The sequence below is a fragment of the Musa acuminata genome, chromosome BXJ3-3, assembly GCF_036884655.1.
Source record: "Musa acuminata AAA Group cultivar baxijiao chromosome BXJ3-3, Cavendish_Baxijiao_AAA, whole genome shotgun sequence".
NCBI lineage: Eukaryota > Viridiplantae > Streptophyta > Magnoliopsida > Zingiberales > Musaceae > Musa > Musa acuminata.
Window position 1 is genome coordinate 20,418,345 of NC_088351.1, and position 72,089 is coordinate 20,490,433.

The 72,089-nt window shown below is 40.9% G+C and overlaps 1 protein-coding gene across 4 annotated transcripts; it reads right to left on the reverse strand.

Annotated features, from left to right (window-relative positions):
- Window positions 1-5,152: 5,152 nt before the first annotated feature.
- LOC103973629 (pentatricopeptide repeat-containing protein At4g16835, mitochondrial) lies at window positions 5,153-26,521 on the reverse strand. 4 transcript variants are annotated; one of them, XM_065142247.1, is made up of 6 exons: window positions 26,283-26,521; window positions 24,310-26,205; window positions 7,920-8,042; window positions 7,579-7,673; window positions 6,995-7,451; window positions 5,153-6,867 (listed from the first exon to the last, which is right to left on the reverse strand). In XM_065142247.1, the coding sequence occupies exons 1-2, from the start codon at window positions 26,289-26,291 to the stop codon at window positions 24,430-24,432; spliced, it is 1,785 nt and encodes a 594-aa protein (XP_064998319.1). In that variant the 5' UTR covers window positions 26,292-26,521; the 3' UTR covers window positions 5,153-6,867; window positions 6,995-7,451; window positions 7,579-7,673; window positions 7,920-8,042; window positions 24,310-24,429. The 4 variants fall into 4 exon arrangements, with proteins under 4 accessions (XP_064998319.1, XP_064998317.1, XP_064998318.1 ...); XM_065142245.1 differs by lacking the exon at window positions 26,283-26,521 and having other exon boundaries at window positions 5,154-6,867; window positions 24,310-26,276; XM_065142246.1 differs by lacking the exons at window positions 7,579-7,673; window positions 26,283-26,521 and having other exon boundaries at window positions 5,154-6,867; window positions 24,310-26,276.
- Between the last annotated feature and the right edge of the window lie 45,568 nt (window positions 26,522-72,089).

The window sequence follows — 72,089 nt, forward strand, 5'->3', positions numbered from 1 at the left end:
GCAATCGGCAGAGCTCAGTCTTCGAGCTCTGCCAGGCGGTGCCACCTCTCCAGTCGAGAGGTGCAACCGCCTGATCCCAGAATTCTGGGATTTGATCGATTTGATTGTTTTGAGCTCGAATTTTGAATTGGGTTGGGGCCTATAAATACCCCACCCATTCAGCACTGAATTGAGCAAGAACTGACCCGAAATCTTGATCTTTTCAGTGGTTCTTAGAGCTCAAAACTGCTAGTTTTCCTCCTCCTTCTGTTCTTCAAGTTTGAGTTGTAAAGAGAGGAGAGAAAACATCTGTAAAGGTTGTCTCCTAAGCCTGTCAAAAGGAGAGAAATTGTAAAAGGATAGTTTGGCCTTCGCCCATTGAAGGAAGGCACCTAGTTGACGTCGGCAACCTCATCGGCGGAGGAAGCCAAAAGTGGAGTAGGTCAAGGCTGACCGAACCACTCTAAATCTCTGGTTTGCGTTTATTTTCGAGCACTTTATCATTACTGCAAACCTCCCTCATCACTACTGCTCTCTGCCCTTTCACGAACAAGTTCTAAGTGCTGTTCTTCCAAATCTGCATTCAGACGTAAACTCGTATTTTCATACATTACAGTTTACGTTTACGTTTGATTCTGCAGAACTGTTTTCCGTGCTTTTACGAACGAGCTTCCTTGCAGTTTACGCTTACATTTTAATCCTATTAATAACTGCAATATGTCCTCTACGATTTTACGAACGAGTTTCAACATTTAGACGTAAAACTGCATTCAGACGTAAATCGGCTTTCTTCGCTCAATCATCAGATTTCAGTTCACGTTTACGTCTTGGTTTCAACTGCATACTGCCTTCTGCGAGTATACAAACGAGTTTCAAAGTTTAGACGTAAATCTGCGTCTAACTGCGTTTAGACGTAAATCTGCGTTTAGACGTAAAACTGCGTTTAGACGTAAAACTACGTTTAGACGTAAAACTGCATTTAGACGTAAAACTGCGTTTAGACGTAAATCTGCGTTTAGACGTAAAACTACGTTTAGACGTAAAACTGCGTTTAGACGTAAATCTGCGTTTAGACGTAAATCTGCATTTAGACGTAAATCTGAATTTAGACGCAAAACTGCGCTTAGACGCAAAACTGCGCTTAGACGCAATCTGCGCTTAGACGCAAAACTGCGCTTAGACGCAATCTGCGCTTAGACGCAAACTGCACTTAGATACAAACTGAGAATTTGCTTTTGCATCATAATAGTTCTTGAACAAACGCAGCTTTTGGTTTTTAATCGTTGTAAGATTTCCGCTGCACTAATTCACCCCCCCCCTCTTAGTGCTCTCGATCCTAACAAGTGCCACTTCTTGGGTCACTGTTCAAGCCTTTCATTGGGCCCAACTGGTCCCTAATTGGGTTGGCCTAAACCCATTCCCAATTACGTGCTAACTACAAAATCTAAGGCATACTTAAGCTAAACAAGTCCCTAGGTCTTGGTTTCTTCCGGCAAGCTTTCGGTGATCTTCCGACGATCTCCCGGCAATGTTCCAATGAACTTCCGGCAAGCTCCTGGACTTCACGACGATCTTCTTGGCGAGTTCCGACGAGATTCTTCCGGCAAGCTCTTGGACTTCTCGACTAGTTCCTATAGAACTTTCGATGAACGTCTAGACTTTCGACGAACTCTCGAACTCCCAACAAAATCGCATCCTTGACTATTGGACTTCATTTTGCTTCATGCCTTGCTATCGTAGTTAATCCTGCACATGTAAAACACACTTCAATCTAGATAATTATTACTAAGCTTAAATTATGTTGTCCGACATGTCATTGATCCATCGATGTTTCGTCCGATTCTTTGGCGTATTGTCCTCTCTTGCGGCCTATTACACAATCGGCTAGTTGACTTTGCAACTCTGATATCCTTAGCGTAATATCCGCTCTTCTTGGCCTGATGCTCGAATCCATAACCCAAAGCCTTCTGTCGATACATCGACCGATCCTCCGGCCCGATATCTAATCTTCTGACATGTTTTCCTCCAGCCCAATATGATTCTTCCTATTTTAATTGTCTCTTGATCGAAGCATATTGCGTCACTCAAAACGTAAATCAAATCATAAATACTATCAATTGGTTTCATCATCAAAATATGAGATTCAACAACATTTGTCTACCCGACAAATTTATCGTAGTAGACTGAAGGTGCATCACATAAAATTTTAAAAATATAATAAAATTTTAAAAATATAATAAAATTTTAATTAATAATAATAATAATATAATTTTTTTAAAATATATAAGTTAGTCTAATTTACAAATATCTTGATCGATTATTGATAACTGCTTATGCATTGAAAAAAAATGTAAAAAAGAAAAATCAGCAGTACTTATTTATTCTAGAATAGGTAGTTTCTTGGAAGCACTTGAGGTAGGTTGTGTCGATGTCACTGCGAGGAAGGAAGTTGGCCTGATGAAGCCACCAAATGCCGTCATTCTTCTCCGAAGCTGGAACGTGACGATGCCACGTGGACGGAGTCACTAGAGGAAGGCACACTCTCGTAAAATGCTCCGCGTCGGTAAGTGGACGACAGCTTTCTTCCGCTCCTTCCCTTCTCCTTCCGCTGCCGTGTTTAGTCAAACATAAAGCTAATAAAAAAGATGTTTTATGTAAGTGGACGGAGTCACTAGAGGAAGGCACACTCTCGTAAAATGCCACGTGGACGGAGTCACTAGAGGAAGGCACACTCTCGTAAAATGCTCCGCGTCGGTAAGTGGACGACAGCTTTCTTCCGCTCCTTCCCTTCTCCTTCCGCTGCCGTGTTTAGTCAAACATAAAGCTAATAAAAAAGATGTTTTATGTGGTCTCTGAAACAGCCACGTGAGATGAGAAATTGTTGGGAGACGCAACGTTGGGACGGTAATAATTTTAAACAAAGGTAATTTACTGGATAATCTCTCAATTTTTATAGCTCCTCTATCAAATAAATAAATAAGATTAATTATATATTTTTTAATTAATTATCTTTAATATTTCGTATATTTAAAAGTTATATTGAGATTTCTATAAATTCGTTAATTCAGTCGATGAAAATATTATATATATAGTGATAAATTGTAGTCAACATATATTTTAATGATAAATCCTATAATATTTTCATTAATAAGAAGAAACGAGATTAAATATTTTATTTTTATAAATATAAAAATTTTAATATAATTTTTAAAAATATAAAGATCAAAATATTAAAAAAACTAATTATAGAAGATAATATATAATTAGTTTGAATAAATGTGTCATATATCTTTTAGTTCTATTATCCTATTAATTAAGAATCTGCCCAAACTAAAAAAAAAAAAGGATCGATTCCGTATAGTTGAAATTTCTTCCGCTTGAGCTGTTTCTCTCCCCCTTAACTCGTTATTCTTTTTTCTCTCATAATTTTTTTTTTCTCAATTTTCGACCCTCTCATCGAATTCGATCATCGATTATGCCAAGTTCTTTTTCTCCTTTTTCTTGCCGCTGCCCCTTCTCTAGAACACCACGATTCAGACTTGTGCCTACAATGCCCCTCACGGAGCTCCCTCCACTTGTTCGATGAAATGCTTCAAAGAAACCATTGTTGCTCCCTCCACTTACTCAACAAAATGCTTAACTAATTATATCATCTTTACCTTTGCCTTGCATGGTACAAAGTTAAAAGTGATTTCAACAAAATTTATCTTGTTATGAAACACACTTGATCGTAGAATCATTCTTAGAATGTATTAAATTCCATATAAAATTTCCTAATTCCTCCAAAAAAAAAAAAAACACTATGCACATCATAAGTGTCTCATGTGAGCAAAATTTCAGTTGCTTTTGAAAAACTATGTCATTGCACAAAAAAAATTAAAACACACTTAATTACAGAATTCATTTGATGTATAAAACATAATCAAATTTTATAGTAAACATTGATAAATTATCTAAAAATAGCAAAGACGATGGAATGATGATTCCTATTCATTGCAGAATTCATTTGATACATAAAACATATCAAATTTTATGGTAAACACTGATAAATTATCTAAAAATAGCAAAGACGATGGAATGATGATTCCTATTCATTGCAGAATTCATTTGATACATAAAACATATTAAATTTTATAGTAAACATTGATAAATCATCTAAAAATAGCAAAGACAATGGAATGATGATTCATATTCATTGCAGAATTCATTTGATACATAGAACATATCAAATTTTATAGTAAACATTGATAAATCATCTAAAAATAGCAAAGATGATGGAATGATGATTCCTATTCATTGCAGAATTCATTTGATACATAAAGCATACCAAATTTTATAGTAAACACTGATAAATCATCTAAAAATAGCAAAGACGATGGAATGATGATTCCTATTACAATTGACTATTAATGTGAAAATTTATATAGTTTGGAAGAAATTCATATTGTTATAAAATACACTTAATTGCATAATTGATTTGATGCATAAAACTTATCAACTTTTATAGTAAACACTAATAAATCATCTAAAAATAGCAAAGACGATGGAATGATGATTCCTATTCATTGCAGAATTCATTTGATACATAAAACATATCAAATTTTATAGTAAACATTGATAAATCATCTAAAAATAGCAAAGACGATGGAATAATGATTCATATTTATTGCAGAATTTATTTGATACAAAAAACATATCAAATTTTATAGTAAACACTGATAAATCATCTAAAAATAGCAAAGATGATGGAATGATGATTCCTATTCATTGTAGAATTCATTTGATACATAAAACATATCAAATTTTATAGTAAATATTGATAAATCATCTAAAAATAGTAAAGACGATGGAATGATGATTCCTATTCATTGCAGAATTCATTTGATACATAAAACATATCAAATTTTATAGTAAACATTGATAAATCATCTAAAAATAGTAAAGACGATGGAATGATGATTCCTATTCATTGCAGAATTCATTTGATACATAAAGCATATCAAATTTTATAGTAAACACTGATAAATCATCTAAAAATAGCAAAGACGATGGAATGATGATTCCTATTACAATTGACTATTAATGTGAAAATTTATATAGTTTGGAAGCAATTCATATTGTTATAAAATACACTAAATTGCATAATTCATTTGATGCATAAAACTTATCAACTTTTATAGTAAACACTAATAAATCATCTAAAAATAGCAAAGATAATGGAATGATGATTCCTATTACAATTGACTATTAATGTAAAAATTTTATATGGTTTGGAAGAACTTCATATTGTTATAAAATGAACTAAAATATACTTATTACAAAATCCCTGTAAAAATATTTAAATTCCATTGAAAAACTCATAAAATCCTCAAAAAATATAAAAAGGATACTGAAGTGAATGTTACTTTCATATTTGACTGCTGATTTGAAAGTTTCAGTTGATTTAGAGGAACTTCATGTCATTACAGTAAAAAATGAATAAAGATACACTCTATTATAAATTTAACATGAAAATGTACCAAATTCAATAAAATCATCCTAAAATAAAAAAAAAACTATAGTATCATATTTGAGTGCCATGGTGAAAGCCTATACTATTTACTTTTTATCCTATGATGCTTCTCTGTTAACGAACATTCTTTTTAAAATTTTTATTTTACCCTCTTATTCTAATCAAATAATTTAAAAAAAATTGATTCTTTGATACGAATTTTACCACTCCACCTATGTCTCCCCTCATTCCTCCTCTCTTCGTATCTACCTCCTCTCTATTCATCCTATCTCCTCTTTCACCTCCTCCTTCCTTACCTCATCTCTTCTCTCCTCTCTCATCTCCTAGTTTTTGAGAGCACCATAAATTTAAGGTGAAGGAGGCAATAGAGAAAGCTAAGGAAGCACTAGGGAACCTCGAGGCACTACAAACATATCTACTCCGTATCTACTCCGATGCATAGTTGAATTGGAGCTCTCCCTATGAATCCATTCCCTCTCTCTCTCTTTTATCATGTCACCACGATGAAGGCGATGAGACCATAAAGGCCCCCTTCTAAGCTAACCTACTTTAGAACTTGGTGCTCTCATCCTTACTGAAACACCCAATTGTCCCGTCCAACATTCTATCTACTCTCTCCAAAAGACAAAAAAAAAAAAAAAACTTCAAAGATACAAGGCACCCAAGACATCCACACAAAGCTACACGACATGATCATTGTAGTAGCAAACACTTACTGACGCACTGTAGCCTAAAATCCATGCTTTGCCACCTCAAGTTCGGTGTGTTATTTTTCTAGGTGGTGGGTTTTGCTCATGACTATGTTCATCATATTATTGTTGCCTGAGACAAAGAATATACCTATCTAGAAGCAGGATCAGATATGGAGAGGGTGTAACCGTTCCATTTAAGTTCCTCATCCATTATCATTAATTTTTAGAGAATATATCTATTCTCATTTAGTTCATCATTCATTATCATCAATTTTTTCATTTAGTATGATTTAAATATTTTAATTTTTTATTCATTATTAATGTAACCGTTATTATTAATTTTTTTTATTTATTATCATTAAATTTTTTTATTATAGTCCAAACATTACAAACTTGAATTAATTTTTGAACATTATGAAGTACAATCAACATGCCAAATATACTGATGCCAAACATTACACAGTAAGTACAATGGAAAAGGTTGTCATTGATGAAGAGCAGAAAGACACTGAACTAATCAACATGCCAAATATACTGATGTAAGGGAATCATGGTACTTACTGTGTAGCAAACTCTATTGGCAGTGGAAACATCGTACCTTATCATACTCATCGTACCTCATCATCATTCAAACTCTTTCAACAGACCAATAAAAACAACAAAACCAGCCAACAGATCCAACCACTGGAAAAAGGTCAAATTATGATAAGTCAAATATCAGCAGGTAGATTATCGACTCATTATGAGAAGTCAGATTAATTTACATAAGAGAAAGAATGAATATAGATCAAATGACTCTCATTGTATCTACCGCAGCTTGTGATGATAAGTTGGTATGAGGTTGAGGTGGTACGTTGATCGACTCCAAAGCAATGTTTTCCACTGACGTTGATGATGTTCAATTGGAGGGGATCAGACAGTCTGATTTAGGTTGGGATGCCGGTTGAGGGATATTTCATGAAATTTGGGGAACAAGCAGCATAATCAGCTTGAAAGTAGTACACTGCATGGTTGCGGGTAGTATTCACTGATATGGTGAGGGATCATGCTGGCAAACCTGGCCCTTCAGTTTGGCTGAAATCCCAACCTACTTATAAACTAAGCTCAAAGCATTAATTGCATGAAACAAATTCATATCATTAGCAGTATCGAAGAAAGGCAAGGATCACAGTACTTAAGGTAGCTAGTGCCTCCTTACAAAATCGAGTTTGAGGCAAAGGTGGAGAGGCTTCTGAACATTTTGATCGAAATAAATCAGGGCTCTGAACCTGCAAATTATAGAAAGGATGGGAATTGATGAGCTACTATTGGAGTATGATCCAAAAACCTCCACTTGCTAGAGTAATTTTAATCAATATTCACATAAGAAGGACATTGATGGATATGAATGATTACCATATTATCATCATCCCTCAAAGAATGTTTATTCTTCTACAACACTTAATGGTCTAAACGAAATTGGAGCTGCTGAGATTTATAGTGCTAACCATCTGAAAAATATAAATACATTGTTGTAAAAAATGATGGATGAGCAAGAACAAAGGCAATTGTTGAGCCCAATCTCCCTTGGAAATAAAGCTAACCTTACTAGGCCACTGATAAAGTAATTAAAAAGGCTTGATCAACGCTTTTTCTTACTAGGATTATTCTGTCAAAAGGATATATTACCAATACTTCCATCTTTGAACATGGGCATTCATCATCTGACTATTGACTACATGGACTAACAGAATTACCTTTTCTTAAACTCCTTTCTTTCATGGTTCAAGAAAAATTGTAAGACAATGATGCTTTCCTCTGGAGATACCAAGAAGTCAACTGTACTCCAATTGAAGATTACTCCCAAGTCCAAATAATATCTGCGCAAGGGGACAATTTTATCAATAGATAATTAATCCAAAACATGTATCAAGATTATCCAATTCTTCTGTTTAGAAAAGTGTTATAAAAAAGAAAATCAAAGTCTCAACTCCATCAAGGCAGTAACCTTAGTTGGTTTGATAAATAATTTCATTCATTATGTTGAGCTTTCTCTAGAGTTGAGCTCAAGATATGGTACCCAACATCTCAACCAATCAAAGTTGACATTAGTAGTCAACCAAGGATAAATTATTTGGTTAGTTAACCGTTTATTTCAAGGTTCGTCGTGTCGACCTATACCGCCTGGGTATAGGCGGTATGTACTAATCCGATAGGGGATTGGAACGCGGATCGTCCTCTACAGGACAATACCATTATATGACCCCATATCGAGCGATATAAGGTCTGTACAAGTGCTAACGGTCGAAATCCGATCGTTACTGACCTCTATTGATCGATAATAGTCGGATTTCGATGTTACCGATCAAGGGCTGAGATTTTCCTATTTCAAACGGTCAAATTGACCATTTGAACCCTAGGAAAGGGTTTTTAAACCATTTCCTCTCCCCTCTTTCAACTCATTTCACTCTCTCAAACTCTTTCTCACTCACATCTCTCTCTCATTCTCACATTTTCATTCTCTTAAACTCAATAAAGTTATGATTTATGGATTAGATCAGATTTGGGAAGCTAATTTGGAAGGATTAAGAGGAAAAAACACTATAATCAAGAGGAACTAGAGACACCCAACCGTTATAGTCATCTGCTAGCATACAAAGGCAAAGGCAAAGGCAAAGGTAGTAACATCAGCTATACCATTGGAAAGAATCAAGTTGGGCGATGAGACACCTTCGCAATCACATTTGACAACCCACTCAGTCCAGAGACATGGTAGCGACGTGGACAGTAGTGCCTTGACCAATGATGGCAACGATGCCGGGGAGTCGATGGACCCGTCTATACAATTTGAGAGTAGTGTATAGACAGAGTAGCAGTATTTTACATATGACATCCAAGATTTAGATCATTTAACTCGACAAGGTACTAATCAAGTTTATACACGGAGGGAAAAGGCAGTGGATGATTTTGAGTAGATGCAACAGAGCCTATACGACATATACACAGAGCAAAGTTCATTGTATTCACACCCGTCGTATAATGGACAATCTTATGACTAACAACAGTATGGTGATAGTTGGTCATACTTCTCCGAGCAATAGAACTGTTACGGACAAAACTGTAAATGAGGTGTTTGAAGTAATAGTCATGTATGTCCGTGTCTTTCGGTTTTGTTCATGCTTTGCACAACATGTAAAATGCTCCATTTTCTTTGGTTTTAGTGGCCATCTTAGGTTTATAAACAAAGGTTATGTTATGTGGGCACTTGTGGGTATTTCGATCTGTAGTGAACCGTTTTGGATCCTTTTTTATGCGATCGTTCAGAGCTTGTGAAGTCTGCTTGTAATTTGCATTGGCTATGAAGTGTTTGCTGAAATGATTGCTTGTGGATGCTAAGTGAGACGCTTTCTCTAACTCGTTTTCTTTTTTGTAGGTCCTATGAGACTATAGGAGATTTCGAGGAGGCTAACCTTTGCGGACGGACACACAATGGTGCTGCACGACTTACGCAAAACTAGCTAAGTACGTGACATATGGTATCAGAGCAGGATAAGCACACATAAAAACACTTGGCATGCAAACGTGGGGGACCTAACGGGGCCACGTTGATGGTAGCTAGCACGCGTGACCGTTTGGGGGAAACAGGCATAGAGATGTAAGGAAAAGAAGTCGCTCAAATGAGCGGGCATCTGAGATTGGCATTTAGAGGAATGACCCACCCTTCGCGCAAAAGGCACCACAAGGACAAGCAAGCTAGGAAGAATACGTAGCGCACAAAGGTTGGGATGACTAAGTTCGAGTTACGGCTCGACGTTGGCAACCATACTTGATGGTGCTCAAGGCAAGTGAGGCGCTTGGTAAAGGATGAGACCGTGCAAAGTGGAATGGGTTGTTCATCAATCAAAAGAGTTATGCAAAGCTCACAGAGGTGAGGGGAATTGCTAACTCGAAGAATTTGGTACTCATGCAAGGGCTTGTATACAGACTATGGAATGTTCGTGGCCATCCCAAGGCGACTGAAACTCGGTGTCATGGAGCATTGAGACTTTTTCTTTGACATGAGAAGGATACGTCCTGTCACGGACTTAGTTGGTTTTGCCTAAGTCGTGCGGCACCCTTGCGTGTCCGTCTGCAAAGGTCAGCCTCCCCGAAGCCTCCCATGGTCCCTTAAGACCCACAAAAAAGAAAACGGGTTAGAGAAAACGCCTTACTCGGGATCCACAAGTAAACATTTCCGAAAACACTTCATAGACAATGCAAATTACAAATAGACTTTATAAGCTCTGAACAGTTACACAACAAAGGGTCAAAATGGTCCACTATAGACCGAAAATCTCTCACAAGTGTCCACATGACATAACCTTTATTTACAAGCCTAAACCGGCCACCAACCCAACTACAATTGGACTATTAAGCCTTCGGCCGTCCCTCTACATGCTGTGCAAAGCATGAACATACCAAAAGACACAGACATACATAAGCATTACATCAAACATCCTGTTTAGAAGTTTGTCCGTGACATTCTCCCCCACTTATTCCTTTGACGTCCTCGTCGAAGCCTTTGCCGACACTGCAACTCCTTGCCTTTGCTGAGTCTTCAATCTTCTGCTCTAGTTGCAATGCGCCTCCTGGCTCCCAACTGCTCTCCGCTGCTGTTTTTGAGTAGTCGAACCTTTGATCCGCCATGCTGCTTCAACTCGCCAATGACTCTGACTCTAGTGTGGGGTTGGCTGAGTTGTGTTAATCCTTGTTGGTTCCTGCGGATCCTCCAGATGAAGGAAAATACCATCATTACTCTGCGCTAGTCTCTCAAATGCCCCATGCTGCTTGAACTGGGTGGATGTTTGTTGGAGCTTTAACAAGCATCACCTCGTAAACTTCTAAAGTTTTGGGTCCTTCCTCCACAAAATTTGCCCATTGACTCTTCTTTCACTTAGTTGTCACTTCCAAGTAGATTCGCATCACTTTCGCTTTCGATTGGCATTTCGTTGGGAAATGAAACGAACAATCTACTCTCAGTAGCACTGATCACCATTAGTGAGGATTTGACAACTATTGTCTTCTATTATCTTCGAAGGGTCTTTGAACCTGTGCAAAGCTCTTCTACTGGATAAATAAGAGAATTGGGGTACTCGGTTTCGCCCATTCTCTTAATGGTTGAGAAGGCAATGGTTACTTGACTTCGCTCGCCTCCTCAAGGTTGTCCTCCATGCATCGAGCTGGTTACTGGCCTTCGCCTGCTCTTTGCTCATACTTCTGAAGCACTTGAAGTGTTTGCACTCCTTGCATTGAGTTAGTTACTGTGATTCACCTTCTCAATGCCATTGAACTTCTAGAATGCAGGAAGTTTTCACCCCAACTTGGAGTAATTCTCTAATAGATTTGGTCGCCTCTGGGATTGTACCATCTTCTCTATCAACCCTGCCGTCTACTCCATTGAGTAACAAAGGTATAGTACCGCGTACTGCCTGCTTTGTTCCTTGGTCGTGCACTATTGCATTACCTGAAGCCCTTCACTTTCGGCTATCTTGATGAGAAGCTCGTTGACACCGGTCTTACGAAGTTCCTTGGCCTTTGCCCTTCAGCCTTGTCTCGGTACCTGGAGTTTGCCTCTGCATGCTCCACCTTCTCGGTCCCTTTCACGACCAAGCGCTCTCCCTCCATGAGAGCAAGGGATCAATGACTTTCACAGAAGTCCCGCCTCTGCAGTACCATAGCGCTGCCATGCCCATGGCCCTACTATTCGTCGCCTCGCATCTGCATCCCTTTTCTTAACGATCAATAGATATGTCTTTGTGGCACTCCTCTAAGTCCATCTCCATTCTAACTGATACTTGATTTTGGGTAGCTAAGTCCCTCTGGACTCGTCGTCGCTTCCTCGCTCCTTTCGACCCCTTGCTTCAACACCTTTGTGTTATCCAAGCAGCTCCCTTTGGTCGATGGAAAGACAGACTGCAACTCCCATGCATGGCCTCTGCCATCACGTTGTAGGATTTGCACCGATTCTGTTCTCCTTAGCTTCCTTGGTAGCAACGTTCGCTTACTCGACCTTGTCCTCTGACTTGCCGGGCTCCCTTAAGCGAATATGGGCTCTAGAGCAGTCCAACTCTCCAGTTGCTTCGATTATACCTTTGCATGATCAAGTCCCTCCTATGGGACTCACTGGTACATGCATTCAAACTTTTTCCCTGGTGGAACACAGCCCCCATATGTTGATGACCAAGGCTTTCATCCGATGCAAAATTCGATGCACGTACGGAAGACCCGCCTCTGCGGTACCATGGCCTTCGCTCCTTGAATCCATAGCCCTTCTTGCCGTTGTGTTGCTCACCGAAGTGGAGTTTCCAGTAGCTCCCGATCATACCTCCGTATGATCTAGTCTCTCACGAGATTATGTCGTGTGTATTGCATTGCTATGAACTATTCCACCACGATCCGCTGCACCATGTCACCTCCTGGTGACATCTTTATTGCATTCTGATCCTTGTGGGATGAACTCGAATTATGATCCCTCCATGTGTGGCCTCTGCCAATAAATCGCAGGGTCTCTTCCACCTTCGATTTTGTTCGCTCCTTTGGCAATCGACCTTCATCCACCCACTCTTGGGTCACACCTAGATGAAGCACCACTCTAGGACAATCCGTCGCCTAGTAGCTCCCGAAGTCCACCGACTTCGCTGAAAATGGTGCACCATTGTCTGGATCCTAGGCCTCTGCCCCTACCAGCACAATCTTCGTTGCGCACCGCTTCTTGCCTGGAAACTTGACTGACAACTCTGTGGCATATTCTTCAAGAGTATCCGCCTCCGCGTCTTCTTGCCCTGTGCCAAGGCCTTTTAAACTCAACTTCGCCTCCACAAGTTGAGTCGCCTTGGTTCCTCCATCAAATGCTTCTCCGAGAAAAGGTGCATGTGCCCAGAAGCTCCCTTCGTCTTTGACACCATGTAAGATGAGTCCACTCCGTCAGAATGAAGAACCCATGGAACAACATGATCCTGCTCTTGCCTCTGCAAGAGTTCATGTCCTTGACCTCTATCCAAGGAAAGCACTGTGCCTCCGCTCTATGTTCCATCTTCTATGCTCGACTTGGGTACTTTGCCAAGTTACACTTAAGTTGCTCCGCTCCTCGTTTTTGCATTGAGTTGATGGTGGCCCTCGCGCCCACCATTCCACGGGTCAGCCCTCCCTTGAGTCTGACCTTCATATCGACTCCAAGTGTGCCTTCATTTGTGTTGCTTTGGGTCGCTCCCCCACTTGATCTCGCAATGCATCCACCAATGCATTCTCTCAAGCGAGATCATGCGACGACTCCTCGTCGCTTGCTCGGTCCATTTAGCTTCGTGGAGTTGTTGTTTGTTGAGGTACTCCTCCTCAACATGTACGATCTGTCCCACATGATTCTCCCTCTGGAGAGCCGGGACTTATCCCTTCTGGATAATTGTCACGTTGGAGCAACATCTCTCTTCGTTTCAGAGACCACCATCCCCTTGGACTACTCCGATTTGCTGAATAAACTGTGCATTATTTTGCCTCCTGCAAACGCACTTGCTAGATTGTGACTCCACGTCAATACAGCCCTCGCTGCACCACTCAAGGCCTAGCAACATGCTGAACTCGTTGCACACTTCAGCCTCCTATGGACGTATCCTTCACATGCCAAAGAGAAAGTTTCAATGCTCCATTGTCACGACCTTAGCTGGTTTTGCCTAAGTCGTGCAACACCCTTGCGCGTCCGTCCGCAAAGGTCAGCCTCCCCGAAGCCTCCCATTGTCCCTTAGGACCAACAAAAGAGAGAACGGGTTAAAGAGAACGCCTCAATCGGGATCCACAAGCAAACATGTCCGAAAAACACTTCATAGACAATGCAAATTACAAACAGACTTTACAAGCTCTGAACAGTGGCACAACAAAGGGTAAAATGGTCCATTACAAATCGAAAAGCTCTCGCACGTGTCCACATGACACAACCTTTATTTACAAGCCTAAAGAGGCCACCAACCCAACTAAAATGGGACTTATAAGCCTTCGGCTGCCCCTCTACACGCTGTACAAGGCATGAACATGCCAATAGACATGGACAGATATAAGCATTACATCAAACATCCTGTTTCAAAGTTTGTCCGTGACATTCTTCCCCACTTATCCCTTCGACGTCCTCGTCGAAGCCTTTGTGAACACTACAACTCTTCGCCTTTGCTGAGTCTTCAATCTTCTGTTCCAGCTGCAATGCGCCTCCTGGCTCCCAGCTGCTCTCCGCTGCTGTTTCTGAGTAGTCGAACCTTTGATCCGCCATGCTGCTTCAACTCGCCAATGACTCTGACTCTGGTGTGGGGTTGGCTGAGTTGTATTGATCCTCGTTGATTCCTGCGGATCCACCAAATGAAGGAAAAGACCATCCTTACTGTGCCAGTCTCTCAAAATTTCCACATGCTGCTTGAACTGGGTGGATGCTTGTTGGAGCTTTAACGAGCATCGCCTCGTAAACTTCTGAAGTTTTGGGTCCTTCCTCCACAAAATCTGCTCATTGACTCTTCTTTCAGTTAGTTGTCACATCCAAGTAGGTTCGCATCACTTCCGCTTTCGATTGGCATTTCGTTGGGAAATGAGGCGGACAATCTACTCTCAGTAGCACTGATCACCGTTGGTGAGGATTTGACAACTATTGTCTTCCATTATCTTCGAAGGGTCTTTGAACTTGTGCAGCGCTCCTCTGCTAGATAGATAAGAGAATTGGGGTACTCGGTTTCGCCCATTCTCTTAAGAGTTGAGAAGGCAAAAGTTACTTGACTTCGCCCGCCTCCTCGAGGTTGTACTTCATGCATCGAGCTGGTTACTGGCCTTCGCCTGCTCTTTGCTCACACTTCTGAAGCACTTGAAGTGTTTGCACTCCTTGCGTTGAGTTAGCTACTATGATTCACCTTCTCAATGCCATCGAACTTCTGGAATGCGGGAAGTTTTCACCCCAACTTGGAGTAATTCTCTGATAGATGAGGTCGCCTCTGGGATTGTACCATCTTCTCCATCAACCCTGCTGCCTACTCCACTGAGTAGCAAAGGTACAGCACCGCGTACTTCCTGCTTCGTTCCTTGGTCGTGCACTCTTGCATGACCCGAAGTCCTTTACTTACGGCTATCTTGATGAGAAACTTGTTGACACCGGTCTTACGAAGTTTCTTGGCCTCTGCCCTTCAGCCTTGTCTCGGTACTTGGAGATTGCCTCTGCATGCTCCACCTCCTCGGCCCCTTTCACGACCAAGCGCTCTCCCTCCATGAGAGCAAGGGATCAATGACTTGCACGGAAGTCCCGCCTCTGCGGTACCATGGCGCTGCCATGCCCATGGCCCTACTATCCGTCGCCTCGCCTCTGTATCCCTTTTCTTCACAATCAGTAGAGATGTCTCCGTGGCAATCCTCTGAGTCCACATCCATTCTAACTGATGCTTGATTTTGGGTAGCTAAGTCCCTCTGGACTCATCGTCGCTTCCTCGCCCCTTTCGACCCCCTGCTTCAACACCTCTGTGTTCTCCAAGCAGTCCGTTTGGTCGATGGAAAGACAGACTACAACTCCCATGCATGGCCTCTGCCATCACGTTGTAGAGTTTGCACCGATTCTGTTCTCCTTAGCTTCCTTGGTAGCAACGTTCGCTTACTCGACCTTGTCCTCTGACTTGTCGGGCTCCCTTAAGCGAATATGAGCTCTGGAGAAGTCCAACTCTCCAGCTGCTTCGATCATACCTCTGCATGATCAAGTCCCTCCCATGGAACTCACTGGTACTTGCATTCGAACTTTTCCCTTGGTGGAACCCAACCCCCATATGCTGATGACCAAGGTTTTCATTCGATGCAAAATTCGGTGCACGCCCGGAAGACCCGCCTCTGCGGTACCATGGCCTTCACTCCTTGAATCCATAGCCCTTCTTGCCGTCGTGTTGTTCACCAAAGCTGAGCTCCCAATAGCTCCCGATCATACCTCCATATGATCTCATCCCTCACGGGACAGATTGTGTGTATCGCATTGCCACGAACTGTTCCACCACGATCCGCTGCACCTTGTCGCCTCCTAGTGACATCTCCATTGCATTCTGATCCTTGTGGAATAAACTCGAATTGTGAACCCTCCATGTGTGGCCTCTGCCAATACATCGCAGGGTCCCTTCCACCTTCGATTTTGTTCTCTCCTCTGGCAATCGACCTTCATCCACCCACTCCCGGGTCACACTTAGATGAAGCACCGCTCTAGGACAGTCCGTCGCCTAGTAGCTCTCGAAGTCCACCGACTTCACTGTAATCTGTGCACCATTGTCTGGATCCTGGGCCTCTGCCCCTACCAGCACAATCTCCGCTGCGCACTGCTTCCTTCATAGCAACTCAAATGGTAACACTGTGGCATATTCTTCAAGAGTGCCCGCCTCTGCGTCCTCTTGCCCCGTGCTAAGGCCCTTCTGAACCCAACTTCGCCTCCGCGAATTGAGTCGCCTTAGTTCCTCCATCAAATGCTTCTCCGAGATAAGGTGCATGTGCCCCGAAGCTCCCTTCGTCTTTGGCACCATGCAAGATGAGTCCGCTCCGTCAGAATGAAGGACCCATGGAACAACATGATCCTACTCTTGCCTCTGCAAGAGTTCATATCCTTGACCTCTGTCTAAGAAAAGCACTGTGCCTCTGCTCCATGTTCCAACTTCTATGCTGGCTCCCTTCATGCGGCTTGGGTACTTCGCCAAGTTACACCCAAGTTGCTCCGCTCCTCGTTTTTGCATTGAGTCGATGGTGGCTCTCGCACCCACCATTTCACGGGTCAGCCCTCCCTTGAGTCCGATCTCCACATCGACTCCAAGTGTACCTTCATTTAAGTTGTTTTAGGTCGCTCGCCCACTTGATCTCGCAATGCATCCACCAATGCATTCTCTCGACGAGATCATGCGACAACTCCTCGCCGCTTGCTCAGTCTACCGAGCTTCGTGGAGTTGTTGTTTGTTGAGGTACTCCTCAACATGTGAGGTCCGTCTCATATGATTCTCCCTTTGGAGAGCCGGGAGTTATCCCTCCTGGATAACTACCCTGTTGGAGCAACATCTCTCTTCATTTCGGAGACCACCATCCCCTTGGACTACTCCGATCTGCTGAACAAACTGTGCATTGTTCTGCCTCCTGCAAACGCACTTGCTAGATTGTGACTCCACGTCCATACAGCCCCCGCTGCACCCCTCAAGGCCTAGCAACATGCTGAACTCATTGCACACTTCAGCCTCCTACGGACGTATCCTTCACATGACGAAGAGAAAGTTTCAATGCTCCATGGCGCCGAGTCTCGGTCGCCTTGGGATGGCCACGAACATTCCATCGTCCGCATACAAGCCCATGTATGAGTACCAAATTCTTCGAGTTAGCAATTCCCCTCACCTCTGTGAGCTTTGCATAACTCTTTTGGTCGTTGAGCAACTCATTCCACCTTGGATGGTCTCATTCTTGCCAAGCGCCTCGCTTGCCTAGAGCACCATCAAGTATAGTTGTCAACGTTGAGCCGTAGCTCAAACTCAGCCATCCCAACCTTTGTGTGCTCCAAATTCTTCCAAGCTTGCCTGTTCTCGTGGTGCCTCTTGCGCGAAGGGTTGGCCATTCCTCTGAATGCCAATCTCAGATGCTCGCTCCTCTGAGCGACTCTTTTCCCTACATCTCCATGCCCATTTTCCCTCAAACGATCGCGCGTGTGCTGACTGCCCTCAACGCAGCCCCACTAGGTCCCCCACGTTTGCATGTCAAGTGTTTCTATGAGTGCTTGTCCTGCTCTGATACCATAATGTCACGACCTTAGCTGGTTTTGCCTAAGTCGTGCGACACCCTTGCGCGTCCGTCCGCAAAGGTCAGCCTCCCCGAAGCCTCCCATTGTCCCTTAGGACCAACAAAAGAGAGAACGGGTTAAAGAGAACGCCTCAATCGGGATCCACAAGCAAACATGTTCGAAAAAAACTTCATAGACAATGCAAATTACAAACAGACTTTACAAGCTCTGAACAATGGCACAACAAAGGGTAAAATGGTCCATTACAGACCGAAAAGCTCTCGCACGTGTCCACATGACACAACCTTTATTTACAAGCCTAAAGAGGCCACCAACCCAACTAAAATGAGACTTATAAGCCTTCGGCTGCCCCTCTACACGCTGTACAAGGCATGAACATGCCAACAGACACGGACAGATATAAGCATTACATCAAACATCCTGTTTCAAAGTTTGTCCGTGACACCATGGCGCCGAGTTTCGGTCGCCTTGGGATGGCCACGAACATTCCATAGTCCGCATACAAGCCCATGCATGAGTACCGAATTCTTCGAGTTAGCAATTCCCCTCACCTCTGTGAGCTTTGCACAACTCTTTCGGTCACTGAGCAACTCATTGCACCTTGCATGGTCTTATCCTTTACCAAGCGCTTCGCTTGCCTTGAGCACCATCAAGTATAGTTGTTAACGTTAGGCCGTAGCTCAAACTCAGCCATCCCAACCTTTGTGCACTCCGTATTCTTCTAAGCTTGCCTGTTCTCGTGGTGCCTCTTGCACGAAGGGTTGGCCATTCCTCTGAATGCCAATCTCAGATGCCCGCTCCTCCGAGCGACTCCTTTTCCCTACATTTCCATGCTCGTTTACCCCCAAACGGTCGTGCGTGTGTTGACTGCCCTCAACGCAGCCCTGCTAGGTCCCCCACGTTTGCATGCTAAGTGTTTCTACGAGTGCTTGTCCCGCTTTGATACCATCTGTCACGGACTTAGCTGGTTTTGCCTAAGTCATGCGACACCCTTGCGTGTCCGTCCGCAAAGGTCAACCTCCCCGAAGCCTCCCATGGTCCCTTAAGACCCACAAAAGAGAAAACGGGTTAGAGAAAACGCCTCACTCGGGATCCACAAGCAAACATTTCCGAAAACACTTCATAGACAATGCAAATAACAAACAGACTTTATAAGCTCTGAACAGTTGCACAACAAAGGGTCAAAATGGTCCACCACAGACCGAAAATCTCTCACAAGTGTCCACATGACATAACCTTTATTTACAAGCTTAAAGCGGCCACCAACCCAACTACAATTGGACTATTAAGTCTTCGGCCATCCCTCTATATGCTGTGCAAAGTATGAACATACCAAAAGACACGGACATACATAAGCATTACATAAAATATCCTGTTTAGAAGTTTGTCCGTGATAGTTCGTAGGAGGCTGATATGTGCAGCGAGTTCAGCATGTTGCTAAGCCTTGAGGGGTGCAACAGGGGCTGTATTGGCGAGGAATCCCAATCTAGCAAGTGCATTTGTGGGGGCAGAACAATGCATAGTTTGTTCAGCAAGGCGGAGTAGTCCAAGGGGATGGTGGTCTTCGAAACTTCCAGAGGGAAAGATGCGAAGAGAGAAGTTGCTCCAACGGGACAGATACCTTAGAGGGATAAGTTTCGATTCTCCAAAGGGAAAATCATGTGCAACGGACTGCACATGTTGAGCAGTACCTCAAGACAACAACCCTACAAAGCTCAACGGACCGAGCGAGTGACGATGAGTCATCATATGATTTCGCATGAGATAATGCATTGGTGGATACATTGTTAGATCAAGTGAGGGAGCGACCCAACGTAACACAAAATGAAGGTACACTTAGAGCCGATATGAAGATCAGGCTCAACGAAGGGCTGACCTGTGGAATGGTGGGCGCGAGGGCCACCATCAACTCTATGCAAATCGAGGAAATGAGCAACTTGGGTGTAACTTGGTGAAGTACCCAAGCCGCATGAAGGGAGTCAGCATAAAAGATGGAATATAGAGCAAAGGCATGAAGCTTTCCTTGAATAGAGGTCAAGGACTTAAACTTTTGTAGAGGCAAGAGCAGGATCATGTCGTTCCATGGGTCCCTCATTCTGATGAAGGGGACTCATCCTGCATGGTGCCAAAGACGAAGGGAGCTTTGAGGCACATACACTTTATCTCAGAGAAACATTTGACGAAGGAACCAAGGCGACTCAACTTGCGGAGATGAAGTTTGGTTTAGATGGCCTTGACATGGGGCAAGAGGACACGGAGGCGGGTACTTTTGAAGAATATGCCATAGTGCTACCATTTGAGTTGCCATGAAGGAAGCGGTGTACAGCGGAGATTGTGCCGGTGAGGGTAGAGGCCTAGGATCTAGATAATGGTGCACCAATTTAGCGAAGTTGGTGGACTTCAGGAGCTACTAAGTGATGGACTGTCTTAGAGCTATGCTTCGTCTGGGTGCGACCCGAGAGCGGCTGGACGAAGGTCGATTGCCAAAGGAGCAAACACAATCAAAGGTGGAAGAGGCCTTGCGATGTGTTAACAGAGGTCACACATGGAGGGATTGCAATTCGAGTTCACACAATGATTAGAATGCAATTGAGATATCACCAGGAGGGGACATGGTATAGCAGATTGTAGTGGAATAGTTCGTGGTAATGCGATACATACGAAACTAGTCCAGCGAGGGACTAGATCATACGAAGGTATAATTGGGAGCTATTGGGAGCTCCACTTCAGTGAACAACACGACAACAAGAAAGACTATGGATTCAATGAGTGAATGTCATGGTATCGCAGAGGAGGGTCTTTCGTACATGAATTGAATTTTGCATCGGATAAAAGCCTTGGTCATCAGCATATGGGGGTTGTGTACCACCAAGGGAGAATTTCGAATATAAGTACTAGTGAGTCCCAAGGGGGAACTTGATCATATAGAAGTATGATAAGAGCGACTGGAGAGTTGGATTGCTCCAGAGCTTATATTCACTTAAGGGAGCCCGACAAGTCAAAGGACAAGGCCGAGTAAGCGAATGTTGCTACCAAGGAAGCTAAATAGAACAGAATCGGTGTGAACCCTGCAACATGATGGCGGGGGCCATGCATGGGAGTTGCAGTCTATCTTTCCATCAACCAAGGAGAACTGTTTGGAAAACACAAAGGTGTTGAAGCAGTGGGTTGAAAGGAGCGAGGAAGCGACGATAAGTCTAGAGGGATTTAGCTACCCAAAACCAAGCATCGGTTAGAATGGAGGTGGACTCGGAGGAGTGCCACAAAGGCAGATCTACCGATCGTGAAGAAAAAAACGCAGATGTGAGGCGACGAATAGTAGGGCCATGGGCATGGTAGCGCCATGGTACCGCAAAGGCGGGACTTCTGTGAAGTCATCGATCTCTTATTATCATGGAGGGAGAGCGCTTGGTCGTGAAAGGGGCCGAGGAGGTGGAGAATGTAGAGGCAAACTCCAAGTACCAAGGCAAGGTTGAAGTGTAGAGGCCAAGGAACTTCGTAAGACCAGTGTCAACGAGCTTCTCATCAAGATAGCCAAAAGTAGAGGACTTCAGGCCAATGCAAGAGTGCTTGACCAAGGAACGAAGTAGGTAGTACATGGTGTTGTACCTTTGAAACTCAGAGGAGTAGGCAACAAAGATGATGGAGAAGATAGTACAATCCCAAAGATGACCAAAACTATTAGAGACTTGCTCCAAGTTGGGGTGAAAACTTCTTGTATTCCAAAAGTTCGATGGCATTAAGAAGGTGAATCACAGTAGCTAACTCAATGCAAGGAGTGCAAACACTTCGAGTTCTTCAGAAGTGTGAGCAAAAGAGCGAGGGAAGGTTGGCAACCAGCTCAATGCATGGAGGACAACCCTCAAGGAGGCGGGCGAACTTATGTAACTTTTGCCTTCTCAACTCGTAAGAGAATGGGCGAAACCGAGTACCTCAATTCTCTTATCTATCTAGCAGAGGAGCTTTACACAAGTTTAAAGACCCTTCGAAGAAACATAATGGAAGACAATAGTTGTCAAACCCTCACCATTGGTGATCAATGTTACTGAGAGTAGATTATCCGCTTCATTTTCAAATGGAATGTCAATCGAAAGTGGAAGTGATGCGAACCTACTTGGAAGTGACGACTATGTAGAAGAAGAATCAATAGGCAAATTTTATAGAGGATGGACCCAAAAACTTTAAAGTCTGCGAGGCGATGCTCATTAAAGCTTCAACAAGCATCTACCTAGTTCAAGCGGTATTAGCCATTTAAGAGACTGACGCATACTAAGGATGCTCTTTTCCTTCATCTGAGAGATCCGTAGGAAACAACATGGATCAGCACAACTCAGCCGACCCCACACCAAAGTCAAAGTCATTGACGAGTTGAAGCAGCACAGTAGATTAAAATTCAACTACTCAATAATAGTAGCAGAGGGCAGTTGGGAGCCAAGAAGCGTATTGCAACTAGAGCAGAAGATTGAAGACTCAGCAAAGGCGAGGAGATACAATGTCTGCAAAGGCTTCGATGAGGGCATCGAAGGAATAAGTGAGAGAGAATGTCATGGACAAAACTGTAAACAAAGTGTTTGAAGTAATGCTCATGTATGTTAGTGTCTTTCGATTTTGTTTATGCTTTACATAGCATGTAAAGGACTGATAGTAGGCTTAGCAACCCCATTTTCTTTGGTTTTGGTGGTCATCTTAGGCTTGCAAACAAATGTTGTGTCATGTGGGCACTTGTGGGTATTTCGGTATGTAGTGGACCATTTTGGACCCTTTGTTGTGCGACTGTTCAAAGTTTGTAAAGTTTATTTATAATTTGTATTGGCTATAAAGTGTTTGCTGACATGCTTGCTTGTAGATCCCAAATGAGACGCTTTCTCTAACTTGTTTTCTATTTTGTAGGTCCTAAGGGACCATAGGAGGTTTCAGGGAAACTAACTTTTGTGGACGGACACGTAAGGGTGCTGCACGACTTAAGCAAAACCAGCTAAGTATGTGATAGCACGTTAATCGATCTTATGATATAGAGCAGCAGATCGACAACGAAAGTAAGAGTTCTAACATTTTCTATACTCCACACCAATACATGTCACATTCATCCTAGCCTTAAGCGTCGTCTTAGACACATGTGGTTCACGACAATCAGACTACGACCATCACTACATTGTTGCACCAATGACATACGGTGTATCAATATATTATGTCGTTGGATCAATTTCAGGATTAAGTCCGACAAACATATCAAATTGATATACAGATACATAGGATCGAGGACCCCGATCCACTGGCTGTGGTGTCCCGTCGTTTTTTTTCTATGTTAGAACCAAGTATATCCATTGATTGATTACATAATTCATTTGAATCTTAAAGTTTAAGTTGTTTAAAAAAATAATCTAACAATTCAAATCATTTCCTTATAGATAATTCATTATTAACGGAAAGATCTGAAACGTACCACAAAATTACTCCTCAAAGCCTGAAAAAGATATATCATTGTTCTTTCCTAATTTAGATTATTTTTACTAAAATTATACTAAATTTATATTTATTTTCAACTTAAAAATCCTAATATAACTTTTTGTTCTTTCTATTTTCAGGTATATTTTGAGTTATTTTCAATGATTTTGGGCATATCGTCGATACACCCTGTTGTACCGACACATGGTACATCGATATGCCTTAATACATATCATACCAATGACTTGTCGGTACACTAATACATACCGATAAGACAAACCTTGGTTTATTTAATATGAAATGTTAGATTTGTTATCATAACAAAGACCAGAGTAACCATAACTATTTGATTGCTTTGGCTTCAACATATACACAATTTAATAAAATAGAACATTTTCTTTTGAGAGGGCGATAAACTAATTTGTCAAACCATTTATATTCGTGAAGCTTCATAAGCACAAAACAAGGATATGCAAGGATGTTTGGCCACAATAAGAAGAGAAAAAAGGCAACTTAAACCAAGACTTGCAAGGGTATTGCGATCAAGACATTATCCTAGTATATTCCAGTTAAGAATTGAGCAATAATAGCCCTATAAATAGTAGGTCTTGTGGTACCTATAAGACCTTTTTTTTGCTATTTCTGCTTTTTTTTCTGCAATAAAAAGTTTTTTTTGAACTCTCTAGTTCCGATCTTGGTAGAATTTTCTCCTCATTGAATTGGAAAAGCCCTAGTTTGAAGGGTTAATCCTAACATCTACTTGAGTGCCTAGAGAGGACTATATGCAGCATTTTCTTTTGTAGTCCTCCAAATAAAAAATCATCTAGCATCTTATAGGAATTTGAAATGCAATAAGAAAAGTAAATGTTTAATGCAGGATGATGAGGCATATTATTACTTACAATTTCAGGTTTTTTATTGCATCTTTTCATTCTTCCAATCACTTTGCATCAGTGGCCTTCTCAACAATTGAATCAAGAAGAAATCATTGCTGAAGTTCCTCACCAGTAATCTCCAGTTCCTCACCAGTAATCTCCACACGAGCAATTACCATTGCTGAAATGATGAAATCTAGTGGTGTCTCTGAGGATGATGTCACGCTTCTCAATCAAGGAAAGGAACTTAGCAGCATTGTGACAATCCCCACATACCCGAAGGTTCTTGAAGACTCGGAGTCTAGTCCCTTGCAAAGTGCTAATCAACCCAAAAGCAATAGCAAGTTTTTCACTATGCCTCATCAGCATTAGCTCCTTCTGATCCTCACCAACATCATGTAGATCAAAACTGAGGTCTGGCACATAGCCGACAGCCTTCATCCTCTTTTCCATCTCAGATAATTTCTGATGAATTAAGTCCAACTGTGGATGAATCCTGTCTCCAGATCTGAACTCATGGAAGATGCCCCTCACTTCGATCCAGCTGTACCCTGGCATTTTAACAATGTCATTCTGTTTCATGGACTTCCTCACTCTGGAAACATCCCCCCACTTGTTCATTGATGCATACACATTAGCAAGTTGAACATAAGCTCTTGCACTTTGTGGCTCTGACTCCACAAGTCTCTGTGCGGAAAACTCAGCGAATTCCAAACTTTTATGGATCCTACAAGCACCCAGCAAGTTTCCAAAGACAGCTGGATGTGGTTTGAATGGCATGGAGAGGATCAAGTCCACAGCTTTCCCAAGCGAACCAGCACGGCACAGGAGATCAACCATACATGAATAATGATCTGACTCAGGCTCCACACCATATTCTCTCTTCATTGACTCAAAGTATTGGATGCCGAGCTCCAGCAACCCTGCATGATTGCATGCAGTGAGTACTGCAACAAACGTGATGCAATTGGGTTCTACTCCCTCCCGTTTCATTGCATCAAATAACTCTATTGCTTTCACTCCATGCCCATGCTGTGCACACCCGGAAATCATAGCATTCCATGTAACTATATCCTTTGTCTGGATTCCATCGAACAGTACACATGCATCATCCAATTCTCCGCACTTGCAGTACATGCTCATCAACGAAGTGCCGACTGTAGAATTATGGATTAAAGACAATTTGTGAGCCAACTGATGGATCTGCTTGCCCAACGCAAGAGCTGACAGATTGCTGCACCCAAGAAGAGCGCTGCTGAGGGTCGACGGATTAGGTATGACTTGTGGGAACACTAGCATCTTCCGGAAGTGCTTCAACCCGTCCTCTGCTCGGTTGTTCTTAACGTACCCGGCGAGCATGGCATTCCAGGACACCAGATTTCTGGTAGGCATCGCGTCGAACAGCTCCTGGGCCTTCTCTATATTTTCAGCGTCCATGTATCCAGATATCATCGCCGTCCACAAGACCACATCGTTCTTATCGGGCGCTCTACGGAAGTGCTCCTCCGCCGAGTCCATGTCGCCGGCTCGTGCGAAACCCGACACGATTGCATTCCATGAGACGTGATTCTTCTGGGGCATCGCGGAGAAGAGCTGCCGGGCCTCATCCATGGCGCGGATCCGGGAGAAGCCCGATAGCATGGTGTTCCAGGAGGCGACGTCCTTGAGGGTCATGGCGTCGAAGAGGCGCCGGGCGCCGCGGAGGTCGGCGTTGATGAGGTGGCAGGAGAGGAGGGTGTTGTAGGAGACGACATCAGGGCAAGGGATCCTAGCGAACAGGCGGAGCGCCTCGTCGAGGCGGCCGTGCTTCTTGGAATAGCCGGCGAGAAGGGAGTTCCAGGATACGGTGTTTCTGCGGGGCATGGCGTTGAACACCTTGAGGGCGGAGCGGAGGTCGCCGCTGCGGACGTAAGCGGCGACAGCCTTGTTGGAGGCATGGACGGTGAGTGGGAGTCCCATGGAGCAGAAACAATGCCTAAACGTGGGGTTCAGTTCCGTACCTCTTCCATTAGCTTATGTTGGTCTGGGCCGGCGGGCGAAGACCACTCCAACTCTACATTTTTGCTGGACCAAATCTCACATGCAAATCAAAATCAACAGATGCTCTGACGACGCCTACCGATCCAAATAAAAAGTGTATACTTAAACGCAGAACCAACCAAAAAAGAAATATCACAGTTTCCTATCACCAGGTTCGGAATGAGCACGATAAGCTGAGATGTGAGCACAAACATTCCACTCCTCAAGCACAATGATCTACATGAAGTGGCAAACACTATACACGTCACTGATAATTAATATACCAAATTTAAAGAGAGCAACTAAGTTAAGGGCCATGAAGTAGAAACACAACAGCCAGCTTCGGTAATCACTGGCATGTTTAGTACATAAACGAGATGTTAAAAGCTATATATATATATATATATATATATATATATATATATATATATATATATATATATATATATATATAAGAAAAAATCTCGACCAAGATACTATGTCAAGTACCGGAAGAACCTCTTTGGTGGTTTGCCACAAGAGTCATTCCATGCCTAGGTTTGCCGAGAGACCAGAAATACCGCATCTTGAAGCGGCTGGTGGTTGCCCGGTAAGAGTTCATAAGAGGAGGCCAACACCAATGGCAATCCCAAGCCTTTTCCAACGTAACTCTGACATCAGCATTAAACCATGACAGTTGCCCATCCTAATCCGAGTTCCAACCTTGAGTGTCGTAGCTGTGTCTTACAATCAAATCTGGATCATGTTCTTGGGTTTGTTCATATGCAGAAGCCTGTAAACGTGTTTTTAGATCAATTAAGCACTAAAAGGTTTGGTTCTTAAAAAAAGAAAATGTGAATTAGGAAACTGGAAACATCCTTTGATGTATAGAAGAGAATTTTCTTGCATGTGATTCACTGATTTGCATCAACTACAATCAGACAGTTTGACAACCCACACGTTTTGCTTTATCAACAAGACTCAGTAAACAAGCACAATTCATGATGTGGAAATTTTTTAGGCGAGGCTTCTAAAAGAGATGCCGGCAAAAATGTTCAACCCAAGGCTTCCTAATCCTTTTTTTTTTTTTTTTTAGAATATTCTTACTTACTTTGTTCTTCTAGACTGTTCTTAAATTCTATCCTTCTTCAGCTCAATCCAACTAAGATACCAATCTTATTAAAATAAATTAAATAATAATAAGAGAAAGTTTACTCTTAATTATAATATCGCCTAACCAATATGACAGTCATTCAAGTATAGCTATCCTAATAGATCTAAGGAAAAATATTTCATTCATATAATATAATATTATTCTAGACCCAACTTACTATAAAATTTATAAATTTATTATTATCAATAATAGTTACTATTCATCTATAATTCTACTTATCATCTTAATTCTAATTTGAACATTGGAGGGACTTAATTGTTATCTCCATCCGATATCGATCTTTGTATAGATTAGGTCCTTGATGAACATTTGAACCATTTCTTCAATCATCTCAGATCTCTTGCATTTGAGTTGGACTAACTAAGACATCACCCACGTTCATCCTATCACACAAAAAAATGAAAGAAGATTATGTAATCTTATGATTTTGATTTTGAAAGAAGACTATGTAACCTAGCAATAGCCTTCACAATACCAATGTTAAAATCCGTTGATGTAACACGCAACAGGTTCAACACATTGATTCTTTAATGATTTATAAAGACTTGGCTGATACTATGTCAGTAATGTGTAAAACAATAAATTCTAATAAGTAAAATAAAGATCAATTTACCTTTGACTATGCGCATTAATGCATGTCAATGATCACCCCAGTACAATTATTCGTATCTGTTATCATTCAATATTTCACAAGCAACCCATGCTTCAGTTTTTGTGCTAAGCCCATGACATCCATTCATATCATCTAAATGTAATGGTTTCCTAAAATTGTGTTCTTTTTTCTCATACCTACAGGCATCATGATAACATCTATAAACTCAAATCTTGTACTCTGGTCTGGCAAATTTTAAGTAACATACCGCAGTCTTGGAAGCACATGAGGATATATGCTAGGTGATAAGAAAAATCTGGGTGATGACTCATGGTTTACGGCAACATGATTAAACAAAGAGGGGATAGGATCTGTCTCATGGTTTACCCAAGTGGACACCAGTACAAAAAGAGTGATTCGAGGGTTGTCACCCCTCTCCGGTAATATTCTCTCATTTTCACCTATTATAAAAAAATTATCTTTTGTATGATAATCCAAGTCACTTATATTTTATTAATTTTATCATATCCACCAATTAGACTTTGGTCTTCGTGTAGACTATCCCTTTGAGCATGTGAGCTAGTCCACCTCGATCCCTTGAGAAGCATCAACAACACCTCATTGGTCAACTCACCTTCTTATGTATATAGACTCAAATCACATTGGGCTGAGTCAGACCTTATCAATTTTTCTTAAATATTTTGGTGCTAGAACGGCTCATGTTGTAAGAATGTTAACTCATCGACTCACACAACGAAAGCTTTAGCGAAGATGTCCCACCCTTGACATTTAGTATATGTTAGGATCAAGAGTACTAAGAGGGAGGGGTGAATTAGTGTAGTGAAAATCTTTCAATTATTAAAATTTCGAAAGTTGCGTTCGTTCGATAAAAATGATTTCGATGTAAAAGCCGATTCTAAGATTACTTTAACTTAAGATTAAGCGAGATGACGTTAAAGTAGATCTATGAAGGCAGTTTGCAGTTTATGATGGAAATCAGAATGCAAGCGCAAACTGAAATGCGATGTTCGTACGATAAAACTAGTTTACGTCTAAATGCTGATTCTGAAGATACTGAACTTTGAGATATGTTTTATAAATGCGCAGAAGGCAGTTTACAGTTATGATTGAAGTCTAAACGTAAACGTAAACTGAAATATGATGCTCGTACGAAAAAGTCGATTTACATCTAAACGCAGATTCGGAAAGCTCTGAACTTAGAAACTCGTTCGTTAAGAGCGCAGAGGGCAGTAAGCTATTAAGGAGGTTTGCAGTAAAGATAAAATGCTCAAAGTAAATGCAAACCGAGATTTAAAGTGGTTCGGTCAATCTTGACCTACTCTACTTTTGGCTTCCTCCACCGACGAGGTCACCGACATCAACTAGAGGCCTTCCTTCAATAGGCGAAGGCCAACCACCCTTTTACAGTTTCACTCCTTTTGACGGGCTTAGGAGACAACCCTTACAGAAATTTCTCTCCTCTCTTTACAACTCAGAACACGGAAGAAAAGAGGGAGGAGAACTTTTGGCCTTTACAACAATTTTAAGCTCTAAAAATCACTGAAAAAGATCAAGATTTCGGGTAAGTTCTTGCTATTTCAGTGCTGAATGGGTGGGGTATTTATAGGCCCCAACCCAATTCAAATTTGGAGCTCAAAACTGTCAATTCCCGGAATTCCGGGATCAGGCGGTTGCACCTCCTGACTGGGGCGGTTGCACCGCTTGGCAGAGCTCGAAGACTGAGCCTCTGGGCGGTGCTACCTCCTGTCAGTGGCGGTTGCACCTCTTGCCAGAGCTCGAAGACCGAGCTCAGGCGGTTGCACCTCCTGGCAAAGCTCGAAGACTGAGCTCAGGCGGTGCCACCTCTTGTCAAGAGAGGTTGCACCGCCCAGTCTCGTTGGGAGACTTAGCCTAGGCGATGCTACATCCTAGCCTAGGCGGTTGCACCTCTTGGCACTATTTCAGATCACTGGTTGGGCTCCAAACTTGGCCCAAACCAGTCCGAATTCGGGCCCAATTGGCCCCTAACCAGGTTATAAGATTAACACCTAATCCTAACCCTAATTAACGTGCTAACTACGAATTTAAAGACATTTCTTAAGCTATTACAAAGTTCGCAAGTCAAGACTTCTTCCGGCGAGCTTCCGGTGAACTTCCGGCGGTCTTCCGATAAACTCTCGGAAACCATTCTACGGACTCCCGGCAAGCTCCTAGACTTCACGATTTGATCTTGGTGAGTTCCGACGAGCTTCTTTGGCAAGCTTCTGGACTTCTCGGTTTTGTTCCCGCAAAACCTCCGACGACCGTCCAAACTTCCGTCAAACTCTCGAACTCCCAACGTGATCATAGTCTTGACTTCGGCGCAACTCCTGCTGCATGTCTTTCTTCCATCGTAGTTAATCCTGCACACTGAAAACAAACACTTCGTTTGAGATAATTAATCCTAAGCAATTAACCAAGTTGTCCGGCATGTCATTGGTCCCTCGACGCTTCGTCCGATTCTTCGGCGCATCGTCCTTTCTTGCAGCCTATTGCCCAATCGGCCAGTTGACTCCACAACTCCGATATCCTTGGCACAATACCCGCTCTTCTTGGCCCGATGCTCGAGTCCACGACCCGAAGCCTTTTGTCGATACGTCGACCGATCCACTGGACCGACGTCCAATCTTCTGACATGTTCCTCCAGCACAACATGATTTTCCTGCTTTAATTGTCTCATCCTGATCGAAGTATCCTGCGTCACTTAAAACGCAGATTAAATCACAAACATACATCAAGTGGTTTCATCATCAAAATACGAGATTCAACAATCTCCCCCTTTTTGATGATGACAACCACCTATGACGGAGTTAACCTTAACTCCCAAAGTTTAAACAAACTCCCCCTATCAATATGCCATATTGATAGAAACTCTTAGATTCAAAAATCTAAGCAACATGTCATCATAATCGGAGTTAACCTTAACTCCCATAGTTTAAACAAACTCCCTATATCAATATGCCATATTGATAGAAACTCTTGGATTCAAAAATCCAAGCAACATGTCATTATAAACTTATGCATAACATGTCATGTCATCAACATACTTCTCCCCCTTTGTCATCAACAAAAAGGAGAAGTACCACAATCAAGTGTTTGTGATATAAGTTTAACTCATTGCATGAAAAATATAATATCTATTGTTATTATCATGCAAGTTTGCTATCATCAAATGGTAAGATATCAACATGTAAAATTGCGATTCAAGTTCTTGATATCTTAACATGATATGACATTCATAGCACCTATTCATATGAATGCTGCTTTTGATATCTCATCATAATATGACATTCATAACATCTATTCATATTCTTCAAATATGGCACTCATAGTATCAATTTATATATTTCTCCCCCTTTGTCATCAACAACAAGGAGAACGATATAAGCAAATTTTAAATATAAGTGCGATGCCATAAGTTGGTTCATGTCATTTTCCAACAGTGAGTGATAGGATACCAATTATGTAAACATCTCGAGGAAAACATGACATGGAGATAGCTTTTATTGCTTCTTCCTTTTTATTTGTTATCTTTTTACATGAAGGAGGAAAGCCATATGTGAAGTTCAAATCGATAAGATATTAAAGCACACTTCATTTTTGCGAGGATTAAGATATGTAAGTGAGTCAAATCCTTGTATGTAAAAATATCTTCCTTTTATAAGAGGGAATCATAAAATATTTTTCTCGAAAAATATTTTTCACATGATAAGTGCATTTGCTAGATGATTCCATATGTCAAAAATCAATGATGTGAATTAAACTTGATATGACATATGCTTGTTAAGTTCGGAAGAGGATAATGTATCAAGAAAATCCAATTGTTAGGATCAAGAAAATCCGAAAATGAAATTTGACACTTTCATACATTCGGACAGGGTTTTACTAGAGATATTCAATTACAATCATGAAGGTAAAACATGCTTATTATCATGAAAATTTTTGTATTCAAGCACATAATTTCCAACATGTAATCATGGCAAGTAATTGTGTAAAATCATTATGGCAATCAAGTGATTTGATCATTCAATCAAAAAAGTCCGAAAAATAATTTTAACACGTTTAATCATTCGGACATATTTTTGCCATAGTTTTTCAAATATAATCATGAAGATAAGGCATGCTCATCATCATGGTAGTATGATAACAAGTTTACCATATACAAGCTAGCAAAAAATTTCTACATTTTAAGGCCCGCAAGCTAGTAATTTTGAGATGTTCAAGAAAGCAACTCTTGCTTCTTGAAATATAAGTTTTGCTAGATGTGCAAGTTAACTTTTTGCTTCTTGAGATAGGCAAGATAGCATTCCTTGGTGATGTTCAATATAGCTAAGTTCTACATCATGCAAGCTAGTGAATTTTATAACATTTTAGAACATGCATAATCACCAAAGCATCATAAATTTTAATGATGTGCAAAATTACAAATTTTGCATGATTGCATTTGTGTGTCTTGAGATTTGCAAGATAGCACTTCTTGGTGATGTTCAAGATAGCAATTTCTTCTCTTTTGAGAAGTGCAATTTTTGCTTTCTTCTTGAATTGTGCAAGCTAGCTATCTCCCCTTTTGTCATTGTCAAAAAAGAAGGGAAAAACCCTTTACATCAATTTTTAAATCATGACAAAGGTTAGTATCAATCTCATTTGTGCATCATTATATTTTTAAATTAAAACATGCACATTTTCAAAACATATAAACTCATTATTATATGCATGATTCCAAATCATCATTCATATTATTTCAATCATTGTTTCACTCATCACTATAGCATATCATGCATAATATGTAAAACCATATAACATGATATAAACATTTATTTATTTAATTTTTTCTAAGCATTCATGATACACATCATACATTATCATAATAAAAAGCATATGCATCATTCCAAATCATAAATATTTCAAATCATCATGGTATTAATTTGTCACATTGCATCCTACCATGCATGATCGAAACTTCTCATTTGCATACATCAAAATAAATTCATGAATATCTCATGCATTCATATCATCACTTGAGGAATATTGAAAAAAAATAATTGGGTGATGAGATAAATATTTCATGAATACAAAGAATTGCATAAAAATCATATCATGAATACAAGGAATACAAGTCACAATCATTCAAGAGAAAAATCATCATTCATTTTCAATTCATTCAATTTGATAAATCAAGATCGTGATTTTGATAAAACTCATTTCAAATTTAAATCATCAAAATCATTTTTATGGCTCACAAAATTTATAACATAAATAGATTCATGATTTCATTGATAATATATTTTCCCCCTTTTTAAGTGTTTCATTTTAAGTGGTCGATTTCATGTTAGCATGCCTTTTCATTTATGAAAACATGCATCAATTTTTTTTTTTAAAGCCACTGTTATTATAATGAAAATCGATAATCCATAAATATCAAGAATCATCATACATAATTTCAAAAATATATACTCATTAATCATAACTTCAAATTAAACATGATTTCATATACTCAAAATCGAGAAATAACAATGGAAATCAACATGATACACATTATTACTTCTCAACCACATATAGCATGATTTCATAAGGTATTTTTTAATCAAAATCATTTTGTTTATTATAAACATATAATTTTCATGATTATTTTCAAAATTACTAGAATGATAAGCATGATTCCTAATTGTTTGTATTTTCATTATAAAATTATTAAACATGCAATTTTCAAGAAAATTAAATAAAAAAGAAAAATGCTTTATGAAAAGCATCATGTAATTTCAAAGTAAATTAAAGGCATTTTGATTACCTCAGCGTCGAAAGGTGTAAAGGCGTAGTTTGCCACCTCGCATTTGTTGATTTTCTCCTCGTCTTCGGAGGAGCTTGATTCATCCCAATTTTTGTTCTTCTTCTTGCGTTCAAAGTAAGTAGTTCCGTTCTTTTTACTTTTTAATTTTTGTTTCATTTGTAGTTTAAGTTCATCATCACTTGAGCTTATGCTCGAGTGGTCTTCAAATGTTTTATGTCCCAAATCCTTCCTGTTCTTTGGAAGGTGGTTCTCAAGTTCTTCACGTGCATTGCACGTCATTTCATATGTGATCAATGAACCAATTAGTTCTTCAAGTGAAAAAATATTTAAATCTTTTGTTTCTTGTAAAGCCGTTACTTTTGAATCCCACTTCTTAGAAAGAGAACGCAAAATCTTGTTCACAAGTTCAGAATTCAAAAAACATTTGCCAAGAGCTCTTAAACCATTGACGACATCCGTAAAACGGGTGTACATGTCACCAATGGTTTCGCTTGGCTTCATTTGAAAAAGCTCGAAATCATGCAGTAAAATATTAACTTTCGAGTCTTTGACTCTACTAGTTCCCTCGTGCGTGATTTCAAGAGTGCGCCAAATATCGAAAGCCGTTTCGCACAAAGAATCCCGATTGAACTCATTTTTGTCCAAAGCGCAAAATAAGGCATTCATAGCCTTTGCGTTTAAAGAAAAATGCTTCTTCTCTAAATCCGACCATTCGATCATTGGAAGAAAAGACTTCGAAAAACCGTTTTCGACAAGATTCCAAAGTTCAACATCCATAGAAATAAGAAAGATCCTCATTCGGGTCTTCCAATAGGTGTAGTCCAATCCGTTAAACAACGGTGGACGAAAAATCGAAAAGCCCTCTTGAAAGCCATGAAGAGCCATTTCTCTTGGGTGTAAGTCCGAAATGAGAAATACCGGGCTCTGATACCAATTGTTAGGATCAAGAGCACTAAGAGGGGGGGGGGGGGGTGAATTAGTGCAGCGGAAATCTTTCAACTATTAAAATTTCGAAAGCTGCGTTCGTTCGATAAAAACGATTTCGATGTAAAAGCCGATTCTAAGATTACTTTAACTTAAGATTAAGTGAGATGATGTTAAAGTAGATCTATGAAGGCAGTTTGCAGTTTATGATGGAAATCAGAATGCAAGCGCAAACTGAAATGCGATGTTCGTACGATAAAACCAATTTACGTCTAAATGCCGATTCTGAAGATACTGAAATTTGAGATATGTTTTATAAATGCACAGAAGGCAGTTTGCAGTTATGATTGAAGTTTAAACGTAAACATAAACTGAAATATGATGCTCGTACGAAAAAGTCGATTTACGTCTAAACGCAGATTCGGAAAGCTCTGAACTTAGAAACTCGTTCGTTAAGAGCACAGAGGGCAGTAAGCTATTAAGGAGGTTTACAGTAAAGATAAAATGCTCAAAGTAAATACAAACCGAGATTTAGAGTGGTTCGGTAAATCTTGACCTACTCCACTTTTGGCTTCCTCCACCGACGAGGTCACCGACGTCAACTAGAGGCCTTCCTTCAATAGGCGTGTCACGACCTGGGTCTGATGAGCTAACTGGCCAATAACTCCGCGGACCAAAATGCTTAAACGGGAGGTTACGTAGTACACTCATCAGGCCCTTATAAGCTAATCACACACATTCCCCACTTCCGATGTGGGACTAATGGGATATTACACTATCCCCAACTCAATTAGCTTGACGTCCTCGTCAAGGCCCGACATATCCCAGATCGAACCCTAGCATAGTGCATGTGAGGTTTAACTTAGTGGTGGCTCCACGCCGTGATGAGTTCTCTGACTTCATCCACGGGTAGCTCTTTCCTCACCCTGCCCAAATGCTAGGTCGGCTCTGATACCAAAATGCTTAAACGGGAGGTTACATAGTACACTCATCAGGCCCTTATAAGCTAATCACACACATTCCCCACTTCCGATGTGGGACTAATGGGATATTACACTATCCCCAACTCAATTAGCTTGACGTCCTCGTCAAGGCCCGACATATCCCAGATCGAACCCTAGCATAGTGCATGTGAGGTTTAACTCAGTGGTGGCTCCACGCCATGATGAGTTCTCTGACTTCATCCACGGGTAGCCCTTTCCTACTGCAGCCCTCTCACCCTGCCCAAATGCTAGGTCGGCTCTGATACCAAATGTCACGACCCGGGTCTGATGAGCTAACTAGCCAATAACTCCATTTTGGTCCTCAACGGCGGACCAAAGTGCTTAAACGGGAGGGTACGTAGTACACTCATCAGGCCCTTATAAGCTAATCACACACATTCCCCACTTCCGATGTGGGACTAATGGGATATTACAAGGCGAAGGCCAACCACCCTTTTATAGTTTCACTCCTTTTGACGGGCTTAGGAGACAACCCTTACAGAAATTTCTCTCCTCTCTTTACAACTTAGAACTTGGAAGAAAAGAGGGAGGAGAACTTTTGGCCTTTACAACAATTTTGAGCTCTAAAAATCACTGAAAAAGATCAAGATTTCGGGTAAGTTCTTGCTATTTCAGTGCTGAATGGGTGGGGTATTTATAGGTCCCAACCCAGTTCAATTTTGGAGCTCAAAACTGTCAATTCCCGGAATTCCGAGATCAGGCGGTTGCACCTCCTGATTGGGGCGGTTGCACCGCCTGACAGAGCTCGAAGATTGAGCCTCTGGGCGGTGCTACCTCCTGTCAGGGGCGGTTGCACCTCTTGCCAGAGCTTGAAGACCGAGCTCAGGCGGTTGCACCTCCTGACTGGAGCGGTTGCACCGCCTGGCAGAGCTCGAAGACTGAGCTCAGGCGGTGCCACCTCCTGTCAGGAGAGGTTGCACCGCCCAATCTCGCTTGGAGACTGAGCCCAAGCGGTGCCACCTCCTGGCTGGGGCGGTTGCATCGCCCAATCTCGCTGGGAGACTTAGCCCAGGCGGTGCTACCTCCTGGCCTAGGCGGTTGCACCTCTTGGCACTATTTTAGATCACTGGTTGGGCTCCAAACTTGGCCCAAACCAGTCTGAATTCGAGCCCAATTGGCCCCTAACCGGGTTATAAGATTAACACCTAATCCTAACCCTAATTAACATGCTAACTACAAATTTAAAGACATTTCTTAAGCTATTACAAAGTCCGCAAGTCAAGACTTCTTTCGACGAGCTTCCGGTGAACTTCCGGCGGTCTTCCGATAAACTCTCGGAAGCCATTCTGCGGACTCCCGGCAAGCTCCTAGACTTCACAATTTGATCTTGGTGAGTTCCGACGAGCTTCTTTGGCAAGCTTTTGGACTTCTCGGTTTTGTTCCCGCAAAACCTCCGACGACCGTCCGAACTTCCATCAAACTCTCGAACTCCCAATGTGATCATAGTCTTGACTCCGGCGCAACTCCTGCTGCATGTCTTTCTTCCATCGTAGTTAATCCTGCACACTGAAAATAAACACTTCGATCGAGACAATTAATCCTAAGCAATTAACCAAGTTGTCCGGCATGTCATTGGTCCCTCGACGCTTCGTCCGATTCTTCGGCGCATCGTCCTTTCCTGCAGCCTATTGCCCAATCGGCCAGTTGACTCCGCAACTCCGATAACCTTGGCACAATACCCGCTCTTCTTGGCCCGATGCCCGAGTCCACGACCCGAAGCCTTATGTTGATACGTCGATCGATCCACTAGACCGACGTCCAATCTTCTGACATGTTCCTCCAGCACAACATGATTTTCCTACTTTAATTGTCTCATCCTGATCGAAGTATCCTGCGTCACTTAAAATGCGGATTAAATTACAAACATACATCAAGTGGTTTCATCATCAAAATACAAGATTCAACAGTATATTCATGTTGAATCTTGGATTTTGATAATGAAATCAATTGATGAAGTTAAGATCTAATATGCGCTTGAGTGACATAGGACTAAACTCGATCAAAGAAAGATAATTCGATTAAAGTATGAAGAATTAGACGACGGGCCGGAATAGAACATGTCAGAAGATTGAACGTCGGGCTAGAGGAATAGTACACATGCCGGAAGGACTTCGTGCCATGAGTTTGAGCATTGGGCCGAAGGGTTGGACATTGTGTTAAGGAGATCAGAAGTTGCAGGAGTCAACATGCCGATTAGACAATACGCCAAAGGAGAGGACGATGGGTCGAAGGATCGGACAAAACACTGGATTAACCAATGACATATCGAACAACATAGGATTCATACTTGTAATTACTAATCATATTTATCTTGCAAGCCAATCACGTGAATGATGACACATGTGATATAATACACATTCTTTTTGTTGAATCTTAGATTTTGATGATGAAATCAATTGATGTGTTAGTCATCTAATGTACGTTTAAGTAACGTAGGACTAGTTTCGATCAAGGAGAGGCAAGTTGATTAAAGTAGGAGGAATCAAACATTAGGCCAGAGTGAACTATTAGAATCAAGAGCGGCACTAAGAGGGAGGGTGAATTAGTGTAGCGGAAAACTTTCATGATTTCAGAAAAATGTTCGTTTCGTTTAAAACCGATTCCGACGAAAATAGTTTCGATTCAATCTGTTTCGGATAGAAGTTGAATTTGAAAGCTTTCGTAAAAGTGCAAGAGAAGATTAAGGAGGTTTGTAGTAAAGTAAATTGCACAAATGAAAAGCAAACCAAAATTTAGAGTGATCCGTTCAAGATGGCCTACATTCACTTTAGTGGACGAGATCACCGGCGTCCACTAAAGGTCTTCCTTTAATAGGTAAAGACCGAACACCTCTTTACAGCACTTTCTCTTTTTCCTGGGTTTAGGAGACAACCCTTACAAGTCTCACTTCTCTTTCTTGGATGGTTACAAGGCTAAGAGATGAAGAAGGAGAACTCTAACTTTTACAATACTTTTATAACTTAAGAATTTAAGATTAAGTTAATACTTCCGTGCCCTTTAATGTAGAAAAGGGTGGGATTTTTATAGGCCCCAATAGCTTTAAAATTGGAGTAAAAAAGTATCACATCCCTAGAATCCGAGATACTAGTGGTACCACCATCGTTACTGGGTGGTACTACTACCGTTGATTTGACTCTGGGTAGTACCACCATCGAATAGGGGCGGTACCACCACCTAGAAATCTAGGGGCATTGCCTTCCAAGCGGTGCCACCATCGGCCATATTTTTAGGGGCTGAAATGGGTGCTTAATTCAGCCCAATTCAGCCCTGTTAAGGGTCCAATTTTCACCCATCCTAGTACTACTTAATAGGATGTGTCAATTTTCACCGTAAGTTAGTAGGATTACCTCCCAATCTTAACTTAATTTATGCTCTAACTATGATAATTAAGACATAATTTATAGTTTTTCTTATTTCGATGTGTCAATTGCTCTTCCGGCGAGCTTCCGGCATACTTCTGGCAAATATCTGACGAACTCTCGGCAATGTTCCGACGGACTCCCGACAAGCTCCTAGACTTTACGACGATATTCTTGGCGAGTTTCGACGAGCTTCTTTGGCAAGCTCCTGGACTTCTTGATTGGTTCCAGTAGAACTTCTAACGAATGTTTGGACTTCCGTCGAACTCTCGAACTCCCAATGAGATCTCGATCTTGACTCCGGCACAACACTTGCTTTATGTCTTACTGCTATTGTAGTTAATCCTGCACACTTTTCTCAACATATAGATTAGATCAAACAAATTACAATTGACTTCATCATCAAAATCCGAGATTCAACAATCTCCCTCTTTTTGATGATGACAATCAATTGATGACGGAGTTAACCTTAACTCCCCCTATCTATATGCCATACTTGAGAAAAGACATTCTTGAATTCAAGGCCTTTGAATTCAAGAAACAAACTGATAAGATAAGTTTATTAAACTTATCAACATGCACATCATGATTCCTATCATAATCTAACATTCTCAAAATACGATGCCAAGTATTTCTCAAAATGTTGTTATGGCATGACATCTATTTTTAAGTATGATATTTCAAATATGAAAGATGACAAAGATAGCAATTCATCATTCTATGGCAAGATATCAATTATAAAATAACAAGTTAAGCTCTAGATATCTTATCATAATGAAAGAAATTTATCAAGCAAACATTTCAAGTATATATGATGAAATACATTGCATACATTTGTCATCAATTTACCATATTTTGGTATTATTTCTACCCCATTTGTCATCAACAAAAATGAGAACAATTCAACAATGCAAGTATGGTAAAATAAATCAAGCAAGTTTCACACTCAAAAGTTCTCATCATTAAATGTTATCAACATTAAAATGATAGATTCCAACAACTTCTCCCCCTTTGTTATCACATTTTGCATGAAGAAGAGGAAAGAAGGTAAGGAGGGAATCCATTAAGAACTTAATTTGTGAAATGATTTGAATCAAGTCAAAAATAATAAATAAGTTTTTGTTAAAACATACTTTCATTTTGACAAAGAGAAGGGATTCATGTAAAGGATCGAGATATCTATATGAAATCAAATCTCTACGAAAATTATCACACAAATGCTTTCATTATCACACATGAGAATTCATCTTTCAAGGATTAATATATCCATTGGAATTCCTTCAATTTTCATGAGAAGAATTCATGGGAGAGGAGTATCACATGAAGGAGAAATTCACAAATAAAACTTTTTAGTGAGAAGAGCATTACATCAAATCCATTTCTCATTAAAAATTCATAAGAGTGAAATCCATGAGAGATGCATTTGTCAATGACTTCCATGAATCAAACATCAAGATATGTATAAACACTTCATGCATTTATAAAATGTTTTGTCATAGTCTTTCATCACTACTTACATAAGGTAATATCATTAGTGCTTGTAGTACTCAAAATTTAAGAATCTGATGTATGATTAAAACTTCTCAATATTCAATAGAAATCATAATCATCAAAGTAAATATGATATTGCATCATTGTATGATAATATGCTCATCATTTAAAGAGATTACAACATCATAGAAACTTTCAGCATCAAAGCACAAAATTCCAACATCAAAGTAAACATTTTATTGAAGCACACAACCTTATCATCATGTAAAATTCGCATCATAAAATTATCAGCACAGAACTTAAGTGAGTGATCCAAAGAATCAAAAAAGTTTGAAAATAAAATTTAACAATTTCATGCATTCGGATAAATTAACATTCCTAATTATCTTATAATAAAATCAAATTATTTTTCACTTAAGGGCTTTGTAAAAATATCAGCTAATTGATGTTTCATATCAATAAACTCTAAGATTACATCATGATTATTAACATAATCTCATATAAAGTGATACCTAATATCAATATGTTTAGTTCTAGAGTGTTGAATGAGATTTTTTGTTAAATATATTGCACTTGTGTTATCACATTTTATGTGAATGTTTTTAAGATGAATCTTATAATCATCTAAAGTGTTTTTCATCCACACAACTTGTGCACAATATGCACTAGTTGTAATGTACTTGGCTTCGGTTGTAGATAGTGCAACCGAATTTTGTTTCTTGGAAGACCAAGAAACAAGTGCGTGTCCTAAAATTTGACATGTTCCGGATGTGCTTTTTCTATCTAATCTACATCCAACAAAATCTGTATCAGCATAAGTAATTAGCTCAAAGTTCTCGAATTTTGGATACCATAATCCTATATTTGTGGTTCCTTTAAGATATCTAAGTATTCTCTTAACTGCTTTAAGATGAGATATCTTAGGATTAGATTAAAACATAACACAAAGTCCTACACTAAACATGATATCCAGTCTAGTTGCGGTGAGGTATAATAAACTTCCTATCATACCCCTATAAGCTTTTTGATCAAAGCTTTCTCCACTTTCATCAATGTCTAACTTAGTGGAGGTGCTCATAGGAGTATTGATAGCCTTTGAGCTATCTATATTAAAACTTTTTAGTAAATCTAAAGTATATTTTGTTTGACTAAGAAAAATACCATTGCTAAGTTATTTAATTTGTAAACCTAAAAAGAAGGTTAGTTCCCTCATTAGGCTCATTTTAAACTCTAGATTCATATTTTTGGCAAATGACTCATATAAAGATTCATTCGTGGAACCGAAAATAATATCATCAACATAAATTTGAACAATAAAAAAAATATTTTTAAAATATTTGATAAATAATGTAGTATCGACCTTGCCTTTAGAGAAATTATTTTCGATAAGAATTGAGCTAAGTCTCTCATACCAAGCCCTTAGGACTTGTTTTAATCCATAGAGAGCTTTAGTCAATTTAAATACATGATTAGGGAGATTATCATTCTCAAATCCGGGAGGTTGTTCAACATAAACTTCTTTAAAAATAAACCCATTAAGAAAAGCACTTTTAACATCCATTTGAAATAACTTAAAATTATTACTACTCTCATAGGCAAGGAGCATTTTTATAGTTTCTAATCGTGCCATAGGAGCAAAGGTCTCTTCATAATCGATCCCTTCTTCTCAGTTGAAATCTTTGGCTACTAATCTAGCCTTGTTTCTAATCATGATAACAAATTCATCTTGCTTGTTTCTAAAGACCCATTTAGTACCAATAACTAAATGGTCATTTGGCTTAGGAACAAGCTTCCACACCTCATTTCTCTTAAATTGATTTAACTTATCTTGCATTACGATACCCATGAATCATCTTTCAAGGCCTTGTCAATGCATTTAGGTTCAATTTGAGAGAGAAAAGCTGTGTTTGCACAAAAATTCTTAAGAGAGGAACGAGTTTGAAAACCTTTAGATGTGTCTCCTATGATTAGCTCCTTAGGATGAGCATCTACATACTTCCAATCCTTGGGTAAGGATGTTTCGGAAGTAGATGCATCTAAGTTGCTAGATGGAGAAAGGGTTTCATTCAAATTCAAAGCATCAAAGTTAACATCAACATCAAAATCATTTTTCTTAACTTCGAAAACTTCATTAAAAAAAACATGAATAAATTCTTCTATAATCAAAGTTTTTTTATTAAAGATACGAAATACTTTAGAAATAAAAGAATAGCCAAGAAAAATTCCTTCATCAGATTTAGCATCAAATTTTTCTAAGGCATCTTTTTCATTCAACATAAAACACTTACACCCAAAAACTTTAAAATATGAAACATTGGGTTTTTTGTTGTTCTACAACTCATAAGGAGTTTTGGTGAGTAAGAGTTTTACTAGAACTCTATTCATGACATAGCATGCCATGTTTATAGCTTCGGCCCAAAAATATTTGGGTAGGCTATGTTTATTCAACATGGTTCTTGCTATTTCTTGTAAGTTTCTATTCTTTCTTTCTACTACTATATTTTGTTGAGGATTTCTTGGAGTAGAGAAGTTATGGTTGTATCCATTAGATTCACAAAATTCTTGGAAATCACGGTTTTGAAATTCACCACCGTGATCACTTTGAATTGACGAAATCATAAAACCCTTTTCATTTTGAACAAGTTTATAAAACTTAGAGAAATACCTAAAGTATTCACTTTTGTGTGTCAAAAATTAAGTCCATATGTATCTACTATAATCATCCACGATGATAAATGCATATTTGCTACCTCCTAGGCTTGATGTAGCAATTGATCCGAATAAGTCCATATAGATCAATTGCAAAGGTCTAGAGGTGCTTATTTGGTTCTTAGGTTTGAAGCTACCTTTTATTTATTTTCTTAGTTAACATGCATCACACATATTATCTTTGACAAACTTGATATGAGGAATTTCTGTTACAAGTTCTTTAGATGAAATTTGAGTGATTAGTTTCATGCTAGTATGACCTAATCTCCTATGCTAAAGCCAAGCATCGTCATCCAAAACTGAAAAACACATTTTATTGTAAAGATCATTAATGTCAATAATGTATATGTCATTTTATTTTAGTGCAATCATAGATGTATTTTTGTGTGGTTTTCAATAATGCAAGCATTAGATTCAAATTTAATGATGTATCCTTTATCACATAATTGACTAATGCTCAAAATGTTATGCTTTAAGCCATCAACTAACAATACATCTTCAATAGAAAAGGTGGATTTGTTACCTATGGTTCCTTTGCCAATGATTTTACCCTTATTGTTGTCTCCGAAGGTGACATATCCTTTATCTATGCTAGTGAGCTTAGAGAATTGAGATGGATCTCCGGTCATATGCCTTAAGCATCCATTATCAAGGTACCATCTCTTGCTCCTAACTTGTGATGGTAAACGTTTCTATAAAAAAGGATGATTTTTAGGTACCCATTTGACCTTGGGTGCCTCAAAAATCGATCTACATAACTTATCATGTTGTATTGAGTCATTTGAGGTTCTTTTAGAAACCCAAATCAATTTGTGTAGACTACATTTCTTAAATGGACAATGATAAGCTACATGCCCAAATTTGTAATAAAAGTTGCATTTCTTTCGGGGTGAAACATATAAAGTAGGGCCTTTAACAAAGGTGGTTGGATTTTGGTGAGAGCTACTTACAAATCCGATTCCTCCTTTTCTATGAACGTGACCCTTATTGGCAAGGATCATATTCAAGAATTTGCTACCAACCTCAAACTTTTCTTAGGTTTTCTTAAGTAGCAAGTTTTCCTTTTGAATTAATTTTAGTTCATCACATTTCGTACATGAAGCTAAACTATCATTGTGCTCAACTTTTAATCTATCATAATCACTAACAAGAGAATCATGTTCCTTTTTAAATAATTTATATCTTTTACTCAAGATTCTACATTCATCACACAATTCATGAAAAGCATTTGAAAGCTCATCGAAAGTTAATTTACATCTAATGAACTTGTTACCTCATCTCCAATAGCCATTAGCACATAGTGAGCTACTTGCTCGGTGTTGGTTGGCTTCTCTTCATCGGAAGCACTTGAGTCACCCCATGTAGCTTTGAGAGCCTTCTTCTTTGGTTGCCAAGTCTTCATTGTTAATAGTGCTAACTCTTCATCAAGGTCCTCATCCCTTGAGTTTTCTTTCAAGTGGTCTTCTTCCGTTCTCAGTGTCATTTCCTTCTTGTTCTTTGGAAGGGTGTCTTCAAGCTCTTCATGAGCTTTACATGTCATTTCATAGATCATTAGTGACCCAATTAGTTCTTCAAGAGGAAAAATATTTAGATCTTTAGCCTCTTAAATGACCATTACTTTAGGGTTTCAACTTTTTGAAAGGAATCTTAAAATCTTATTAATAAGTTCAAAATCTGAGAAACTTTTACCAAGTCCTTTTAGACTATTGACGACCTCCATAATCAGGTGTACATGTCTCCAATGGTCTCACTCGATTTCATTCGCAACAACTCATAAGAATACACTAAAAGATTAATTTTTGACTCTTTTACTCTACTAGTGCCTTCGTGAGTCACTTCGAGTGTGTGTCCAATGTCAAAAGCTGTTTCACAAATCGATACTCGATTAAATTCATTTTTATCTAATGCATAAAATAAGGCATTAATAGCCTTTGCATTTAAAGCGAAAGTCTTCTTCCCTAACTCATTCCAATCGTTCATTGGAAGAGAAGACTTTTGAAAGCCATTTTCTACAATATTTCATAGTTTGAAATCCATTAAAATTAGGAAGATCCTTATTCTAGTCTTCCAATATGTGTAATCCGTCCCATTGAACATGGGCAGATGTGTAATTGAATGACCCTCTAAGTTGCCGACAAATGTCATCTCTCTTAGGTTTAAATCCAAATGAGAGTGAATCTTGCTCTGATATCAATTGTTAGGATCAAGAGCGGCACTAAGAGGGGGGGTGAATTAGTGCAGCAGAAAACATTCACGATTTCAGAAAAATGTTCGTTTCATTTAAAATCGATTCTGACAAAAATGGTTTCGATTCAATCTATTTCGAAGAGAAGTTGAACTTAAAAGCTTTCATAAAACTGAAGAGAAGATTAAGGAGGTTTGTAGTAAAGTAAATTATATAAATGAAAAGCAAACCAAAATTTAGAGTGGTTCGATCAAGATGACCTACATCCACTTTCGGATTCCTCCTCCGACGAGGTCACCAATGTCCACTAAAGGCCTTCCTTCAATAGGTGAAGACCGAACACTTCTTTGCAGCACTTTCTCTTTTTTTCGGGTTTAGGAGACAACCCTTATAAGTCTCACTCCTCCTTCTTGGATGGTTACAAGGCTAAGAGATGAAGGAGGAGAACTCTAACTTTTACAACACTTTTATCACTCAAGAATTTAAGATTAAGCCAATACTTTTATGCCCTTTCATGCAGAAAAGGGTGGGGTTTTTATAGGCCTCAATGGCTTCAAAATTGGAGCAAAAAAGTGTCACATCCCTGGAATCTAGGGTACTCACGGTACCACCGCCATTATTGGGCGGTACTACCATCACTAGTTTGACTCTGGGCGGTACCACTACTGGCAGCATTGCTGCCAGTGGTACCATCGCCCAGTCTGGGCGGTACCACTGCCCAAAAATCTAGGGGCACTTCCTTCCAGGTGATGCCACCGCTAGCTATGTTTTCAGGGGTTGAATTGGGTGCTCAATTCGGCCCAATTCAGCCCTGTTAAGGGCCTAGTTGGGCCCCTAATTAAGTTAGTAATATTACCACCCAATCCTAACTTCATTTATGCTCTAACTATTATAGTTAAGACATAATTTATAGTGCTTCTTGTTTCGGTGTGTCAATTGCCCTTCCGATGAGCTTCCAACGTACTTACGACAAACATCCGACGAACTCTCGGCAATGTTCCGGCAGACTCCTAGCAAGCTCCTAGACTTTACGACGATCTTCTTGGCGAGTTCTGATGAGCTTCTTTAGTATGCTCCTGGACTTCTTGGTTGGTTCCGGCAGAACTTCCGACAAACATCCGGATGTTCGTCGAACTCTCGAACTCCCAATGAGATCTCGATCTTGACTCCGGCACAACACCTGCTTTATGTCTTACTACTATCATAGTTAATCATGTACACTTTTCTTAATAAATAGATTAGATCAAATAAATTACAATTGACTTCATCATCAAAATCTGAGATTCAACATAAACATGTCAGAAAATTGGACGTCGGGCCGGAGGATCGGTCGACGTATCGATAGAAGGCTTCGTGCCATGAGTTTAGGCATCGGGCCAAGAAGATAAGATATTATGCCAAGGAGATCGGATGTTGCGGGAAGACAACATTCCGATTAGGTAATATGCCGAAGGAGAGGACGATGCGCTGAAGGATCGGATGAAGCGCTGAATGAACCAATGACATGCTGGACAACATAGGATTCATGCTTGTAATAATATGTTTAGATCGAGTAAGTTTTGGTCTGATTGAGTTGGTATTGGGGTAAAACAATGCTAACTCAATTAGGGGCCAATTGGGCCTAAACCAGGGCTGAATTGGGCCTATTGTTTGGCTCATTCATATTGAATATCGGATTTTGATGATGAAACCAATTGATAGTGTTTATGATTTGATTTGTGTTTTGAGTGACATAAGAAGCTTCGATCAGGGAGAGACAATTAAAACAAGAAGAATCATGTTGGGCTAGAGTGGAACATGCTAGAAGATTGGACGTCGAGCCGGAGGATCGGTCGATGTATTGGCAGAAGGCTTCGAGCCATGGGTTCAAGCATCGGGCTAAGAAGAACAGAAATTGCGCTAAGGATATTGGAGTTGCAGAGGTTAATTAGCCGATTAGGTAATAGGCCAGAAGAGAGGACGATACACCGAAGATTCGAAGGAACCATCGATGAACCAAGGACATGCCGGATAATATTTGATTAGCTTTATAATAATTATCTAGATCGAAATAGGTTTTAAGTATGCAGGATTAACTACAAGAGCAATCAAGGCATAAAGCAAAATGAAGTCATAGAGTCGAGAACGAGACTTCGTTGGGAGTTTGAGAGTTTGTCGGAAGTCTTGACATTCGTCGAAAGTTCTATGGGAATTGATCAAGAAGTCCAGGAGCTTATCAAAGAAGCTTGTTGGAACTCACCAAGAAGATCATCGTGAAGTCCAAGAGCTTGCCGGGAGTCTATTGGAACATTGCTAAGAGATCGTTGGAAGTTCGCTGGAAGATCGCTGAAAGCTCACCGGAAGAAACCTAGACTTACAGACTTATTTAGCTTAGTGTATGCCTTCAAATTCTTAGTTAGCACATAATTGAGTTGGAGTTTGGCTAACTCAATTAGGGGCTAATTGGGCTCAAGTTTGGGCTATGTTGAGCCGAATGAAAAGACCCAAACAATGATCCAACAGGTGAAACCATCATGGCATAGTCTCCAAGATTGTGTCAGGCAGTGGTACCACCCAGATATAGTCTTCAAGAGAGTGTCAGGCGGTGGTACCACCCAGTGGCAGGGTGTTAGGTGGTGGTACCATTAGACTGGACAGTGGTACCGCCCAATATCAATGCTGTAAGTAGTGGTACCGTTAGGACCCAAAAAATGGGGATGAGATACTTTTAGGCTTCAAGTTTGAATCCACTTGAGGCTTATAAATACCCGTCTCATCCCTGGTTAATATACATAAAATTGAGATAAAAAAAGGAAGAAAATGCTATTGTAATCTTGTGTGAACTTCTCTAAAAGCTCTAAGTATTAGTGTAGTTTAAGAGATGAGTAAGTGGGGGTGTAAAGGTTGTCTCCTAAACCTGTGAAATAAGAAGAAGGGTGTAAAAGGATAGTTGATCTTCGCCCATTGAAGAAAAATCATTAGTGGATGCCGGTGGCCTCGACGGAAGAGGAATCGGGAGTGGATGTAGGTCACGACGATTGAACCACTACAAAACTTAGTTTGCATTTCTGTTCTTGCTATTTTCCCTTACTGCAAACTGTCTTACTTGCTTACTACTTTCACTACCTTACGAAAACGCTTTCAAGTTAACATCTCTCCAAAATGGTTTTCATCAAAATCGATTTTAATCGAACGAAAGATTTTCAAAATTGATGTTTTTATTTGCTGCACTAATTCACCCCCCCGCTCTTAGTGCCGACTCGATCCTAACAGTTGGTATTAGAGCTACGGTTTTTCTTATTTGGCTTAACAACCAAGAGAAATGACTATTTTTGGATTTCAAGAGGGACTTTCTATCATTCGTCCTCCTATGTTTAATGGAATGTACTACATATATTGAAAAACTCGAATGAGAGATTTCTTGCTTTCTATTGATTTAAATTTATAGAATATTATTGAAAATAGATTTCAAAAGTCTTCTCTTCCAATGAACGATTGGAATGATTTGGAGAAGAAGACTTTCTCTTTGAATGTCAAAGCTATGAATATTTTGTTTTGTGCATTGGACAAAAATGAATTTAATCATGTTTCTATTTATAAAACTGCGCACGATATTTGGCACATACTTGAAATCACATACGAATGCACTAGTAGAGTTAAAGACTCTAAAATAAATATTTTGATGCATGATTTTGAATTATTTCGTATGAAACCAAGGGAAACTATTTTTGACATGTGCACCCGTTTTACGGATGTCATCAATAGTTAAAAATTATTTGGTAAATCTTTTTCTAATCCTGAACTTGTAAACAAGATTCTAAGTTCTCTTTCTAAAAATTGGGATCTAAAAGTAACCGTAATATAAGAAGCGAAGGATTTGAACTATTTTTCACTTAGTGAATTTATTGGGTCTTTGATGACTTATGAAATGACTTGTATTGAACATGATGGACATGAGAACTACCTTCAAAATAACAAGAAGGATTTGACACTTCGAACAATAGAATACCACTTGAGTGATAACTCAAGTGATGATGATGATGACCTTGAACTTCTCATAATAAAACTTAAAAAGTTCTTAAAACACAAATCAAAAAGTAAAAATAAACTTAAAAAGAAGAAGTTGCCAAAGAACAAGAAAACACGTAATGTGACTTAGAATGAAACGAGTGCATCCGAAGACGAGGAGCAAACCGATGAAGACGAAGTGGCGAACTTCGCTTTGGTGACTCTTGATAATGTGGTAAACAACTCAAACGAAACTCCTTTACTTTATTTTGAAATTACTTGATGCTTTTTTATGAGTTATTTTTAAATTAGTTAGTAAATAAAAAATAAAAAAAATTATAAAAAAAATATATCATGTTTCTTTTTCTAGCTATCTTAGAAAAATGATCATGACAATTGCATGTTTTATGATAACGGAACAAAATATTAGATTTAAATCAAATGCTTGTATACCTAATAAGATTAATCTTATATATGTTCTTAAGAAGCAATAATGTGTATTTTGATGATTTCCATATAGTTTTTTGATTTTGATTGAAGATACCTTATATTCAATGAAATCATGCTTAATGAGTTTATATTTCGAAATTATATATGATGAATTTTGTGATTTATGGCTTATTGATCTTTGCCATAATGAAAGTTCTTTTCTGTTTTAAATGTTCATGCATGTTTTGATTTGGTGTAAAAAACTTGGGCATGCTTGTAAGAAATCAAACCACATAAATTGAAACAAATAAAAAGGGAATGCATTTTGAAAATTTCTTTTTCTCTATCTTATCAATTTTTCACTACAAGATTGATAAAGTTATTTACGCCATTTTGAATCTCTTGAAAGTAATTTTGATGATTTGATAATTTGAATTTGATTGAGTTTTATCCAAATCATGATCTTGATTTCTTGGAATTATTTGAGAAATTTTTTATCAAGATCTCTTCTTTGTACTCCTATGATTTTTTCTTGGTATTTTATTTAAAGAGGAGATTTACTATATGATTCATGTCTTTTGGTATTCACATGATCTTATCTTTCATGATATGATTTTTTTTTAATTCCTTGAATTAATGAAGTATATCTCATCATCAAATTTTTCTTGATATCTTCCATGTGATTACTTGAATATTTACACATTTGTGCTATTCCCCTCTTTTTTCCGATGACAAAAGGGGAGAAAATAAAATGATAAATGTTTGGTACCAACAATTATGAAGTGATAAATGCTCAAAAATTTTAATGTCTTAGCATCATGAATGTTATGCTGAAAATGATGTATCATGAATGCTTGAATATCATGTATGATATGCCCATAGTGATGATTGATATATTTTTGGTATCATGCATTAAGTAAGGATGAAATATAAGGTTTTAAAATTATGTATATTTTAATTTGAAACTATAATGATGCACAAACATATTGAAATAAGATTGATACTTTACCTTTGTCATGATTTGAAAATTATTGTAAAGGAAAAAAGAATTACAAAATTATATTCTTCCCTTCTTTTTTACAATGACAAAGGGGGAGATAAATTTGCTAGCTTACAAATTGCAAGGAAAAAAACTTGCTAGGACGCAAAATTGCTAGCTTACACTTCTCAAATGAGAAGAAAGAACTTGATATCTTGAACATCACTAAGAATTGCTAGCTTGCAATCTCAAGAGAAGCAAAAGTGCTATCTCAAGAAGCATAACTTGCTAGTGCAAAGGAAGCAAAAAATTGAACTTCTCAAAAGAGAAGAAAGAAAATTACTCGCTTGCATGATGATAAAACTTGAGATTATGTTTATAATGCTATGATTTGAAAGTATATATCAAAAACTTGATAGTTGCACTTCTCCTTTTTGTTAAAAACAAAGGTGGAGAAGACATGATGATTTGGTGATTACTCATGTTGTAAAGTAATGAAAAAATTTGCTAGCTTGTATGTTGTAAAACTTGCATATCTCAAAAACTAGCTAGATGCACTTCTCCTTTTTGTTGATGACAAATGGAGAGAAGTTATAATGAAGATCATGCATGGAATGATATATTAAAAATTTGATTATGCATGATTTTATGATGAAATGTTGCTTGGATTTATGATTAAATTTACCTTGACTTGAATTCAATTTGAATTCAAGGTTTCTATTAATATGATATATTGATAGGGGGAGTTAAGGTTAACTCCATCATCAATTGGTTGTCATCATAAAAAAGGGGGAGATTATTGAATCTCATATTTTGATGATGAAACTAATTGATAGTGTTTATAATTTGATTTACATTTTGAGTGATATAGGAAGCTTTGATCAGGGAGAGACAATTAAAGCAGGAAGAATCATATTGGGCCGGAGTGGAACATGTCAGAAGATTAGACATTGAGCCGGAGGATCGATCGCCGTATCAGCAGAAGGCTTTGGGCCATGGGTTCGGGCATCGGGCCAAGAAGAACAAAAATTGTGTCAAGGATATTGGAGTTATGGAGGTCAACTAGCATATTGGACAATAGGCTGCAAGAGAGGACGATGCGCCGAAGATTCGGACGAAGTGCCGATGAACTAAGGACATGCCGGATGACATTTGATTAGCTTTATAATAATTATCTAGATCGAAGTAGGTTTTAAGTGTGTAGGATTAACTATGATAACGATCGAGGCAAAAATCAAAATGAAGTCCCGGAGTCAGGAACGAGACTTTGTTGAGAGTTTGAGAGTTCATTAGAAGTCTGGACATTTATCGGAAGTTCTATTGGAATTGACCTAAAAGTCTAGGAGCTTGCCAAAGAAGCTTATCAGAACTCACCAAGAAGATCATCGTGAAGTCTAGGAGCTTGTTGGGAGTCTGTTGGAACATTGCCGAGAGATCATCGGAAGTTTGCCGGAAGATCGTCGGAAGTTCGTCGGAAGAAACCTAGACTAACCAGACTTATTTAGCTTAGTGTATGCCTTAAAATTTGTAGTTAGCACATAATTGGGTTAGAATTGGGCCAACTCAATTAAGGGCCAATTGGGCCCAAGTTCGGGCTTTGTTGGGCTAAGTGAAAAAGCCCAAACAATGACACGACAGGTAGAACCGTCATGGCATAGTCTCCGAGAATGTGTCAGGAAGTGGTATCACCCAAACACAATCTCCGAGAGACTATCAGGTGGTGGTACCACCAGATTGGGCATGGAACCACCTAGTGGCAGGGTGTTAGGTGGTAGTACCGCCCAGTGTTAGTGCTTGCTAGTCATAGGTGCCCAGCAAGCCAATCACGTGAGTGATGACACGTGTGACTTGATACAGAATCTTTTTGCTTATTATATTTTGGCGTATATCACTTTATAACTATTGCATAAATGCATATATATTGTGATGTCCTTGGATTTGTGCAATGGGAATCGGATCGTGATGAGATCACGATAATGAGATCGATTCACCTTTAAACACATATCCTAAATAATCCCGGTCATAGGTTACTCGAGAGGGACATCGTGATAACCGGATAGACTGGTGTGCTGTATACCCGTCCGGATGCAGCTGGTCTCATAGCTGCTCGTGTAGGGACACTAGGGATACAGTACAGGTGCTCATTGGAGAATGAGTTCACTGATTGATCCGCTTACGGAATGCTGGATGGTTGATGATGCCTTATTGTCAGACAACGATTCCGTAGTCCTAGTGGTGTATCTGGTTCTTAGACTTGAGACACCAAGGATGTCCTGTATGAGTGCTCCACTCTTTGATACCAGACTTATAGGTTTGGCTGTTCCCAGATCTAGTACAGCTGGTCATTGGGAGTGGTAGTCGACCTTACGAGGGCTATTGAGTGTCGATAGAGGATCATCCACTCTCGGTATCATGAGAGGAATATCCCATGTGTTCTTGCTCAGACAAATCCCTGGCCAGGGTCATTCGGGTTGAGAGAGAAAGAGTTCTCCGGGAGAATCCGATTAGAGCGAGACTCGAGTAGAAACCGTATGGGTCTGACAGCACCATGCTCGATATACGGTCTCTGGGATATTAGATGGATGAGGGACTATAGGTACATGGTAACTGAGGACAGACAGGTCCAATGGATTGGATTCCCCTGTATCGTCTGGGGACTACGGCGTAGTGGCCTAGTACTTCCGTAGTCGATGAGTCGAGTGAATTATTACAGAGATAATAATTCACTGAGTTAGAAGGAGTTCTGACAGGTATGACTCACGGCCAGCTCGATATTGGGCCTAGAGGGTCACACACATATGGTAGGCATTGCGATGAGTAGAGGTTCGGATATGAGATATCCGACGGAGCCCTTGTCTTATTGGATGCAGATCCAATACCCACTAGGGAAAGGACCCATTAGGGTTTTGACACGGGATCTCTATAAATAGGAGGGATTCACAGCCTCATAGGCTAGAGTCTTTGCTTGCCCTTCCTATTCTCCTCTTCCTCTCCACCTCAGAGTAGGCCTGGAGTTTTGAGGAGCGTCGTCGCAACCCTGCTGTGTGGATCACCGCTAGAGAGGAGGACGCTTGACCTCCTTCACCCTCTCCTAAGGATCTGCAAGGAAACAGGGATATACGATCTCCCTAGGTAACACAATCTCTATACGCAGTTTTGTGTTTTTGTGGATTTTGCGCACCAATCTTCGCACGACGATGAACATCTTTTTGGGAATCGGGAATTTTTGTTTTCTTGTTCTTCCGCTGCGCATATGATGTCGCCCCCCCCCTCTGATTTCCCAACAGTGGTATCCGAGCCAAGTTGTTCGTGCGAATGATTGGTTTTTGAACTGCGTGTGTTGTGTTTAGGAAGAATATTGACGTCAAAATCGTTGACGCAAAAGCGAGGAAGGGCAGCAACAGTTGCTGCCCTCGATCTGCATACCTGCAGCGGCAGCCGCAGCTGCAGCCGCAGCCAGGCAGCACAGCGCCGGCGCATGCGCAAGCGCTGTGCCTGCAGCAGCCGGCCGGCGGTCTGCTTGCAGCAGGCTTGCTGCTGGCGGGGCTGGCAACCCACGGGCAGAGGCGCCGCAGGGCAGCGGCGCCTGCCACCGAAAGGAAGCGGCGCCTGCCGCCGCTGCTCCCGCGGGCGAAACCCCCCACGGGGGCGGCCGCCCGGCGGTACAGCACCGTCTGCGGAGGCAGCGGCGCCCGAAGGGGGCGCCCACCCGCAGCGGCATCGCCGCCAGCGGGCGTGCTGCCTGCAGGCGAGGGCAGTGCCCTCGCCCCGCCACACAGGCCGCCGCCGGCATGGTGGCGGCGGCGGCAGCAGCAAAAAGGGCAAAGGGTATTAGGGTTTTCTGGGCAAAAAGACAGTTTTGCCCCCTCGGAATTTGAGAAATTCCAGTTTCTGTCTTTTGTCCAAATTATGAAAATACCCTTAGGAATTGAGAAATTCCCTATATATCCCTGATTTCAGAAAATATTAATTAATTAAAAGGTTTAGTTGATTATTATTTTTATTATTATCTAGTAGTCCTACATGATGATGATTATTTATACATGTGATGTATGATGAGTGGACGGATGATCATGAACCGTGTGATGTGTGTACTTGTGATTATTATTATTGAGGTCTGCGAACCTCCATTATATTTCTCGTTTATTGTCGGGCCTGCGTGCCTATGATTAAGTTGTAATCACATGAGGAGGCGCAACGGGAGCGTGGATGCCATAGCGGGACCCACGAGACGGACGATCGTGATGCATGGAGATGCATCAAGATGTCGACGGAACCGACGAGGACGAGATGGACGATCACAAGGCATGAAGATGCACCGTTGCACACATAGATCTTGATGTGAGTGATTAGGCCTACTGGCTCGGGCCTAATCATATTAGGTTGTGGTCCATGATCATCTGGTGTGATTGCTTATACACATACTAGATATGTATATATATTTGCATGCGATGTAGATATATATTAAATATGTATATGTGTGACATGTCATATTAGGAGACCAAATCATAGAAACATCTCTCGATAAAATTAAGTCGGTAAACGTGAGGCAATTAGATTGACCCACGTGGCCTTCCATCGTTATGAGTAGGAACCGAATCCCGGTGTAGGTTGAGTTGGTCGAGTCCCTCGAGACTCACCTATATCGCGATTCGCTATCTTGCTTACGACATAGAGATGTCACCGGTGACCTGAGGGCATGATATGCTTGGTCGAGTCCCTCGAGGGTATATCATCAAATCAGACTCATCTTGTAACGAAGGTGTTGACTTAACCGAGCATCATGGTTGGTCGAGTCCCTCGAGGCCATGGTGATTCGGAGGCCGAACAGGACGGGAATCACAAGGAGTTGTGATCGGCAAGAGTTGTCTACCTTTTAGGCTTAGTGTGATTGGTCGAGTCCCTCGAGGTTACACTAAGACGCTGATTGGATCCTGATCCCCACTAGAAGTCTGCCGGAGACTTCCGTTTCACGTGCTGAGGGTGTCGCGTGACTCGTTAGTAAAATAGTGGGAGCATATTAAGATAGAAGTCCATATCTTGATAGTTTATTTCTTGCAAAATCTGCATGTTATTCATTTTTGCTACATCTTTATTTTCAGAAAATGTCGCTTTCAAATCCCTTACGTGGCATACTTGATGTCAACCGCCTCACTGGTCCAAATTATACGGATTGGCTCCGTAACTTGAGAATTGTTCTCACAGCGGAGAAAATCGTGTACGTCCTTGATACAGTGATGCCTACGCCCGAAGAAGGGGCAAGCGAGGATGAGATCGCTCGCTACGTGAAGTACATTGATGACTCCACTCTTGCTCAGTGCTATATGTTGGGCTCTATGACTCCAGAGTTACAGAGACAACATGAAAAGATGGATGCCAGATCCATTCTCCTACATGTCCGTAAATTGTTTGAGGAACAGGGAAGGACTCAACGATATGAGATATCCAAGAGCCTTTTCCGCGCTAGGATGACTGAGGGGACACCGGTTCAGAACCATGTCCTAAAGATGATTGAGTGGATAGAGAAACTCACAGGTCTAGGAATGGTCCTAGAGGATAACTTGTGTGTGGACATTGTGCTTCAGTCCCTACCAGATTCCTTTTCACAGTTCATAATGAATTTTAATATGAACAAGCTTGAGGTGACTCTCCCAGAGCTCCTCAATATGTTGAGGGAGGCAGAGAGTACTATTAAGAAAGAGAAGCCAGTTCTCTACACTGGTGAGACCAGAAAGAAAAGGAAAGCAGAAAGGTCCCTTAAGAAGGGAAAGGGCAAGGGCAAACAAGGTAAAGCAAAGGTTGCTAAGAAAGACCCAACAAAGGACAAAGGCCAGTGCTTCCACTGTGGTAAAGATGGGCACTGGAAGAGAAACTGCAAAGAGTACCTTGCAGAAAGGGCGAAACAAAAGCTTGATGAAGCTTCAGGTACATTCATGATCAGTCTCCATTTGTCAGACTCTTATGATAACACATGGGTATTAGATACCGGTAGTGCTTATCATATATATAATTCGTTGCATGTTCTGGCAAGGCCTAGGAGACTAGAGAGAGGCGAGATGGACCTCAAGATGGGTAATGGAGCAAAAGTTGCTGTATTAGCTGTTGGCGAGGTCGCCCTACATCTGCCTAGTGGAGCTTTTATTGCATTAGATGCATGTTATTTTGTTCCTTCTATTATCAAAAACATTATCTCCATTTCATGTTTAACAGTTAGTGGATATAAATTTGTTTTTGAGAACAATGGTTGTTCGATATTATTAGATGATAAGATCATCACGAAAGGAACATTGCATAATGGTTTATTTATGTTAGACACCACTCCACATATCATGAATATAAATGTGTCCAAAAGGAAACGAGATGAGTTGAACAGTGCATACCTGTGGCATTGTAGGCTAGGTCACATCCATGAAAGAAGGATTCAAAAGTTGCTAAATGATGGATATCTAGATCCATTCGACTATGTGTCATATGCAACTTATGAGCCTTGCATTCGTGGAAAACTGACCAACTCTCCATTTAGTGGAACTGGAGAGAGAGCCACTGAGTTGTTGGAACTCATACATAGTGATGTATGTGGACCCATGTCAACTCATGCCATTGGAGGTTACTCCTACTTCATTACATTTACTGATGATTTCTCAAGGTATGGATATGTGTACTTAATGAAGTACAAGTCCGAGGCCTTTGAGAAATTCAGAGAGTATAAGAATGAGGTGGAGAACCAGACTGGAAAGAGTATCAAAACTCTTCGATCAGATCGAGGAGGTGAGTACTTAAGTACAGAGTTTACTCACTTCCTCAAGGACCATGGGATATTATCCCAATGGACACCTCCTTATACACCTCAGCTCAATGGTGTCTCTGAAAGGAGAAATCGTACATTATTAGATATGGTACGGTCCATGATGAGTTTCGCTGACCTACCCATCTCATTCTGGGGATATGCCCTAGAAACCGCAGCTTACCTTCTGAACAGAGTTCCAACTAAGTCGGTAGTGTCTACACCATATGAGATATGGAAAGGGAAGAAGCCTGATCTTAAGGTTGTTAAGATTTGGGGCTGCTCTGCCCATGTTAAAAGACACAACCCCGATAAGTTAGAATCAAGGACAGGGCGATGTAAATTTGTGGGATACCCCAAGGAAACTTGTGGGTATTATTTCTATCATCTCGAGGACCAAAAGGTCTTTGTAGCTAAGAGAGCAGTGTTCCTTCAGAAGGAACACATTCTTGGCGGAGACAGTGGGAGAATGATAGAGTTGAGCGAAGTTAGGGAACCAAGCTCAAGCACCACTCTACAGCCTGAGTCTGTTCAGGTATCTAATACACAAGTTTCAACTTTACGCAGGTCTGATAGAGTATCCCATCCTCCTGAGAGATATGTGGGACATATTAGAGCAGAGGATGTAGAGGATATTGATCCTCAGACCTACGAGGAGGCTATTATGAGTATAGACTCCGGGAAGTGGAAAGAAGCCATGAATTCTGAGATGGATTCTATGTACTCCAATAAGGTTTGGAACCTAGTTGATGCACCCGAAGGTATTGTACCCATCGGTTGCAAGTGGATCTTTAAGAAAAAGATCGAAGTAGATGGAATGGTAGAGACCTATAAAGCAAGGCTAGTGGCTAAGGGGTATCGTCAAAGGCAAGGTGTTGACTACGACGAAACTTTCTCACCCGTAGCAATGCTAAAATCCATCAGAATTCTATTGGCTATTGCAGCACACTATGATTATGAGATCTGGCAGATGGATGTGAAAACCGCATTCCTCAACGGGAACCTGGAGGAGGAGGTGTATATGATGCAACCTGAGGGATTCGTGTCCAAGAACTGCCCAGATAAGGTGTGTAGGTTGCTTAGATCCATTTATGGACTAAAGCAAGCTTCCCGAAGTTGGAACATAAGATTTGATGAGGCAATCAGATCTTATGACTTCGTTAAGAACGAAGATGAGCCTTGTGTATACAGAAAGGTAAGTGGGAGCGCTATTAGCTTTTTGGTGTTATATGTGGATGACATCCTCATCATTGGGAATGACATAGGAATGCTATCCACAATAAAGGCTTGGTTATCTAGACACTTCTCCATGAAGGACTTAGGAGAAGCATATTATATCTTGGGGATTAGAATCTATAGAGATAGATCCAAAAGGATGCTTGGCTTGTCCCAGTCCAGGTACCTAGAAACTATTGTCAAAAGGTTTGGCATGGAAAATTCCAAAAGAGGTCTCATACCGATGAGACATGGGATATCGCTTTCTACGAGTATGTCCCCAAAGACTCCAGAAGAAAGGGCGAACATGGATATGATACCTTATGCCTCAGCAATAGGGTCTATCATGTATGCCATGCTATGTACTAGGCCTGATATAGCGCATGCTCTGAGTGTCACGAGCAGGTATCAGGCGGATCCAGGCTTGGAGCACTGGAAAGCAGTAAAGTGTATCCTTAAGTACTTGAGAAGGACTAAGGATCTTTTACTAGTATATGGAGGTAATAGCCTTAAGGTTGAAGGCTACACTGACTCAAGTTTTCAGTCTGATGTCGATGATAGCAAGTCGAATTCAGGGTATGTGTACATCTTGAATGGAGGAGCAGTGTGCTGGAAGAGTTCCAAGCAAGATACCACTGCTGACTCGACCACAGAGGCGGAGTACATTGCTGCATCAGATGCAGCAAAGGAGGGAGTCTGGTTGAAGAAGTTCATCACAGATTTGGGAGTCGTGCCGGATAGTGAGGAGCCGATCTCCCTATATTGCGACAACTATGGGGTGATTACTCAAATAAGGGAACCCGGGTCTCATCAGAAGTGTTCTGAGGAGGTTCCAGCTTATAAGAGAGATCGTAACCCGAGGAGATGTAGTAGTGGAAAGAGTTCCATCCGAAGATAACATTGCAGATCCACTGACAAAGTCGTTGTCTCAGATTGTCTATGAGCGTCACAGGAGTCTGATGGGGATCAGACACATAAGTGATTGGCTTTAGGTCAAGTAGGAGATTGCTAGTCATAGGTGCCCAGCAAGCCAATCACGTGAGTGATGGCACGTGTGACTTGATACAGAATCTTTTTGCTTATTATATTTTGGCGTATATCACTTTATAACTATTGCATAAATGCATATATATTGTGATGTCCTTGGATTTGTGCAATGGGAATCGGATCGTGATGAGATCACGATAATGAGATCGATTCACCTTTAAACACATATCCTAAATAATCCCGGTCATAGGTTACTCGAGAGGGACATCGTGATAACCGGATAGACTGGTGTGCTGTATACCCGTCCATATGATGGATGCAGCTGGTCTCATAGCTGCTCGTGTAGGGACACTAGGGATACAGTACAGGTGCTCATTGGAGAATGAGTTCACTGATTGATCCGCTTACGGAATGCTGGATGGTTGATGATGCCTTATTGTCAGACAACGATTCCGTAGTCCTAGTGGTGTATCTGGTTCTTAGACTTGAGACACCAAGGATGTCCTGTATGAGTGCTCCACTCTTTGATACCAGACTTATAGGTTTGGCTGTTCCCAGATCTAGTACAGCTGGTCATTGGGAGTGGTAGTCGACCTTACGAGGGCTATTGAGTGTCGATAGAGGATCATCCACTCTCGGTATCATGAGAGGAATATCCCATGTGTTCTTGCTCAGACAAATCCCTGGCCAGGGTCATTCGGGTTGAGAGAGAAAGAGTTCTCCGGGAGAATCCGATTAGAGCGAGACTCGAGTAGAAACCGTATGGGTCTGACAGCACCATGCTCGATATACGGTCTCTGGGATATTAGATGGATGAGGGACTATAGGTACATGGTAACTGAGGACAGACAGGTCCAATGGATTGGATTCCCCTGTATCGTCTGGGGACTACGGCGTAGTGGCCTAGTACTTCCGTAGTCGATGAGTCGAGTGAATTATTACAGAGATAATAATTCACTGAGTTAGAAGGAGTTCTGACAGGTATGACTCACGGCCAGCTCGATATTGGGCCTAGAGGGTCACACACATATGGTAGGCATTGCGATGAGTAGAGGTTCGGATATGAGATATCCGACGGAGCCCTTGTCTTATTGGATGCAGATCCAATACCCACTAGGGAAAGGACCCATTAGGGTTTTGACACGGGATCTCTATAAATAGGAGGGATTCACAGCCTCATAGGCTAGAGTCTTTGCTTGCCCTTCCTATTCTCCTCTTCCTCTCCACCTCAGAGTAGGCCTGGAGTTTTGAGGAGCGTCGTCGCAACCCTGCTGTGTGGATCACCGCTAGAGAGGAGGACGCTTGACCTCCTTCACCCTCTCCTAAGGATCTGCAAGGAAACAGGGATATACGATCTCCCTAGGTAACACAATCTCTATACGTAGTTTTGTGTTTTTGCGGATTTTGCGCACCAATCTTCGCACGACGATGAACATCTTTTTGGGAATCGGGGATTTTTGTTTTCTTGTTCTTCCGCTGCGCATATGATGTCGCCCCCCCCCTCTGATTTCCCAACAGTGCTGTAGGCAGTGGTACTGCCCAACACAGGTAGTGGTACCATCAGGACCCAAAAAACATGGGATGAGACACTTTTAGGCTCCAAGTTTGAATCCACTTGTGGCCTATAAATACCCCTTTCATCCCTGGTTAACATACATTATAATTGAGAGCAAAAAAAGGAAGAAAACACTATTGTAATCTTGTGTGAACTCCTAAAATCTCTAAGTGTTAGTGCAGTTTAAGAGAGGAGTAAGTGGGGGTACAAAGGTTGTCCCATAAACCTATGAAAAGGAGAAGAAGGGTGTAAAAGGGTAGTTGATCTTAACCTATTGAAGGATGATTGTTAGTGGATATCGATAGCCTCGACGGAAGAGGAATCGGGAGTGGATGTAGGTCAAGACGACCAAACCACTATAAAACTTGGTTTGCATTTTTGTTCTTGCTATTTTCCCTTACTACAAACTGCCTTACTTGCTTACTGCTCTCACTACCTTATGAAAACGCTTTCAAGTTAACATCTCTCCGAAATGGTTTTCATCGAAATCGATTTTAATCGAACGAAAGATTTTTAAAATTAACATTTTTATCTACTGCACTAATTCACCCCCCTTCTTAGTGCCGACTCGATCCTAACAATTTAGGATCCTGTAGCAGGGTCTAGCGGTGCTACCGCCCACACTTAGCGGTTGTACCGACCAGACACAATCTTCAAGATTGTGTCAAGTGGTGGTACCGCCCTTACACAATCTTCAAGACTGTGTCAGGCGGTGGTATCGCCCATACATAGTCTCCCAAACTGTGTTAGGCGATAGTACTACTAGTCTTAGCGATGGTACCACCCAGTGTCAGTGCTACAGGTAGTGGTACCGCCCACTATAGGCATGCTATGCTAGTCATAGGTGCCCAGCAAGCCAATCACGTGAGTGATGGCACGTGTGACTTGATACAAAATCTTTTTTGCTTATTATATTTTGGCGTATATCACTTTATAACTATTGCATAAATGCATATATATATATTGTGATGTCCTTGGATTTGTGCAATGGGAATCGGATCATGATGAGATCACGATAATGAGATCGATTCACCTTTAAACACATATCCTAAATAATCCCGGTCATAGGTTACTCGAGAGGGACATCGTGATAACCGGACAGACTAGTGTGCTGTATACCCGTCCATATGATGGATGCAGCTGGTCTCATAGCTGCTCGTGTAGGGACACTAGGGATACAGTATAGGTGCTCATTGGAGAATGAGTTCACTGATTGATCAGCTTACGGAATGCTGGATGGTTGATGATGTGTTATTGTCAAACAGCGATTCCGTAGTCCTAGTGGTATATCTTGTCCTTAGACTTGAGACACTAAGGATGTCCTGTATGAGTGCTCCACTCTTTGATACTAGACTTATAGGTTTGGCCGTCCCAGATCTAATACAACTGGTCATTGGGAGTGGTAGTCTACCTTATGAGGGCTATTGAGTGTCGATAGAGGATCATCCACTCTCGGCGTCATGAGAGGAATATCCCATGTGTTCTTGCTCAGACAAATCCCTAGCCAGGGTCATTCGGGTTGAGAGAGAAAGAGTTCTCCGGGAGAATCCGATTAGAGCGAGACTCGAGTAGAAACCGTATGGGTCTGACAGCACCATGCTCGATATACGGCCTTTGGGATATTAGATGGATGAGGGACTATAGGTACACGGTAACTGAGAACAGACACGTCCAATGGATTGGATTCCCTTGTATCATCTGGGGACTACGGCGTAGTGGCCTAGTACGTTCGTAGTCGATGAGTCAAGTGAATTATTACATAGATAATAATTCACTGAGTTAGAAGGAGTTCTGACAGGTATGACTCACGGCCAGCTCGATATTGGGCCTAGAGGGTCACACACATATGGTAGGCATTGCGATGAGTAGAGGTTCGGATATGAGATATCCGACGGAGCCCTTGTCTTATTGGATGCAGATCCAATACCCACTAAGGGAGGACCCATTAGGGTTTGATAGGGGACCTCTATAAATAGGAGGGATTCAGAGCCTCATAGGCTAGAGCCTTTGCTTGCCTTTCCTATTCTCCTCTCCCTCTCCACCTCAGAGCAGGCCTGGAGTTTTGAGGAGCGTCGTCGCAACCCTGCTGTGTGGATCACCGCTAGAGAGGAGGACGCTTGACCTCCTTCACCCTCTCCTAAGGATCTGTAAGGAAACAAGGATATACGATCTCCCTAGGTAACACAATCTACTCTATATGCAGTTTTAAGTTTCGCGGATTTTGTGCACCAATCTTCGCACGCGAACGAACATCTCTTTGGGAATCGGGGATTTTGTTTTCTTGTTCTTCCACTGCACATATGATGTCGCCCAAAGATTTCCCAACAGTGGTATCAGATCCAGGTTGTTCGTGCGAATGATTGGTTTTGAACTGCGTGTGTTGTGTTTAGGAAGAATTTTGACGTCAAAATCGTTGACGCAAAAACAAGGAAGTGTTGAATCTCGTATTTTGATGATGAAACTACTTGATATATGCTTATGATTTAATCTGCGTTTTGAGTGACGCAGGATGCTTCGATCAGGATGAGACAATTAAAGCAGGAAAATCATGTTGTGCCGGAGGAACATGTCAGAAGATTGGACGTCGGGCCGGTGGATCGGTCGACGTATCGACAGAAGGCTTCGGGCCGTGGACTCGGGCATCGGGCCAAGAAGAGCGGGTATTGTGCCAAGGATATCGGAGTTGCGGAGTCAACTGGCCGATTGGGCAATAGGTCGCAGGAGAGGACGATGCGCCGAAGAATCGGACGAAGCGTCGAGGGACCAATAACATGTCGGACAACTTGGTTAATTGCTTAGGATTAATTGTCTCGATCGAAGTTTTGTTTTAAGTGTGCAGGATTAACTACGATGAAAGTTAGACAAGCAGCAGGAGTTGCGCCGGAGTCAAGTTCATGATCACGTTGGGAGTTCGAGAGTTCGACGGAAGTTCGGACGGTCGTCGGAGGTTCTGCGAGAACAGATCCGAGAAGTCCAGAAGCTTGCCAAGCGAAGCTCGTCGGAACTCGCCAAGTGGATCGTCGCAAAGTCCAGGAGTTTGCCGGAAGTCCGCAGAAGCATCACCGAGGGTTCATCGGATGATCGACGGAAGTTCGCCGGAAGAAGCGATTGACGTACCGAAGCAAAGCTGCAGAAATTGTCTTAGATTTAATCGTAGTTAGCACGGTGATTAAGTTAGAAATGGGAGGTGATCCCATTAGCTTAATCCTGGGGCAATTGGGCCCCTAAAGAACTCAAGTTGGGTCGAATGGTTCAACCCATTCGAACCCAAGTAGCTGTGGGAGGTGCAACCGCCCAGGCAGGGAGGTAGCACCGCCCAGGCTAAGTCTCCCAGCGAGACTGGGCGGTGCAACCGCTCCAGCCAGGTGGTGCAACCGCCCAGGGCTCAGTCTCCAAGCGAGACTGGGCGGTGCAACCTCCTCTGTCAAGAGGTAGCACCGCCAGAGCTCAAGTTTCGAGCTCTGCCAAGAGGTGCAACCACCGAGCTCGGTCTTCGAGCTCTGGCAGAGAGGTGCAACATCTCTGGTCAGGAGATGCACCGCCTGAGCTCGGTCTTCGAGCTCTGGCAGAAAGGTGCAACCACCCCTGACAGAGAGGTGCATCCGCCTGAGCTCAGTCTTCGAGCTCTGCCAGGCGGTGCAACCTCTCCAGTCAAGAGGTGCAACCGCCTGATTCCGAAATTCCGGGATTTGATCGTTTTGAGCTCGAAATTTGAATTGGGTTGGGGCCTATAAATACCCCACCCATTCAGCACTGAAAAGATACAGACCAACACCGAAATCTTGATCTTTTCTGTGATTCTAAGAGCTCAAAAGTGTTGTAAAGCCTTTAAGTCTCCTCCTTCTGTTCTTCAAGTTTTCAGTTGTAAAGTGAGGAGAGAAAGGTCTGTAAAGGTTGTCTCCTGAGCCTGTCAAAAGGAGAGAAACTGTAAAAGGGCAGTTTGGCCTTCGCCTATTGAAGGAAGGCCCCTAGTTGACGTCGGCAACCTCGTCGGTGGAGGAAGCCAAAAGTGGAGTAGGTCAAGGCTGACCGAACCACTCTAAATCTCTGGTTTGCGTTTATTTTTGAGCACTTTATCATTACTGCAAACCTCCTTCATTACTACTGCTCTCTGCGCTTTCACGAACAAGTTCTAAGTGATGTTCTTCCGAATCTGCATTCAGACGTAAATTCGTATTTTCATACATTACAGTTTACGATTACGTTTGATTCTGCAGAACTGTCTTCCGTGCTTTTACGAACGAGTTTCTAAGTTCAGATCCATTTGAAACTGCGTCTAAACGTAAAATTGCTTTTAGACGTAAAACTGTCCAAACTGTGTTTTTAACGTAAAACTGTGTTTTGACGTTTTAGACGCAAACTGCGCTTAGACGCAATCTGAGCTTAGACGCAAACTGCGTTTAGACGCAAACTGTGTTTAGACGCAAACTGCGTTTAGACGTAAACTGCGCTTAGACGCAAACTGCGCTTAGACGCAAACTGCGTTTAGACGTAAACTGCGCTTATTCTTAAAATCGACTTTTACCTCGAAATCATTTTTATCGAACGAACGCAGCTTTCATTTTTAATCGCTGAAAAATTTCCGCTGCACTAATTCACCCCCCCCCTCTTAGTGCTCTCGATCCTAACAATTGGTATCAGAGCTCGGTTAACTCTCAAAAGGATTAAAACCCAAGAGAGATGACTTACGCCGGAAACCAAGAGGGCCATTCTATTACACGTCCACCCATGTTTAATGGGACGGACTACACCTACTGGAAGACCCGAATGAGAATCTTTCTTATTTCTATGGATTTTGAATTATGGAATCTTGTCGAGAATGGTTTTTCAAAGTCTTCTCTTCCAATGATCGATTGGAATGATTTGGAGAAGAAGGCTTTCGCTCTAAATGCAAAGGCTATGAATGCCTTATTTTGTGCACTCGATAAAAACGAGTTTAACCGTGTTTCAACTTATGAAACTGCATTTGATATTTGGCACACACTCGAAGTGACCCATGAGGGCACAAGTAGAGTAAAAGAGTCAAAAATCAATTTGCTGTTACACTCTTTCGAACTTTTTCGGATGAAACCGAGTGAAACCATTGGCAACATGTTTACCCGTTTCACGGATGTCGTCAACGGTCTAAAAGGACTCGGAAAGAGCTTTTCGGATTTTGAGCTTGTTAATAAGATACTAAGATCCCTTCCTAAGAGTTGGGATCCTAAAGTCACCGCTATTCAAGAGGCAAAAGATCTGCGAAATTTCCCTCTTGAAGAACTAATCGGGTCATTAATGACCTACGAAATGACTTGTAAAGCTCATGAAGAGCAAGAAGACATCCTTCCAAAGAACAGGAAGGATATGGCACTCAAAACTTCAGAATGCCACTTGAGAGAAAACTCAAGTGATGAGGACTGTGATGATGACTTGGCACTTCTAACAAGAAAGTTTAAAAAGTTCTTTAAAAGAAACAAGTTTAAGAATGATGCAAAAAATAAACTTGAACCCAAAAAGGACCAAGTAATCTGCTATGAATGCAAAAAGCCGGGACACTACAAGAGTGATTGTCCCCAAGTCAAGAAAAGAACAACAAAGAAGAAGGCGCTCCAAGCAACATGGGATGATTCGAGCGCATCTGAGGAAGAGGAGTCCAACACCGAGCAAGTTGCTCATTACGCCTTAATGGCCATCGAAGACGAGGTAACAAATTCAATAGATGCTGATTTATCTTTCGATGAATTATTAAATGCCTTCAATGACTTATTTGACGAATGCAAGAGTATAAGTAGAAAATATAAATTGCTGAAAAAGATGCATGATAGTCTTACTTGTGAGTTTGATAAGTTAAAAGTCGAACATCATGATAGTTTAAATTCATGTATCAAATGTCATGATTTAGAAACTATGCAAAAAGAAAATCTGCTACTCAAGGACACCTTGAAGAAATTCGAGGTTGGTAGCAAGTCATTAAACATGATCCTTGCAAACAAGGGTCACATTCCAAAAAGGAGCGGGATTGGATTTGTGAGAAATCCTCATCAAAATCCAACCACCTTCATAAAAGGCTCCATCTTACATGTTCAACACCAAACCAAGTGCAACTTTTGTTGCAAATCTGGACACAAGACACATTGTTGTCCATTCAAGAAAATAAGTCCAAACAAATTAATTTGGGTTCCTAAAGGAACCATGATAAACTCTATGCAACATGATAGAAAATGTAGATCTATTTATGAGGCACCCAAAAGCAAATGGGTTCCTAAAGATCATCCCTTCCTATAAAAACATTAAAAGTCTAGGCCGGAGCAAGAAATAATATTCTGCTCCTTGACTCTCAATGGTCATAAACCAAGAATCAAAAAGGAACTCGCAACGCTTAAGTAACAAGTGGAAGTTGTGAAATCACAAATACGATACAACCTTATTAGAAACGTATGATATCCAAATTCACATACCCCCCTGATCTTCAAAACCCGTTCATCTACGAATTAATTCTTGTAGAAACTAAATATGTCATGATCTTAAAAGGGATACCAAACAAACATACGTATGCACGTTAAAAGATCTATCTTGATCGTACAAGAGCTTCTTCCTTAAATAAAAACTCATACGAAATCATGTAACAAATATTAATTGCTCTGAAACTCTCCTCAAGGCAAAGGCTCCCTAATCAAATCATATTAGGTGCTCACTGGCTGCAGGCGGTGGCACCTCTCCAGCTGGCGGTGGCACCTCCAGCTATCACGGGTTGCCAGAGGTTGCACCGCTCCAGCCAGAGGTGCAATCGCCAGCAGCTCTGCCCTTTAAACCCACACTAGGGCCGGCTATGGAACCGACCCCAACTCACCCCCATTTCCTCCTCTACTCTTCCAAGTCTCCTCCATTCCCATTTCACTCCTCTAAGCCTTCCAAATACCTCCCATTTCGGAGCAAAACATCAAGAATCCTTCCTTCTCTTGAAGATTTCACAAAGGTACTCTCTAAGAAGCTCTTAAATTCTGTTTTGTTCTTCTTTTACTTTAGCTCATCATCATCCCTCCAAACAGCAGTAGTTATGGGATCTAGAAGATCCTCAAGGGACGAGGGAAAGAGGAGATTAGTAGAAGAGTTTGATTTCACTCTTTTCGATTCAAAATACCATGCTGAAAAATTTCCCTCTTTCAAACTTAGATGTATTACTAAGGGAAAATACGTAGATCTAAATGAACTAAGAGACTTAGAGACCATCCAATGGTTTGCGAACCTAGATCTACTTCCAATCTTGCAGATTAATGAACCCATCTATCCTAGGCTTGTTAGATTATTTTACAATAACATACAAATAGATGATGAAGGAAGAATGTCCACCTATCTTTTGGGACAACACATCTCAATCACTGATAAATTCATTTGTGATATGATAGGCATTCCCATAAAAAGCATAGGACTCTACTTTAGAGGATCATGGGATGATGAAAGTATTGGAACATCCTATGTTGAAGCCTTAGGAACAATCTTTGCCAATCCTAACATAGCATTGGTTCCTAAAAGTTGTGAACATCTATTGCCTTTGAACACTAAGATACTTCATTATATCATGACTAGTATAATTCTTCCTAAACAATACCATCATGATGAAATAAGTCAACTAGAATTAGGAACTATGTACTCTATCTTGAAGGGACATGACATCTGTCTTGGCTATCTTATTCAACAAAATATGTTAGAATTATCTAAGAAAGATATGATGCTCCCATATGGTGGTATAATCACTAGAATAATAAAAGCTTACGACATTCTAATATCACCAGAAGAAGAAGTAATGAAAGTAGATCGATACAGCATAATAAACAAAAATCTACTTCACCGACTAAGATGCTACTATAGAAACGGTAACTGGGTTAGACTCCCTAGAAGGACAGATCACCCTCAATCTGAACCAGAACCGGAAACACCAGTATTTAGGGGTACTCAATCTCCTCCGATCCTTCCCCTTGAGGAAACACATCCAGCTGAGCAAACTCATACATCCATCGAAGAAATTGGGATTCGTATGGATCGATTCGAACAGAGACAAGAACGGATTGAACAAAGACAAGATCAAATCCTATCTGAGCTGCAGCAAATTCATAGTCAATTTGACTCCTTGTTTAGGCACTTTAATTTTCCACCGCATCAATGAACTTATTGAACACCTGTTGTTGTTGTAAACTTCTTATGATACTCACTTCTGATGTACTGGCTGTAAACATCTATTGTGGTAAAAGTTACTGTTTGTGATACTCACTTCTTATCATTACTATTTGTGATGTGTCCAAATTAAGAATGTTGTGCTTTGAAACTAAAAGTTCTGAAAATCTTGTGTTTTAATTTCATTCGAAGAAAACTAGGAATGTTGATGTGTCCGAACAGATAAATTTGTTAAATTTTTTTTTCTTTTCGGACTATATTGTATGATCAAATCACTTGATTTCCATGATTATATGTGAAAATCTGCAACAAAATCTTGTCCGAATGCATCTTATTTATGAAACAGATTTTCTCGTACACCTTCATGAAAATTGAGTTTCTGAAATAGATTTGATGAAGTGATTCATGTGTATGTATTCCATCTTGCAAAATCTTTACAATGGATTATAACACAAAGGGGAAGAAGTATTTAAAGCAATCTATGTAAAATTCCTCTATAAGCTTGCTATTATTATTTTCTGGTATCATAGTTACTATGCTTTTTGTTGATGACAAAGGGGGAGATATATATGAATTGATAAACACTGCCATGATGAGAAATATATGAATTGATGCTATGAACACTGATGCTATGCTTGCATCATCAAGAGATATATGAATTGATATGATTACCATATTTGCAATGCTTGCATCATTAAGAGATATATGAATTGATGCTATGATTGCCAAACTTGTATTATGCCATGTTTTCATCATGCGTTAAGATATCAAGAACTTGTATCGTAATTTTACTCGTTGATATCTTACCATGTGATGAAATACTATAATTGATAAACACTTGAAATGTTTGCATTATGATATCAAAAGCTTACATCGCAATTTTTCATGTTGGTATTTGATATTAGCAAACTTGCATGATGATAAAACTTGATATTATGATTTTCATGCAATGAGTTGAACCAATATCACACACACTTGATTGTAGTACTTCTCCTTTTTGTTGATGACAAAGGGGGAGAAGTATGTTGATGACATGACATGTGATGCATAAGTTTATGCATATGTTCATGTTGACGTGTTGCAAGTATTCATGATGAATATTGCAATGACTTGAATTCAGTTTGAATTCAAGATTCTATCAATATGGCATATTGATAGGGGGAGTTTATTTAAACTCTGGGAGTTAAGTTTAACTCCGTCATCAAGTGGTTGTCATCATCAAAAAGGGGGAGATTGTTGAATCTCGTATTTTGATGATGAAACTACTTGATATATGTTTATGATTTAATCTGCGTTTTGAGTGACGCAGGATGCTTCGATCAGGATGAGACAATTAAAGCAGGAAAATCATGTTGTGCCGGAGGAACATGTCAGAAGATTGGACGTCGGGCCGGTGGATCGGTCGACGTATCAACAGAAGGCTTCGGGCCGTGGACTCGGGCATCGGGCCAAGAAGAGCGGGTATTGTGCCAAGGATATCGGAGTTGCGGAGTCAACTGGCCGATTGGGCAATAGGCCGCAGGAGAGGACGATGCGCCGAAGAATCGGACGAAGCGTCGAGGGACCAATAACATGTCGGACAACTTGGTTAATTGCTTAGGATTAATTGTCTCGATCGAAGTTTTGTTTTAAGTGTGCAGGATTAACTACGATGAAAGTTAGACAAGCAGCAGGAGTTGCGCCGGAGTCAAGTTCATGATCACGTTGGGAGTTCGAGAGTTCGACGAAAGTTCGGACGGTCGTCGGAGGTTCTGCGAGAACAGATCCGAGAAGTCCAGAAGCTTGCCAAGCGAAGCTCGTCGGAACTCGCCAAGTGGATCGTCGCAAAGTCCAGGAGTTTGCCGGAAGTCCGCAGAAGCATCACCGAGGGTTCATCGGATGATCGACGGAAGTTCGCCGGAAACTCGCCGGAAGAAGCGATTGACGTACCGAAGCAAAGCTGCAGAAATTGTCTTAGATTTAATCGTAGTTAGCACGGTGATTAAGTTAGAAATGGGAGGTGATCCCATTAGCTTAACCCTGGGGCAATTGGGCCCCTGAAGAACTCAAGTTGGGTCGAATGGTTCAACCCATTCGAACCCAAGTAGCTGTGGGAGGTGCAACCGCCCAGGCAGGGAGGTAGCACCGCCCAGGCTAAGTCTCCCAGCGAGACTGGGCGGTGCAACCGCTCCAGCCAGGCGGTGCAACCGCCCAGGGCTCAGTCTCCAAGCGAGACTGGGCGGTGCAACCTCCTCTGTCAAGAGGTAGCACCGCCAGAGCTCAAGTTTCGAGCTCTGCCAAGAGGTGCAACCACCGAGCTCGGTCTTCGAGCTCTGGCAGAGAGGTGCAACATCTCTGGTCAGGAGATGCACCGCCTGAGCTCGGTCTTCGAGCTCTGCCAGGCGGTGCAACCTCTCCAGTCAAGAGGTGCAACCGCCTGATCCCGAAATTCCGGGATTTGATCGTTTTGAGCTCGAA

Bases quoted from the DNA above. Each gene is read 5' to 3' on its own strand.
- LOC103973629 (XM_065142246.1), bottom strand. From the start codon at position 26,241: ATGGGACTCCCACTCACCGTCCATGCCTCCAACAAGGCTGTCGCCGCT.